The sequence below is a fragment of the Calliphora vicina genome, chromosome 1, assembly GCF_958450345.1.
Source record: "Calliphora vicina chromosome 1, idCalVici1.1, whole genome shotgun sequence".
NCBI lineage: Eukaryota > Metazoa > Arthropoda > Insecta > Diptera > Calliphoridae > Calliphora > Calliphora vicina.
Window position 1 is genome coordinate 156,741,842 of NC_088780.1, and position 72,089 is coordinate 156,813,930.

Below are 72,089 nucleotides of genomic sequence, written 5' to 3' on the forward strand. Positions count from 1 at the left end.
ATTTCTTGTTTTAGTGGCCTGAGACACGTTAATGGCCTGGCGTTTTTTTAATAACTTTAACATTTTTTAACCAATTTTTGTGTTTTATATCATATTATAACGACTATTGCTTACACATTTCTATTCTTTTAAATTAAATTGCAAAAGTAATTAATTTAATGGCAAAATTTTTACAAAAACTGAAAAAATTGCACTGAAAAAAAATTGCAAGTCGGCACGGGTTGCAATCATGATAGAAAGACAAAATTTCATATTTAACTATAGTTTTATATATATAAAAAAATAGATGGTATGAGTTCCAAAATTCCAACAAAAAAAATTTTGGGACACTCTAATGATCAGTGATCAACGGAACTTAGAGTTTATAAAAAACCAGATATAAACTTTCATTGCACAAATTACACGGAAATGATCAATTTGAATAATATAAATAACGTATTTGAACCACCATTCACGCGAAGCATTCTTACGATACATTGAAAGAATATTTAAATCAAGATGATCAGTTGCTAGCTAGAGTTTCCAAACGAGTTATACCAGAAAATGTAGACGCTGTTATGGCGATGACATCAGAGAGCCGTGCGAAATTGCCCAGACTTGAGAGCAAAAAAGATTTCAAACAATATCGCGAATCAATATTTGACATGAAATATGTACCCTTTTGCTTTTCTCGTTCCCCATGTTGTGAAATTTTAAGATTGAATTTTGTAAACAATAAACAGCTGTTACGAACAAAATTAACTATTGTGAATGAAAAGTTCATGAGAATATCACGATAGAAATTTTCCCTTCGAGGGAAATGGGTATTTCATTGAACATAAATTTCACATGTTATTGTTGATAGGGGTGATTAAGTTGTACTAAAAAAAATAAACTCCAAAACAAACATAGCCATTTCGCTGATTGTTTCATGTAAAGTGCCAAAAATGCTAATTTTTTTAAATTTTTATATGGGGTCTCCCCAGGGTGTGCCACTAGCATGGGTGGGTCGGCCCTCCAATGTAAATGTGTGTCAGTCATACATTTAGACTCGATTTGGGCACTTTAAATGGTTCAAAATTTGACAATTCGGTCAAAATAAGGAACATTAGAAGTCATTTTAGAGGTATGGTTCCTTGGGCAAAGTTTCTTATGCCTTTGATCCCTAGAGTACGATTTTCCTTGTCACTTGGGTCATTTTTAAATCGTCCCGCCCTTTTTACCTTCAAGGAAAATGGAATATAAATTAAAAATAAATCGACCAAGGGGTTTTTTATACATAGTAGGTACGTTAGAGTAGGTTACTGACTAAAGCTACGTTTCCGCATACACCGTAATCGGCACCGAAAACGAAATTCCATACATTTGCACCGAAAAAAACTTCGTTTCAGAAATTGGCAACGAAAATTGGGAACGAAACTGCACCGATCAGTAACGAAAAACCTGTCATTTGGGGCCGGAACGAAAACAACTTCAAGTAGGTTGTTTTCGGTGCTGTAGGAACGAAATTATTTGAATTATTTTTTTTATTTCAGATTTAAAGAAAATCAAATTGAATAAAAATTAATTTTCTTTATTGGAAGAGGAAAAAATAATAGATTTTGTCAAAAATAATGAAACTCTATTTAATGTGCGACATCCAAAATTAAAAAATAATTTCGTTTCTGTTTTATGCCGCAACGCACCCAACTGAAACGAAAACAATTCAGAACCAAGACGGTGATGAACACCAACGTTTTTCAGTTTCAGTTTTCGTTATCGGCGCCGATTACGGTGTATGCGGTAACCCAGCTTAAGTAATTACTTTCTATACTTATTGACTACAATGTATAATTAAACAAGTAAGAGAGCTATATTCGGCTGTGCCAAATCTTATATATCTTTCACTAAATTATACTTTAAAATAAATTTTTTTAAATACTTTTAGGTAAACAAAATTTTTTTTTTTAATTGTTTTTAAAAATTTTTTTTTTGGAAATTGTTTTTTAATTTTTTTTAAAAAAAGTTTTTTCCAAATTTTTTTAAAAAAAAATGTATGACAAAAAAAATTTTTTGATGAAAAAAAAATTCGGGTAAAAAATATTTTTGCCGATTTTGACCCATTGTAGGTCCAACTTACTATAGCCTTATCTACATCGTTGCAATGGACTTTGAAATATCTATCATTAGATATCCATATTGTCTATATTAATGACTTAGTAATCCAGATATAGATCAATAATAGGTCAAAAATCGAGGTTGTCCCGGTTTTTTGCTCATATCTCCGTTGTTTATGGACCGATATTGCTGATTTTAAATAGCAAACTTCTCGAAATGATGTCTGACAGAATTATTGAAGATTTGGATCCCGAAGATATCTGGGGTCTTCAGAAAATTGATTTCAACATCTCTACTCACGCTTAATGGAAAGTTGTCGACATTTTAACTTTTGCAATTGGCAACGTTGACATAGACTCTATATCATAGAGACATCTGGTTTTAGGCTGACTACAGGGTAGTCATAGCTCTCATATAATGTCCACTACCTAAAATCAATCACGAAAATAAATTATTGAAATTTTAAAAGATAAATGTTTTTGCAAATCTACCCGGGCTTGACCGACCATATTTTCTTACTTGTTTGTATTTGAAATTTAATAGCTTTCATAAACCCAATTATTTACATCTGTGACGGTATTTAAATGTATCGCTATTTAATTATATCGATATCGGTATTTTAGCGGTAACGGTAATTACAGTTATTTTAATAACAGCATCTTAGCGGTAACTGTAGTTGAGCTGAATGAGTATTTTAGGGGTAACGGTAGACAACCTTGATACAAATATGATTATTTGGCTTAATGCTTGTGGGTACGATAATACTTTATTGGATTTTAATTTCAAAATGAAACAAATTTTAAAGAGCATTCTTAAGTACAGATAGACTTTCTGGTGAGTGGTATTTAGGTCAGGCCATGTTGTCATAATTTGGATTAAAACCCAGACTTATATCTGACTAATAGTTCTAATTTTGATAAGGTTAAATTTATTTCTTTCCAATTTGAATTTTTGTTTTCCAGTTAAATTTTAATAGATTTATTATACAGACGGTAAGGCATATTCTAAAATAATTTTTTTAAACTTGGTCTAATATCATATCAACATTAAATTGGAAACTTCTCACTTAAAAATGTAATCGAAATAAAACTTATGATTAAATTTATCTACAACATAGTTCCAGCAAAAATAAATTAAAATTTTTGAGTGAAAACTTATAATAATAAAACCTCTGACTAGAGCTAACTTAAATTTTTGATATTTTTAAGTTTTTGGAGTATTAGTGAATACGACAAGATAATTTTGTATAACTCAATATTTTTCATTTGATTTTTTTAAAAAAAAAAAAAAATACATTTAAATATACTCGATTTAAAGAACAATAATTTTGTTAAACATATTACAACTACAACATATCTGTTACATCTACTATAGTTATTCATATACAAAAACACATTTAATTTTCTCAGTGTAGTTTTTAAATTTTATTTTCCATATGAAAATTAAAACTAAATTTTACTTTATTGTAAGTACGTGTGTCCAGTGTGCAATAGTAGAATTTATTTATGTTTGTCTGTCTGAATTTGTTTCTCCTCCGGAAAGAAAACAATCAAAATCAGAATTCTAAATACAATTTATTACAAACATAATAAAATAATAATAAAAAACATATTTTATGAATTGAAAATGAAAACAATAATTAGTTTTTAAGAATATAAAAAAAATCAAACAAAAACAAAAAATCTCTGTAACCTAAACTCTCTCTATAAAGGATAGATTTTATTTTGGACTAAAAAACTATTAAAAAAACGATTATGCATTTAGAAATTTTTTGAAACTAAATAAAAGTAAAAAAAAGAAAACATGTTATAATTATATACATATTTTTAACTTAGATTAAATTAAAAGAAAAATTTAAAATATCTAGAAGAAATAATAATTCATAAATATTTACACAACAAACAATCCGTTTACTTACTTTTAGTTGATTTAAAATAAATGTTATATTAAACAATAAAAAAAATAAACTATAGTTTTAGTTTTAAACAAATATTTAAATAATAAATGAACACAACAGAACAAAAATATTTCAAAAAAATAAATTAGAACATTTTTCCAATTAACCAAACGTATTATGAAAATAATTGTTTTATTGTTTGTTGATTGGATGGTTATATGTAGGGGCACTGTTGGGATGGTAGTTGATCACAAATTGTTAATAAGAAATTATGAATGATTAAGTACCAAAAGATCCTCTATCATGTTGGACAAGAAAATTTAACAGCATCAGAATTAATCCTGAGGACACTGGAATAGTTATAAAAGACAACATGAACACCATCCACTATTAAAACCTATCAAATATGGTTATAATCGTATTATCTGTATATGCAGCTCAAAGTGATCTTGACAATACACACAGAGAAAAGAAATGTTAACGCTATGTTGCGGCAACTATATATACAATATTCTACAACGTCATAAATGTTTGTCGCAAATGGCTTTATAATTAAATACATTTTATTAAATATATATATGGATCCTTATAGATAGCGGAGTCGATTAAGCCATGTCCGTTCGTCTGTCTACCTGTTGAAATCAAGTTTTTGAAGACCCCAGATATCTTCGGGATCCAAATCCTCAATAATTCTGTCAGACATGCTGTCGAAAAGTTTCCTATTTAAAATCAGCAAAATCGGTCCACAAATGGCTGAGACGTGAGGAAAAATCCAGGACAACCTCGATTTTTTTTACCTATATCTGGATTACTAAGTCAATATAGAAAATATGGATATCTAATGATAGATATTTCAAAGACCTTTGTTACGACGTATATAAGGCTATAATAAGTTGGACCTACAATGGGTCAAAATCGGAAAAAATATTTTTTAACCCGAATTTTTTTCACAAAAAAAAAAAAAAATTATAAAAACAAAAAAAAAAAATTTTCTAAAAAATTAAAAAAAACAACTTTGGAAAAAATAATAATTTTGTTTACCTAAACATCTCTTACTTGTTTCAATAGTACCTTGTTTTCCACAGGAGTGTTTTGGTTCATATTTCATAATTACATCATTGCAAACGACTAAAATGATAGCGCTCAACCATAATGTGATCATTATTACAATCCATACTCCATGTTTAGGAGCTTAAGGTTTCTACATCAGATTTCCATTTATTTCTGTTTCGTGCTAGTATTCTTAATTCGTTAAACGATTTGGTGCTTTCACTAAGAAAAGTTGGGCGCCACGTTACTTGCGGTCTTCCAAGACGCCGCACACCTTGCGGTTTCCAGTCAAGAGCATGATAAGGAGGATCATCGTATGGTTTTCACAGAGAGAGCCCAATCCAGACATATTATCTCTTTCTTATTTCTGCGCTGATGTTATGTTGATGGTTAGTTCGGCATAGGGCCACCATATTCGGAAAATATTTCGGAGACAATGGTTTATAAAGCTCTGGAGTTTTGCTTTCATTTCTTTGGTAACTAGCTATGTAATTAGCTATGTTTTTGAGCCGTAGAGAAGCGCAGTCATTAAAAATTCGGCATTCAGTTGCTTATTTTATTTGCACGCCATACATTTGACAGCTTGGTAAACGCCGTACGCGCATTCAAAATCTTCAAGGCATTCATTCAAACGCCAAGTGATTTCCCTTATGTTGGTTGCGCTGTCAAAAATTGCTAGTAAGCGTTCCAGCACAATGATGAACATCAGGCTGTCTTACACCGGAGGTGGAGTTGAATGTACGATTGTTTTGCTCTAAGATAGCCTGTTGATTTTGTTAAACACCTTGCTTGCAACATATAATAGTACAATCCCCCACCAATTGTTGCAATTAGAGAGGTCACCCTTTCTTTGGGATTCTGACTATTACAGATTCCATCCATTTTGAGGATATCGTTTCTATTAATGGTGTGGAATTGATCCTATCCGATAGAACAAACTAACTAAGAGTTATCTTTGATTCAAAGCTATGTTGGAATTAGAACTATCAAGCGAGAGTGTTTGTAGGAAGGCTATATAAATAACCTGGGATATTACACACAGAAACACCAAATGGCTTTTCGAAATGATCGTCAAGCCCATATTATTGTATGGTGTCCTTATATGGTGGCTCTTTGCATAGGGATTTTATATAACTCCGGTGTTTAGAACCGAATGACCTTCGGCAATGCAGTGTTTTTAAGGCTGAGATTTTACCACCCTTTAAACGTTTTCTGGTTTCTTATCTGGACTCAAAATACCGGGCATCTCTGAATGAGATGGCGAGACTTTCCTCAGTATAACTCTTCTGGATACCGGTACATCAAAATATCCCTGGAAATTGTATTGCGAATTCCTCGACTGGTTGGAATTCCGCTTACATCATGTAAACGTTGGATCCATAATGGACTATATAATCACCCCCAATAATTGCTCAAAACAATATCCCAGAAAATATTACTACCTTCGAGAAATAGTGATGCTTATGGTAAACTTTTCTCGAAACAAAAATGTTCGAGAGCAGTTGTCGCCACACTTCTATGATTCCAGAACTATGGTCGATTGTGAAAGTTTCGCGAAAAGTTACTTGGCAATAAGTTTTAATTCAAATATATATATTTGTAACAAACTTTCCGGATATGAAATGCAATTGAATTGGTTCTCAATAGATCAAAACTATTCTCGAAACAAAACAAAAGTTACCAAACTTCTACGATTATGAAAGTTTTGTAAAAAGTTCCCGAAAAGATCATTGACAAAAAGGTCTTAAATAAAATATAAACGATTATAACTTGCGCTATAAGAAATGCAATTGATCTTTAAAATCATAATCCACTCTACTTAAACATCTATTCTCGATAGTGAACGACTGTAGATTTTGAGAACGACTGTAGATTTTGAAAGTTTCGTAAAGCGTTCTTGAAAATATCTTTTGGCAACTCAGTTGATCTTTAAATCCATAATCCTCTCTTAAACATCTATTGCAATATAGTCCAGCCGTAATTTAAGTAATTTTTTAGCTTCTAAATGAAATGTCAACCATGACTCTCAAAACCTCAATTTATTGTTATAACCAAACTCCACTTTACTTAAATATCTTTTGAATTATAGTTAAGCGGCATTTAACTCATTTGTTTAGTTTTTATAGGAGGTGTCATCAATAATTTTACAATGCGGCATCATCCCATTTTAATGTTAAATTAATTATATTTTATTACACCGCACAACGCGTCATCAGCAAACGTCATTCTCTCAGCATCATTATCACTGTGTAACGGCACCGGCACCAAAGTAGTAGTAGTAGCGGCAAGCAGCATCATCAATATCTTGTCCCATATTCTTTATGCAGCCATCCATTTAGTAAAAATCATGATTGTAACTACTACTACCTCTTTTTTATTTTGATTGCCAGTTTAAAGCGCCTCTAAAGCACTAATTAGCTTAAGTACAAGTATTATGACGGCTAACGAGACTATAAGAGATGTTCTTTATGGAAATGTCTACCTGTTGGACTGACTGACTACCTGTTTGAGAAATGGTACTTATTGCTCATGCACATGTGGTTTAAAGTTTTATTTTTTTAATTTTTTGTTAGTCTGCTTTGTCTTTAAGAGAGCTTCTCCCACACTATTAAGTGTATAAGTGAGTGGCGAACGGGTTACTTGTGATACTGATGATCTTCTGATGAGTTTTGTATAATGTTCTTTTAAAATTCTCTTTTCAATAGCTTCAACGTCTGTCTGTGTTCTTGTTAAACGAGCCTCTTTTTTATGTGTGTTTCCTATATAGATGCGTTTCTTCTGTTAAAGGCACGTGTTCGCTGGAAGACAAAAAGGCTTTTTTGAAAAAATGTAAACCTAATAAGTTATGATCTTATTTGAATCAAAAACAAAATAAAAAACAAAGCAGAGGAAGCAACCATAAAAAAATAACAATCGAAAAAATTCCATGATTCTACATAAGTACACGGTGAATAATTTATAGTTACAAGAAGATCGATAGTTATACGATCTCTTTTGCATTAAGAAAAAGAGTTGCAGTTGGGGTGATAGAATATTTCCTTGGATTCTTAATTTCTCAATAACCTTAATAAGCAAGATGTAACCAAAGTCTCTGATCAATTATAAATTTGGTTGAGTCTGTCCTCTTAAAATTCGCAGGCTTTTTGATGTTCGTCCTTCGACGGACACGTAAAGATAGGATAATTAGTCTCTTTAGATCAGTGATCGTAAAGCTATCAGGGGCTGAACATGATCGGTAATTTTTCTATTAACAACATGAATGTCAAATAAAAAATAAAAATAAATAACTGGGCATTTAAAGCAGAGAAATAAAGTTAATATAATAAAGCTTGATCTGTATGGCGATCACTGCTATTTGGTCTTACATTTGTTAGGATCTACTAATATAAAATTATGAAAATCTTCTGACTTAATGCTGGATTTTTTAAAATTCTTAGCTTTTATTTTAAAACATTTGTTCACATCTTCTTTCTAAATACGTTTTAATAGGTATTGCAACATGTGGCCGAGCGTTGTCATGATGGAATCTAACGGTTTCGCGTCAGGCCGCATGTTCTGGCCGTTTTTCGGCCAGAATCATTTGCGATCGGTACTGCTTCCCTGTGATGGTCGGGACAGACTTCAGCAGCTCATACTAGATAGGACTTTTAAGCGCCATGGACATTTGGCTTTCGTGTCGATTCGGCTGGTTGGCCGGGCTTCACATACGATCTCTCAAGCTTCGGGTTATCGTATGGATCCATTTTTCATCGCAAGTAATTATTCGGTGATACAATGATTCTCTTCTATAGCGTTCAGTCATTATTTAAGACATACCAAATCCTGTTTCAAGGTCTCTCGGCTTCAATTCGCACATATGCTACCCAATTTTCCTGCTTTTGGATGAATCTTGTTGCTGGAGTTGCTCCCAACGATTTTGCAAGCTCTTGCTAAGTTTTAAAACAATCTTCCTACAAAATGCCTACAATTTTTGGTCTTCGATCTTTATAAATTCCTATATTAAGCCTGATTTTGAAAGGATAATAATAATACTAAAATTATTTCTAATATACACCCAAAATTCTACAAAAAATTTTCTCACAGTGTCTCTCCAAAATGAAAAAATATACACAACCACAAAACTTAACAATGAAAACTTCTCAGAAGCTGGCGCTTACAATCGATACTCCAAGACGGACGGTACGTTGTAGCTCGCTCGTAAGTAAATACCACAATGAATTTTTTTGTTAAGCGTACAATTGAAAGGTGAAAACAATTATTATTGGTTTGTTTACGATTTCTTACGTGCTGTAAATATCGTACTATATGATCGAATTATATTAAGTATGAATGTTCATTCTACATGTTGCAACATAAACTACTCGTATAACCAACCAAAAAAAATATAAAAATAAAAGAACATAAAAACTAAAAAAGCATATCATCATAACCTTTAGGGAGTTTTTAAGAAGTATGCTTCCAAAAACCACAACAACGACAGCAATAAAAACAACATCAAAGAAAGGTTTGTATTCTCTTTTTTATTCTTTTTTTTCATTATACAATCTTATTTTTGAATGCAAGACTTAGAGGTTTTGTGTAGGAAAAATAAGCCAGAATTTTGTATGGAATTTTTTTTTTATATATAAATTCAGTACAATACGATATATTGAATATATAAATACTATAGTGCAGGGATTCTTAAATAGCTAGGTTCTAAAGATTTCATATAATAGACAGAATCTAATGGTTTAGCGGCCTTCAAAGGGTTCAAATGCTTATGTAGTCACTGCAGTAATAAGCATTTTAACTCTATGATATCGTTAAAGGCAACTACAGAGAAAATAGTTGTGGTTGTGATAACCGAAATTTGTAGCTAATCGAATCATTCAGTCTTTATGGCCGAATTTTTCTGTTTTCGCTGAAAAATTTAAGTTGGTGTGACAAAAATTCGGATATATGAATAGTATTTCTCCTTTCTTTTGCTAGAACCGATAAAAAGCTGTGAATATAATCAAATCATTCGATTGGTTGCAAATTTGGTCATCACTTCGAATTTGTTTTCTTAACACGAACTTACAATTAGGGATTGAAATGTTTTTTATTTCACTACAATAACCAATAATATATAGGACTATAATAACCATAAGTACTTACAGATGTTGTCGTAATTATTCGTTGAATGTTATAAACTGAATTAGAATCATATTGATTATTCATTATAACACCCCAGCAAAAACTCTACTTACCTAGTAAGCCAGCAAGTAATATTGAAGCTAAGTGATAACTATTTACTATTTGACTGAAACACTAAATATTTTTGTTCGCTATTGGACAAAATTCATGCGTATTCTGTATTATTTCAGTACAGACTCATTGTGATTTGTTGCCAATCGGATGATTACTAGATGCCATTACCAAAATTCACAAAATTCTTGCTGGGACATTTAATATTTTCTGTGTATTACTGTGAGTTGCGAATCGAATATACGCATGCAGGTGTCTCCTAAATAAAACTTGTATATCAGATTATAAGCAAACCATTACTAAATCTCTTTTTAGTCCGCCCAATTTCTTCTCTTCTTAATCAGTAATGACATGTCATTAACAAGTTTTACCTCTTTAATCTAGCTTAATAAAAGGGTACAACTCTGTGTTGTAAGTGTATTTTGCAAGATTGGCTGCCGTTACCGCTAATCTACTTTTAACCCTTAAAATACCCCTTCAGCTAAACTATCGTTGCCGCTAAAAGATTGCTACAGAAATAATTACAGCTAAAATAAATTTACCGATATAATCGAAAATAGCATTAAATATAAAATATCGATACCCTAAATTTCTTGGGTGTATGACTTAAAAAAGCGGGATTTAGAATAGATGGATCTTTCCACACGGTTTTTGTTTTTAATAAGTAGTTTTGAAGGGTACATATTAGGGTACTCAATCGATTAACCGTTAATCGCTTAACCGGTTCATTTTGGACGGTTAACTGTTCGAATAATTTAAAATTGCCGAATTTCAAATAACAAATAAACCGATTAATTTGTGTCGATTAAACGATTATTTTTTTTGTATTTATTTTGCCATTTCAATTCAAATACAAATTAAAATTACATATTTTTCCGAACATCCAGTGAGTATAAAAACTGTCATATTTAATTTACATGTATTGGAAACTTTGTTTGGATTTGTATTTTCAAACGAGTCTTTTATCAGAACTAATAAAAGTATTCAAAATCTAAAACAATCAAAAAAAGGACTCATATGGTAAACGAAGGATTTTTGATGCATAGAAAAAACTAAAAAAAGAATTAAGATATTGGATATTCTCTATCATGCTTTCGATTTCTCCTGTATAACTGTTGAAATCAACTTACCGAAACCCCCAAATAACTTACATACATGATTCATACAACAATATCTCCGGAATTCTTACGGCTCGGTTGATATTTAAAATCGAGAAAATCGGATCTCAAATGGCTGAAATATAAGGAAAAAACCAGGACAACATCGATTTTTGTCATTAATATAGACAATATGGATATCTAATGATAGATATTTCAAAGAACTTTGCAACGGCGTATATAAGACCATAGTAAGTTGGAGCTACAATGGGTCAAAATCGGAATTTTTTTTTTTAACCCGAATTTTTTTCACCAAAAGTTTTTTTTCGCTAAATATTAAAAAAAAATTCAAAAACTAAAAAAAAATTGAAAAAAAAAACAATTCAAAAATAGTTTTTCCAAAAAATTAATTTTGTTTACCTAATAATATTTAAAATTTTTATTTTGAAGTATAATTTGGTGAAGGGTATATAAGATTCGGCACAGCCGAATATAGCTCTCTTACTTGTTTTTGGTAGAATTGTTGTTCTGTATGTTTTTGTACACAAAATTCGTGGTTGTATTTTCAATTTAAAATTAAAATAGAAATTATTCGGTTAATCGAATAATTTTAAATTAACCGATTATTAACCGAATAAATCTAAACCCCGATTAATTTATTTGCATATCTGTCATTTATTGAACATTATATTGTAAAAACAAAATTTATTTTTAGCTTCGAAATTTTGTACCAATCATGTGCGGGAAGTTTTGCTTTACTTCTTTAATTTGAAAAAAGTGCCGTTGAAGCACATTAATTGCTCACCAAAGCTTACACTGAATGTGTTCCATCGGTTTCAACAAATGAGTGATGGTTTTAGTAGTTCACAAGTGGTGATTTAGACACGGAAAACAAACGTCGCTAGAATTTGAAGACCAAGATTTGTAGGCATTACTCCATGAAAATTATTGTCAAATTCAACAAGAGCTTGTAAAATCACTGGGAGCTACTCAAGCAGTTATTTTAAAATGTTTGCGAGCAGCAGGATTCATCTAAAAGCAAGGAAATTGCGTACCATACGATATAAATCCGTAATCTCAAAGCACAGTAAGTTTTCATTAACCGTTGATAACTGTTCTAGCAAAAATCAATATAACCCCCACCTTTTTTGATAGTGTGGGTATAAAAACAAATTGTATCCAAAACAAAACAACTAGATTGTTCAATTGTTTGCTATTTTTATACCCTTCACCATGGGTGGCAAGGGTATATATAAGTTTGTCATTTCGTTTGTAATTTCCACATTTTTCATTTGCGACCCTAAAGTATATATATTCTGGATCGTTATAGATAGCGGAATCGATATAGCCATGTCGGTCTGTGTATTGAAATCAACTTTCCGAAGCCCCCAAATAACTTACATACACGATTCATACATCAATATCTCCGAAATTCTTCCGGCTCGGTCGCTATTTAAAATCGAGAAAATCGGTTCACAAATGGCTGAGATATAAGGAAAAAACTAGGACAACCTCGATGTTTGACCTATTTTTGACCTATATCTGGATTACTAAGTCATTAATATAGACAATATGGATATCTAATGATAGATATTTGCAACGACGTATATAAACCATAGTAAGTTGGACATAATGGGTCAAAATCGGAAAAAAATATTTTTTAACCCGAATTTTTTTTTCATCAAATTTTTTTTTTTGTCATAAATTTTTTTTCCAAAAAAATTAATTAAAGAAATTTAAAAAAAAAATTTTGGAAAAAAAAATTTTTAAAAAAAAATTTTGATTTTGTTTAAATAAAAATATTTTTAAGTATAATTTGGTGAGGGGTATATAAGATTCGGCACAGCCGAATATAGCTCTCTTACTTGTTTTTTACTATTTTTACAAATTTTCAATATAAAAGGTAAATAAAATATTGGAAAACAATAAAACTATTACTATATTTTTTACTAGGAAATAATTCTAAATTAAAAACTTTTTTCTCAGGAAATGCCTGCTAGATTATGTTATTTTTTGTATACAAAAACCGAAATTTGATAAAACCAATAAAAATATTGTGTAAACGAACAAACTTATTATTAGATATTGAATAAAATGATTCGTTTATTTTTGAATTTTATGTTAATAGTTATTCAACGTTTGCTGTTGCAGAATATGAAACAAAATTATAGTTTGACTTAAAGACACTAATTCTAACACGAACAAAGTATTTAGAAATAATTCACTATGGCTGAATTCTGCATTTTTAAAATTGAAACCAAAACGAAAATTTGTTTGGAAAATGTGGTCTATTGTTAATAGAACTGACCATCTCTCTACGAAAGCAAAGCAAGTTCTAATATGTCCAATGAACATTGCTGTATTTTCTTTAATCGATAGTTGGCTAGTTGACAATTGATTTATACTGTGGTCGTTGAAAAAACGGGGTAACTCCATTCTTTGAAAACACGAGAAAAACCTATTTAAAGTTTTAATAATTATTTAATATGAATTTATGTTATTTTAAATAATGTTGGAGATTTCTGAATCCACTGAACTCATATTTGGACATTAAACCGAAAATCAATGTCAGTTACCTTGTTTTTTTCGAAAATGGAGTTGCCTAGTTTTTCCAAAACAGTTTTTTTTATTTATTTTTATATTTTACGGAATGAAGGCAACTTTAGTAATCATTTGTGGTAGAACATTGACTATTTGACTCAGCACGTTAATTTATCCGTTTTTTGGAAGAAATATCAAAAATACGCCGAGTTTTTTCTCTTCTTTAGGTTCAAAAATTGCTCTTTTTATCTCAGTTTTGGAAACAACGTCGTTTTAAACTTCGAATTTTTATTTTTTTAAGAAACTATGGAGTTACCTTGTGTTGGAGTTAGCAAGTTTTTACATAACTTTTAAATTAGAAACCATATCAAAATTTCGATCTGACAGAGTGATAGTAAATTAAACGTACACTCTATTTTTTGCGTTATCTCAATTTTCGCAAAAAGTGGAGTTACCTAGTTTGGAATTGGCTGGAATTGGATATTGACTAACCACTTGCATTAATTTAATAAAATAAGATGACATTATTTGTTTCTAACTGAGAGACAAAAACCTAAGTTTGTTGTCAAAAACCTAATTCATGAGAATGTATAGCCATGTATTTGGTTATTGTAACACCCATATGAGTGAAAAGAGAGCAATTTTGTTAAATGTTTTCCAATGGTATTTCTATCTCCTTCCCTTCTATGTATTTATTCTATGCCTTAGAAACTTATATTAAATTATATGAAAGAGTTTAGTCCCAGGAATTTTTTTTGTATTCAGTTCTTAATTAATGTTGAGCAAATGTGTGTAATATGTGCCAAACAATATTTTTTTCTGAAATCAAGGCTTCTCTTAATTAATCTCCATTGTTTTCATAGATCAACGTTTGACTTCTGCAAAATATCCTGTCAATTAATTCCTCATTTATATATTGTAATAGAAACAATTAAGAATCCCTGCATTTTGAATATGAAAACACAACAATGATCCTCTTAAAGAAATAATAAAAAACTGATACTTTGGTGTATTTGATATGAAGAAGGAAGGAAGGTGTGTGTAGTTGAGGTATGTGCGATACTGACTATGAAAGTATCTGTGCACAAGGGGATCTTTGTTCAAGTGTGAGTGTGTAAGCAGAGCTCGCGATCTTGTCTAGATTATGTTCGTATTAATAAGTAAGATACTCGCTCGTACCCTTAACCAAAAATATGTGTATTTGCTGCTACAGAGGCTGCTATTGATGATGTTACTTACTTACGGCTTATCCCAACATTTATGAATCCATGTGAGTGTCCGTCCGCGTGTTGATCTTTGAATATGAGATTGTGTATTTGTGTGTGTGTGATGCCTTTTTATGATTCCTAAGATTTTGGTAGAATATTTATCTTTGTGTGTGTGTGTTTCTGATATTATTTGTTTGTTTGCTTTATATTTTTACCTTTTTACCTTTGGTTAGTTTTAAAGATACAAATTTCTATATTATGAGCATGTTGCGTGTGTTTTACGATCAGTAAGAGATTTCTTTTCAAAGAGTGAAGTTAAAAGACAAAAAACCGAAAAACAAAAATATTTCATACAAAATTAAATAATATTTACTTAAGATAAATTCAAGAATTTATTGCAAGAACAAAACAAAAAAAAAATAAAGAAACATTTTAAACAAACATAAATAAAAATATTTACATTATTGTGTGTTTTGGTGTTTAAATAATAAGTGTTAAAGACAACAGAAATATGATATTCTGTAAAAACTACTATGTGTTTCTATGTGGTTTTCTACTACTGCCAGCTATAAATGGCTTCAATTTTGGATTTTCTTCCAAAAGTTTAAGCAAAATGCCCGACGATCTGCAAATAGATCCCGATGGTTATTTTGATATAGTTGAAAAACCCGAGCAGTTTCTGCAAATCGATAAACAAATTGTAAGTTTTAAAGAAATTTTAAATTTTATAAAAAAAATCAAAAATAATTTTGTAAATTGAAATTTATTTTAGGCTCCTAATACCAAAGGAAACGTGGCTGGCAAATCACCTGCCCATGTCCAGCATTTGTTAGAGTTGGCGGCAGCAGAAGCCGACAAAGAGGCATCGATTTCCGCTAAAAAAGCACGCAAAAAATCACAAAATCATATGCCAGCCTTTATGTTCAATAGCGATGTCTCGAAAATACAATCGAATGCCAAGAATATTGAACATGATACACACCACAATTTCTTTTATGAGCGCAACATCATAGTGGAACCCAGCTTGCCGCCAGAGAAACTCTTAACCGAGAAAAAAGATAAAGGCGATGACTCGCAAGGCATACCAAAAGAGAAACTAAGACAAATGACATTGAAAAGGTAAGTTAAAAAAAACATAATTTAAAATCAAATACTGGGGGAATAAATCTTTGTATTTTAGTATAAATATCTAAACAGCAGGTGTTTGTTTTTAATTAATATGATGTTATCCTTATATATTTAAATAATCCCAAGGTCCTACTCTTTACTAAATAACGTCTCTTAATTGCATATTTTAATTTGAAATTATTCCTTTCTCTCTTTAAATTCTCTTTCAATTTCCTTGATCTTTCATTCAGTGCACAATCAAGAGCATTTAACACATTTATGTCCACCCCTTAAACGCGTGTTATTGTTTCGCACTAAAACACTCAAACATCTCAAGTGTTTTTACCTGTAAAACCAGCACAGCACGATCATTTCAAGTGTTTTATGACATGCATACACACACTCTCTCAGTGTAATAAAAATTGGCACAAACACTTTTATTTTCACTTCAATTAACCAGGTTTTGAATTTCCCACAGGGTTTTTCCTTTAAATATCCTAAGATTATGAATGTTTAAAGATTTCCTAGAATTTCCACACTAAGTAATTCGTTGACTATTGTTTAGAATTTTCCCTGGAAAATCCCATAGATTTTCAATTGAGCTTAACAATGTTTACCTGCTGCTGTGCAGTTTCAAGTACCTGGTGGATTTAAAACCCATTAAAACTCTATATATATATGTAACACAGTGATCTTTAGTAGTTTAAAGATTTTTATCTAATTTTATCATTTTCTTTTGTTGTATCTTTTCAGACGTTTGTTTAAGCAGCTCAAGGGTCGAAAGGTGCGTGGACCCAAAAGACACAAGAAACGCAGTAATAAAGCTGCGAAAAAACACAAGAAACCAAAATTTTTAAACAGGTAAACATATAATTTTAAGATGAAGTACGCAATTAATTAATTACGATGCAATTATTAAAGTAAATTAAATTGACAGTTAGTGATATATTATGAAATATGGAAGTAAAACTAGTTAGGGAAACTTCTATTGCATTTTAAATTGAAATTAATAATTTTGTTAGGAATTTTACACTTAATTTTGGGATTAAACCTTGATATGACGTCTAGTGATTTAAAAGATCGAGATGTTGTTTTGTTTTATTTAATCATTTAGCTTCACCTTTAACATATTCTTTATTTAACTGCTGTTGACATGAATAAAACAAATTTAAAAGCTCTATAATTATCCATTTGATTGTCATAATTCTAAATCATAATTAGCCCTAATTTTTATAGTCCGAACGAAACCGAACCGAACCTAATATTCGGCCAAAAAATCATTATTCAAAAACATTATCATTATTCCGAAACATTTCAAATGTACTGTTAATTTTATCCATTGTAAACTCAATTAAACTTAGGTTTTCATCTTGAACTGAAACTTTTTTGATCGAACAATTTTAACAGGATGCTTAGACTTTTTACAATCGAATATAAATTTCTTGATTCTCCTTTAAAATTTCATTATCTTTGTTAAGTCTCGGTTTTAGTATATGAATATTTGGCCTAATTCGAAACTGAATATTCGTTTGGATTCTACTAATTTTGATCCATAATAAAAGAAAAGAATCCATGCGAAACTGCAGCGAAACTTTAAATTACTTTTCCAAAATTGTCAGTTTGTATTTTAAAAATCGGTATACAAAAATCTTTAAGCATTAACAAATAGGTTCTTCCAAACAGAAATAAGTATAAAATCACTTAGTCCTTATCATTTTGTTTCTAAAGGTAGGATAACACATGACAAATACGTAACCAATAAATAAAATATATTAGATTTCTTTTATTTATTTTAAAAAACATATTTTACTTAGGATGATTCAAAACAAATATTTAGTTTTATTTTATTTGATGCTGTTTGATCTTACAAAACACTTGTAAGAGTAAACAATGTCAAACAAATTTGTGCTAAAAAGGTGGTTACGCTCTTTCAAGACTGAGCTTGAGCCAATGAAATTCTGGTTTGAAAAATTGTAGTATAAATGAGTTATGTTTCGTTTAGTTTTTTTTTACTGAATCCTATTCTACACATTAAAGTCTATGTAATTATTGTTTAAAACTATACCAGGGCAGTTCAATACCAAATATTATAATACAGATCAAAATTAATCATTTCCAATATATATAATAAATAACTTTAATTAAATTTATTCCTTTATCCAACAAATTGGAAATGTGAAATTATCTTTCGAAACATTCGATCAATTTCTTTACAATTATTATAAATTCAATAAGTCTCATTATGTAAAAAAGCATTGGAAAAGATGTCTAGCAGAATGCAATGCATTTCCCAATAATTATAGGAATTGTTACAAGTTATGATATAAAAATTCTTGAAATCAATTTTAACAAAAAATCTTTCTTAAACTTATTTACAGCAGCATTACATTATTTAGTGTCAGCATTGAAGTATTTTCTTTATTCCCTGTTCTACAATAATGATAAAAAAATTGTCCTTCATTCCCGAACATATTTCTTAAATTATTTTAAACAAATTTCATATGGAATTATATTTTCTCTCCAGTTGCCCAAATTGCCTAAGCTCGTCCTGAATCGACAGAGTAATTTGGAATTGTCCCAATAGTAACCTGACTTCCTCATGATTTATGACGTCTATTTTGTATCGCGATTCTTCTTTAAAATAAGATGGGTCGTAAACAATTTCCGATATAATAAATATCTGTTTTTTTCAAAGTATCTCTTTTTGAATAGTAAACATTTTTATTTATAACCCTTTGGATATTTTGTGTCAATTTACCTTCTTCTAGGTCCCTTTCATATAAAGTGTTAGAAATAGAACCGATCTATTATTTTCTCTAGCAAAAGCTTTATATTTAAGGAGGTTACAGATTACATAGAAATTACGAGTATATAATATATGAGGTTATCAGTGCAAAAGTGGTGTAACCCCAAACTATTTATTTAGTGGTACATACATTCAACATCCACCACTTTGGCTACATTAAGTACTTTGTTATGCTCTGAGCAAAAACGATTTTTGAGCTCAATCTGCTTCTGAATACCAAAAGGTAGCTTCTCCCACTTTTGTATTGATATTGGTAATGTAAGAACTGTATGTAACAGCAACCAAAAAAATTGTGGGTTAAACCACTTTTGGGCTAATGTCCTCATATATTGTTTATAAATTTATAAAATATTACATCAGTTTTAAATGAGGTTGCTTCCATCCTTTCGTTAGTGAGCAAAAGTACTAAATCCCTGTTTCCACATTTCTATCAAATATTTTTTAAATTTTTAAAATGTCGTTTTAATTTATAATGATAAATATACCCTGTTTATAAAAAGTGCTTTTTCGTCTCTTACGTTGTTTATTGACTAAAACATTTTCTGATAAAATTTGTTGTTTATATTTATTGTTTCAATTCTATTATAAAATTTTAAGTTTCTATTTAGAAAAAAAGTGTATTTAGTCATTTTCCATACAGTTTTTACTCCAACAAAGTTTTTTCAACTCATTCTAACTTTTTGTATTCAAATCTCAATTTTCATAAAAAGTGGACTTAGCACGTTTGCTCACTAAGCCAACCATATCATCATTTTCTATCAACAGTATTTTGAACACTTTTGTGAGAAGTTAAATTCAATCGAATGAACATAAAATATTTGAAAAATACAACTACAGAACATTGCTATTAAAACTCTCCATGTTATCTTATATGTTATTATTCTATTTGATCTAATTTCGATCTAACTATCTCTTTTCTTTCTCATCTGTTAAGGTCTGAACCCATTGTTCCAGATCCGCAACAAGATTAACCGTGGACAAATTCTTGCCCTGAACTGGTAATTTTTACCCAAGGGATAAAACCCATTTACATTATTCTGGAATTTTTATATTTTTCTTTATAATTTCGTTCGACAATGTAATATCTCGATAGTTCATCTCATCCGAGGTAGTCTTCATAAATAACCTCTCTCTCTATTTGTAAAACTTATTATTTGATAGTGGACTATATCCTTGCCGCACTCCTATCAGTTATGTTATTCCCAAATTTATTGTTAAAATCATATCTAATCATATCCCAAATATGCGGAAGTATAATACATTTCTGTAGAAAGTCTGGGAAAGTCACGTTTCTGAAATCATTCCGATTTTAATTAAATAACTTATATACCAATGCTGGTAGTGTATCAGCTGAAAAAAGAAAAACATTGTCATATGAAGTGTAATTATTAAATTGATAAATTATGCAGCTCTTAAGAAGAACTACTATATTAGTTTAAAATTAGTTTTTAACATAGTTCTGAAATAGTAAAAAACAAAGACCAATCAAAATAGTATTTACTAAGGCTGGTCACAATTTCTGAAAATAAATTTTCAATTAATTTTTTAAGATATTTGCATTTCTATAATTTTTATTTTATCTATGATTGAACACAGTTTTTAGAATTACAATACAATAATAAGCAAAGAATATTTATGCAACCTTAATTAATCAATAGAAAAATCTTTAACATTTTTATATATTTAATATCTGACTGCAATTTTAGGTCTGGGAAGTAAAAAATAGACATGCTTAGACTCAATGTTTCGTGATAAGATGCCTAAAAACTAGAACGGGAGAAATTTTAACCGAAGGACCAATTTTCTGGCACTTATTTTCAAAATGTTTAAAATAGTATACATTAGTTTTAATTTTAACACATATAAAAATACTGTAAATTAAAAATTAAATTGATCTCTGTAAAACCAAATGAATATTTAAATAAATTTGTAATTAAAAATTAAAACACCACTTTCTTCGTCTTTATTTTTTCACAACTAGTCCTCCTCTACTAATGCAGCACAATGATTTAATCTTGGATGACAGCTCTGAAAACGATGCCTTTAATCGTCCAAAACGAGCTGTAACCGCTAAAAAAGAACGTATCTGGGATTATGGTGTAATACCCTATGAAATCGATCATATTTTTAGTGGAGCACACAAGGCTCTCTTCAAACAGGCCATGAAACATTGGGAGAATTTTACCTGTATAAAGTTTGTGGAAAGAGATCCCAAAGTGCATCCAAATTATATATATTTTACCATAAAAAATTGTGGGTAAGTAAGAACTAACATTTTCTTAAAATCTAGAAAAAAAATTAATCAATTTATAATTTATTTTATTAAACAGATGCTGTTCCTTTGTGGGCAAACGGGGCAATGGCCGTCAAGCCATTTCCATAGGCCGTAATTGTGAAAAATTTGGCATTGTGGTGCATGAGCTGGGCCATGTGGTGGGCTTTTGGCATGAACATACGCGCACAGATCGTGATCAACATATTATCATTAATAAAGCCAATATCATGAAAGGCCAGGAATATAATTTTGATGTTTTATCACCCGAAGATGTGGATTCTTTGGGCTTACCCTATGACTACAACTCCATAATGCATTATGCCCGTAACACTTTTTCCAAAAGTGTTTATCTGGATACCATACAGCCTTTGGGGGTGAGAGAGCATGAAAAGATTGAAATTGGCCAGCGCATTAAGCTGAGTAAGGGTGATATAGCCCAGGCGAATTTACTATATAAATGTGCCACCTGTGGCCGCACGTTTCAACAGAATGCCGGTCAAATTATTGCTCCCCATTATAGTTATAAAGCGGCTAGTGGCAATGATTTAAGCGATGAGGTGGAGGGTAGTGGCAGTGATGGTGATTATGATTTCAATACGGATTTTGATAAGTCTTTGGAATCGTGTGAGTGGCGTATAACGGCCACAAATGGTGAAAGGATTATATTGCAGCTGCATCAAGTGGTAAGTAGATATTAAGATTATTTTGTAATTATCATCACGATCTAAAATGCTGTTGATTATATTACTTTATTAGTCACTGATTTAGATATTACGAGGGTATTAAATAAAATCCTATTAAAGTTAAGAGTAAAACAATTAAGTACTTATATATATAATAACAGAATTAAGTACCATTGTTCTTACTTCAATTGATTCATGGAAATATAACCATATACGGAAACCACTACATGACTAAAGTGTCTTCCAGTTTTGCCCAATGTCATGCACTTTTTTATGGGCCCCCAAAGATTTGGGCCCTCGGTGTAATTTTTGCAAAAAAGTGATAATTTTGTCAGCCTCATATCTTGCAAAAAGTTCGGAATTTTAATTTATTCTCTGAGGCTGAGTTGTAGCCCTTATCATAATGAATATATAATCAAAAAAAACTTCATCAAAAAAGTAAAAAAAAAACTTCATATTCAAGATCAAAATCCCAAAAAACTTAAAAAAATTCGTTTTTTTAACTTTTTTCTACGGTTCCGAACTGTTTGCAAGATATGAGCCTGAGAATATTATCACTTTTTTGCAAAAATTACACTGCGATACCAAATCTTTGGGGCAAAACTGGGTGACACGATTCATATTTTTCGTGTTGCACTGTGTTATTAATTGAGGCTATCAGTGCAAAAGAGCTGTAACCCCAAACTATTTACTTAGTGGTTTATTTAACTTACACCACTTTTGCTATATTACTTTGTTATATTATGCTCTATGCAAAAAAGATATTTTCAGTTCCATCTGCTTTTGAATACCAAAAGGTAGCTTATCCCACTTTTATATTGATAGTTGGTAATATAAAAACAGAACAGCAACCAAAAAAAATTGTGGGTTACACCACTTTTGCGCTGATAGCTTCAATTAGTAATAAATATCACATAATTTTAAAGTTTATTAGAAAATATCAATTTAAAGCTTATCATTCGATATTCTAATAAAAAATACAACCACTTTTAAGGAGAATTTGAAAAGTCCGCTAAAAATACTAAAAAATTATTAGAGAGTTTCAAAAAAGGACACATAACTTAGCAAATCTTATTTTAAAGTAGATTTTACGATGAGAAAATTGGCAAAATAAGTCCCAAAAAGTTTCAAAAAACAGTTTTCTATGACTTTTGTAAAATATGTATAAATTACTGAAATCATTTCCACTCTAAGCTAAAGAGTAGAATGAACAAATTTCAGAATATTGACTAAAATCCATATATTTATAATTGGCAATTTCTAGTTAATTTTATATTGCAAAAATTAAGTAAAAGGGATTTTGCACTCTAGTACTGATAAACAAACTACATAAAATTTGAATATAATTGAGATTTTTTTAGTGAATTTTTATAATAGAGAATATCACCAGATTATTGAGAAAACCATCTAACATTTCCTCTATATCTTTTTATATTTCAGAATCTCTTTCTCTCCCCCGACTGCAGCGAAGATTATATCGAAATACGTGATGGCTATTGGCATAAATCACCCGTTATCCAGCGATTGTGTGGGAATCATACATCTGTAACCATAAAAAGTGACTCCAGTCGTATGCTGATTAGTTATGTTAATCGGCGTAGTATTAAAGGGTTCCGCGGTTTTATGGCTGATTTTGAGGGTAAGTTTCTTTGAAATATAACAATTTATTATTTAATAACAAGCACTTGATAAAAATCTCTTGTGCTTTAAAACAATTTACGTTGAATCAGTTGTAAAAATAACAAACATTTATGTTGTCGAAAACAGAAACAGGTGGCATTTATGGCCCTTCCTTAAAAAAAAAATACTAAAACCGAGTGCGTATGTACTTTTGTTATTTATATATGACATTTTTGTACTTTATCTCGATGTATGTTACAAATTTATAAAGCCAGTTTTGTTTATTGGTTGGGGAAATTTCCGTTTGCCATGAATTAGGCATATAGTAGATGTTGTGTTCCCAAAATAAAGTGGCTTGCTAAGGCAAAAACTTTTATTTGGTGGAAATTAGTTATGGACTATTAAACAAAAATGAAATAATTGTTGATTTATATTCAATACTGTATGTATATAACACAAAAAGTTTATTATTGTTTAACAAGGATAGTTGGACATTTTAAATGGGGTATAAAAAGTGTTTAGGGGATATAAGTAATAAACAAGTTTAAAAAAAGAGATTTTTTTATAAATTTAAATAATAAATATAATAAAAGCCAAATTTTTGTTTACTAAGACTTTTCATACTAATGCAATTAATCATTTTTTGTAGACATTTTAGTAAAACTTTGTCTGAAAAATGTTTACTTATTTTTCAATTGCTATAATAGTAAGAAATAATTATACTTTAAAAAGAATCCAAATATTTAGGAAATAAATCAGTAATTTCTAACTGACTGTTCAGATTGACATAAGAAGCAAACCAACTTTCTAAATTTTACAAATTTGTCCAAATATCTTACACAGCTTATCACCGACAGCTTTAAAATTCTCCTAATCTAAATACTAATTTTCTCAGCCGACAACCCTTCATTATCCTTCTTTCTTACAAAATAAGTTTCTTAAAGAACTATTCAGAGATAGTTTTAAAATATAAAACTCTTTACACTTATTAATAGGATTTTCCCCTGGCCCTTTATTTACCTTTTTATATCCAAATTGAACCAAAATGTTTTAAACTACCAAAGGACGGGTTCCCAAATCCCAATTTTTTGTTTTTGTTTGTTTTCCAAACCGTACTTTTACGGGGATTATTACAACATAAAAAAGTATTTATTTTTCAAAAACTTAACCTAATTGATGTGGAAATTTTGATTTGTTCTAAAAATCCACTGGAGTAAAATTAAGGATAGATAGTTTAGTTTAAATTACACGTTTCCTGTGTACCCGAAAATATGCAATAATTTTTGTTGAAATACGCTCCTAAAAGTATACAACAATATTATAAAAAATATTATCCAGAAACAATGTATCAAATCAGATTAAAGAGAACAATATACCGGGAGATACAAATACAGGCATTTTCTAAATTTCATAGTTATTAAATATAAGGATCACACCTCTATTTATTTTCGTATATTATGGCAAATATTGGCATTAATTATGGAAGATGATTAATTTAATAAGGCTGACTAGGATGGTTCCCGTTTAGATATTTTTTGGGAAAGCAATGAAAACAATATTTATATTGTTACGAAATTGTATTTTAATTCAAATATAATTGTTGGTTTGAAGTTGCATCATGTTTCTAAACATTTCTATTTCTGGAGACTTCTAATTGTAAACAATGTTGTTTGCCGGCCGATTAACAGCAGTTAACATAACTGTGGATATTATTAACATAGCTGTGGAACATCATACATAACTGAATAAAAGCTCTGAGTGGATCATTGTAAAAATATAACTTTCATGAAGCTACTGGAAGGAAGATGGAGCTGTGTATAAATAGTGGAAGCGATTGCAGTCGGTAGATAATTTATCATAGGCGCTGTTAGAATTTACATCAACTGCATTCTTAGAAGAGTTTTGTCTCTATCTCACGAATGGCTCAGATAATCTTCGCCTGGTTCATTATTTGATTATCCTTATAGTATCGATCTGTAATGGCAGCCTACAAACAAGTCAAACGGTGTAAAATCGCAACTCCCAAGAGTCAATCTCTAGAAGTCATGTTTTGTCTCTATCTCACGAATGGCTCAAACGATCTTGGCCTTAAATATCTGGAATATTTCTTGATTATCCATTTATTTAAAGGCAGCCTACAAACAAGCCTAATAAAGTCAAATCGCAACCAAAAGTCAGATCAAGTTATAAGTTATCATTATTTGATGGGAAATCGAATTAATTTCTCCTTATAAAGTCATAGCATATCAAAATAACTTAAGTTGTTTTGATTCTATTTAAAGTTTTCAAAGATTATGAGATTTGGAACAAACAGTATACAGAAAAACCTATGGGATAATCTTTACTAAGATTTGAGTTCATAAATAATGTTTTTTGCTATTAAATCAGATCTAATTTTGGAATATTCTTTATTTTGCTTTTAAATCATCATAATTTGTATCTTAAACTAATAAAAACTTTATGAAACCTCTAAATCTATTTAAATCAATTTAACCAACCTCAACTTCTAACCTCAATTATTAATAACAAACTTTAAACATTTTTCTTCTACAGTGGTCTGTGGTGGCGATATTTTCTTAACCGAGGATCGGCGTATTGACTCCCCCAACTATCCTTTGGAGTACTTTCCCGACAAGGAGTGTGTTTGGCGCATAACCGTGCCCGACAATCATCAGGTGGCCTTAAAGTTTCAGTCGTTTGAATTGGAAAATCATGACAATTGCATTTACGATTATGTGGAGATACGTGATGGCAATAGTGCAGAATCGAAATTAATAGGAATATTTTGTGGCTACAAACTGCCACCAAATATAAAGTAAGTACATTAAATTAAAGTTCATTTAATTAATAATATTTATGCTAACAAAATTGCAATGCTTTATTTTTTTTTCTTCTTTATAACTCTTTACAAACAGAACCAATAGTAATCAAATGTATTTGAAATTTGTTTCGGATGGCTCTGTGCAAAAAGTTGGCTTTTCGGCGGTATTCATGCAGGAAGTCGATGAATGCAAATTTGCCAATCATGGCTGCGAACATGAGTGTGTAAATACTTTGGGGAGCTATCAGTGTGGCTGTTTTGCAGGCTATGAATTGCAGCCAAATGGCAGGACATGTGAAGGTATGTATGTTTTATGAAACTATTGTAATATTCAAATGTTTATATTGTGTAGCGATAACAGGGATTTATGTATTTTATTTTTATGTTATTTTAATTTGATTTTGTTTTGTTTTTTTCTTTACAGATGCTTGTGGTGGCATCATTGATGCTAGTGTGGGCAGTGGTGTGGTAAATTCACCCTCTTGGCCCGATGTTTATCCCATTTCCAAGGAGTGCATTTGGGAAATAATGGCTCCTGCCAATCATGCTGTATTTTTGAATTTCACTGCTTTTGATTTGGAGGGCACCAAGTTCCAGTATACCGAGTGTAATTATGATTATTTGGTGGTGTATTCGAAGCTAAGAGACAATAGACTAAAGAAAATTGGTGTTTATTGTGGCCATGAAATTCCCCCCTTGATTAATTCGGAGCAAAGTATTTTGAGACTGGAATTCTTTTCGGATAAATCGGTACAGCATACAGGATTTTCAGCAAAGTTTCAGATAGGTGAGTTTTGATACTAAGTATTTTGAATTTTTATTGAGTTTAATTTGTAATATAAAGATATTGGGTTTGAAATCTGCACAATGATTAGCCCTCTAATGCTTAAGCATGCCTCAAGGCACTCATCTGCCAAAATGCCAATAAATGCAAATATACATAACTGACATTTCATTTCAAAAACTTTGAAAGCTTTTTAAAATAATATAAGTGCGTTTTTTAGCAATTGTTACATGAGTTTTTGAAATGCAAAATCAGTTATATTTGCTTGGGCATTTGAGGGTTAATAAAAGATGTACTCATTCAGGTCCTTAATACTTTATATGAAAACTCTAAAATTAATAATGTTATAGTTAATTTTTAACAGATTTTATTTACTAAAATACTATTATCAATTTCCTTTCAGACACCGACGAATGCAGTATCAACAATGGTGGCTGTCAGCATCACTGTCGCAACTCTTTCGGCTCCTATACATGCAGTTGTCGCAATGGTTATACCCTGCACGAAAATCGCCACAACTGCACCGAAACCAAGTGTAAATTTGAAATAACCAATCCCTATGGCGTCATCTCCAGTCCCAGATATCCAGAAGATTATCCTCGCAACATCTACTGCTATTGGCATTTCCGCACTGTCTTGGGTCATCGGGTACAATTAACATTCCATGAATTTCAATTGGAAAATCATCAAGAATGTATATATGATTTCCTGGCCATACATGATGGCAAATCGGAGAATAGCTCTACTTTAGGTGTTTACTGTGGGGGTAGGGAACCCTATGCAGTGGTGGCCTCTTCCCATGATATGTTTATGGTTCTGAAAACAGATGCTGGATTGCAGCGTAAGGGTTTCTTTGCTACATATTCCACAGGTAAGTGTTTATAAGTACAAGTTTTTAAACCTAAAAAATCTAATTTTTATTTGTTTTTCTTTCAGAATGTGGTGGCTATTTAAGAGCCACAAATCACTCTCAAATATTCTATTCTCATCCTCGTTATGGTTCAAGACCCTACAAACGTAATATGTATTGTAATTGGCGCATACAATCGGATCCGGAGAGTAGTGTTAAAATAAAATTTTTACACTTTGAAATTGAGTATTCGGAAAGATGTGATTATGATTCTTTGGAAATCTCGGAGGAACAAAGTTTTCAACGTAACACCAATCATGGCAAATATTGTGGAAATAGGGTAAGTGTTTTTAATTTTTCAAAAAGTTTTCATAATGAAATTTTATTTATTTATAAATTTTTTATTTGATATCTTTTCAGAAACCTCCAGTCATTATCTCCTATTCCGACACCATTCTCATACGCTTTCAATCGGATGAAAGTACTTCCCTTAAAGGTTTTGCCATCTCCTTTGTAGCCGTTGAGCCTCCCGAGGATGATAATGGTGATGATTATATGTCGGTTACACCATTTCCCGGTTACATGAAATCCGTCTACTATTCCTCAGAGTCCCAAAGTTCCGAAGAGGAGAATGATGACCACTACAGAGACAGTAGTAGTACTAGTAGTAAAGGTTATACACCTTATCGAACAGTCAGTCAACGTTTACGTTTAAATTAAGTTGAATTTATAAAATATTATATTTTATGTTTAATTTATACGAATGCAGGTTTTAGTTTGTAAAATAAGTTTTGTGAGAGAGGGCAGGGAATGTGGGTTATTTAGAGAGTTTAAGTGCAAATACATAAATATTTTGTTTGTTTTTGTTCTCTAATTGATATTAAATGCTTAGATAGTTGTTGAATATTTTATTTTATTATTTTATTGTCTGTGTATTATTTGCATTGTATTGTAAATATTTATTTAATTTTTTTGTAAGCTTTCTGCTTGGTAAGATAATAGTTTTTTTTATTTGTATTTTGTATGTAGATATTGTTTAATAAAAAAACTAGTTGTAATTTAAATAAAATTAAAAAAAGTAAAGTTAATGGTGTTTTATTTTTGGGAAATAAATTGGGAATGCTGTAAAAACAATATCTATATTGTTATGAAATTGTATTTTAATTCAAATATAATCGTTGGTTTCAAGTTGCATCATGTTTCTAAACATTTCTATTTCTGGAGACTTTTAATTGTAAACAATGTTGTTTACCGGCCGATTAACATCAGTTAACATAACTGTTTACATTATTAACATAGCTGTGGAACATCATACACCACTGAATAAAAGCTCTGAGTAGATCATTGTAGAAATAGAACATTCATAAAGCTTCTGGAAGGAAGTCGGTAGATAGTTATCATAGGCGCTGTTAGAATTGACATCAACTGCATTCTTATACATTATAAACTGTGTAATATAAGTGTGTGCATTAAAACACATAGTTACTATTTAAACTGTTGTTGTGTAAATTTCAATAAATAAAGACTTGTTACAATTTTATACTACTAAACTGCTTTTATTTGCAATCAAAAATATCCGGTTTATTTAAAGGAAATCGTTTTTAAAAGCTAAAAAAAGAGTTGTAATAATTTAATTTTTCTTTTTTCATTTAATAAAAGTCAAAGTTTTATCATATTGCACAGTGGGGACTATCGAAAAATTAAATGAATAGCATTAACAAGTAAGAAAGTATAGTCGATCAAGCACGACCATATAATACCCTACACATATTATATGAGCAAATAATTTTTCTTTTAAAATTTCAATAAAAATTAATAATTTTTGCTCATGAGTAATTTTCGGAAGTTGGTCTTGACCAATTATGGATGACCATGAAATTAGGTTATTAATATTTGTTAAATTTTTTGTAAATAACGACTTTTTAAAAGATTTAAGCTCCTTAAAGTGATGTTCTTATTAGTGTTGAATGTTACTTAACGTGATTTTCGTAACTGTGTCATACACACAGCCTCAGAAGTGAGTATACACCAGTGAATTTTTTGATTTTTTTAAGATCATCATTATATTCCGACTTAAATCTTTTTCTTTCAGAACTGATTATTACTATTACTCAACTCAATCTCCAACAAACCGAAACTTTTAAATTTGTATCGATGGATACGTTTTAGAATTTTCATTATCTTAAAAAAAATCAAATAATTTTTGGTGTTTACTCACTTTTCAGGCTCACTGTATATGGGAGCTATGATCTATTATTGACCGATCGTCTTGAAATTAGGTCGCGTGAGAGACGTGAGACTTATTAGTGTTGAATTTTATGTAGATACCAACATATTTAAGAGGTTTATCCTCGTTAAAGTGATTTTCAGTTATATAAAACTAAAAATCATAAATTTATGTAAAAAACGACCGATTTCGGCAGAACATTTGTATGGAGGATATTCGAAATAATGGACCAATTTCAACCAGTTTCAATAGGCTTCGTTCTTAGACCGACAATAATGTATGTGGCAAATTTTATCGATATATCTTATATTTTGCACACAAGGTTTACATGGATAGCCAGCCAGTCAGACTGACGCACAGAGGGATGGCTTCATACATTTTTTCGCATAAAATTTTTCCTATCCAAGCAAATGTCTAGAAATTTGGTATATACATTTTCTGAGATAAAAAAACAACGAATGCAAAGTTTTATTAAAATCGGACACGCCCACCGCCCATTAAACCCATGCATAGATAAGATTTTTTTGGATATTTCGTTTATTATTGGAAAAAAAAATTAAGTTTTCATCCTGTTCTGAAATCTTACGAGAACTAAATTTTTTGTTTAATCGAAACAAGGCCCTCCCACCTTTCTTTTGATTAAAACAACAGCTTGGGGGATAGTGGGGCAACATTATTTTCATGGAAAATCAAAAATAAAATAATTTTTAGAGGCTTATATATTTATTAAAAATTTATTTAAAAATAATTTTTATTTTTATTTTTGAAGAAATGTTATATTTTTCAAATAAGTTAAAGGTAAATGGAATTATCAAGAAAACTATACATATGTAAACTACTGAATTGCGTGAAAATATAAGCAAATTTTTTCTTAACACCTTTGCATGAAATTTACTTCAGTTTTTCAAAAACAAAATATAATTTTTCTTCAAACTATAAGTGCGCATTTCATCTCTAAGCATTTCTCTGCAAAACTGCATTATTTGATTTTGAATTGAATTGAGTGGTCGAAAAATAGGGTTTTTGACACCAAAATCCATCTGTGGGACGGACCGACATCTTTAAATCGACTCAGAAAGTGATTTTTAGTCAACCGGTATACTTTAAGGTGATGGACTAATAGTTGAGAAAAATTCCATTTATTTTACTTTTTCTGAAATTTGATTTTTTTTTCTCATGCCCAAAGCTATCGAGAAATCGATGGCACAATATCGACAAAATTTTGTTCTTACAAATCGGCCAATCCTATTAAATATATTCGGTATACATATATATATGTTCCGTGGATCCTCGCCCTCAATACATTGTTTGAAAATTTTACTATCTTGTGCTAACGCTCTCAGTTCGCTCCAGCCCTAACCCATTTCTGATATTTCTCCGCGTATGCGCTGGGAGTTCCATACCTCTGCTTCCTAGTGGATTCCACTCAATTGGATTTCTTGGAATGCGATGTCATTCCATTCCAGAACCTAATATTGGATATCACTCTCGGCCAGAATATTGGCAAGTTCCTGCGAAGACACTGGTTCACGAACATCTGTATCTTTTGCATGTATCGAGAGGCAGCGTTCCACGTGTCACAATCGTAAAGAAGAGTTAACCAGTAGGTATTTAATGAGGGTTATATTATTCGGGTTATATCTCGTTAATATTTGTATCTTGCGTGTATTTTCGTATTTATCAATTCTAAATATAAGCAATAAATTCGATCTACATATTATTAATTGATAACTAACGCAAACAGATTAGCTTATGGGCACTAAAACATAGTTTCAGACCAATAAAATTTTAAAAATAAAAAAATATTTTCATCCTTTTATAAAAAAAAACAAGTAAGAAAGTTGGGTCAGCCAAGCCTGAAATTTCAATAATTTATTTTTGTGAATGATTTTCGGAAGTTGGCCTTATATGGGAGCTATGACTAATTATGTACCGATCATCATACAATTACGTGACATGATTTCTGTATATATAAAACTTATATATAACGAAATTTGTGTAGATTCCTATATAAATTAAACAGTTATGACCGATAAAGTCCAATTTCGAAAGGACATTTGTATGGGGCTTAGGTGAAAATTTGATCGAAATATCTTCAAAATTACGAGCTGGGGGGTTACTGTGTAATTCGATTCGAAAATGAAAATCTTTCGAATGGCATATTCGATACGAAAATTAAATTGTACTGTCTAACACTTTCGAATACCTTGCAGCGAAGTATTAATATGTATGCGGGTAAAAGTAACAAATATTTGGGAGCACTTGATCTTAAATGTCAAAATTAACCAAGATAAAACTTGACAGCACTTTTTACGTGACAAATTTAAAAAAAATATTCTGTAGTAAAAACGTTTAAATAAATTAAAACTTTTTATTTTGTATTAAAAACGTATAAATAGAAGGGTTTAAATATACCATAAAATGGATTGTGTTTATCTGTGGATGGATGACAGTGACGACGATGCTCTACCAGAAAGAGTCCAACGGAAATTGATAAGAGACAATTGCAACATATTGGCTCTTAATGAAAAAAAGTAAGTAAATATTATGCACATATTCTAAGAAATTATAAGAATTACATAAATTCATATATATATGTATATATCTTAGCTTTATTAAAAATTTTAGACTCAACAAAGATGCCTTTCTGTATGTCTTTAATTCCATTGAGGACCACTTAAGTTCTCCTCAAAGGTCCACAGCGATTCCACCATTGCTGAAATTAGCCGCTACACTAAAATTTTTAGGCCAAGGTGGATACCAACATCAAATTGGCCAAGATCGTCTCCTAGGAATATCACAACAGTCAATTTCTAGTTGTATTGCAGAAGTGTGTCAAGCGATAGAAGATATTCTCTGTCCAAAACACATCATTTTTGAAATGACAGATGAAAGAAAACGGGATGCCAAATTACATTTCTATAATAAGTGTGGAATACCAGGCGTTATAGGTGCAGTTGATGGTACTCACATACAAATTATTAAACCAACTATTGATGAACATTTGTATTTAGGAAGAAAATTAAAGCACAGCATTAATGCAATGGTTGTAAGTTATAATGTACATAAATATATATTATTAATATATATTATTTGCTATATAAACATAATTTATATATTATAAATGTTAAACATACATATCGTTAGGTTCTATGGAAAACCATGCTCCTGTAAAATTAAAAAACTTTATACATGGGTTTTCATTAATGGTAATAATATATGTATATGTAAATTATTTTAGGTTTGTGATCATCAAATGTATATAAGGGCTGTTAATGGACGTTTTGGTGGTGCAAATCATGATTCCCATATTTGGAGTTTATGCAATGAGAGGCAATTTTTAATAGAAAAGTATCAAAATGGTGATACAGAAACAAGAATTCTTGGTAAGATAAAAGTTTTGATTATTTGTGGTGTAAGTTTTAACAACTCAAGCATTTCACAACACAGGCGATTCAGGATATCCACTTGAGCCATGGATTTTAACACCATACAGAAATGTTTCTGAAAATTCAACAGAGTCGGTATTTAACGAACAACATTCGAAAGGGAGATCTATCATTGAAAGGACTTTCGGAATTTTAAAAGGAAGATTTCGTTGTTTATTGGCAGCAAGAGAATTACATTATACACCAGGGAAGGCTGTTCAAATTCTTAATGTATGTTGCGCTTTGCATAACATATGTTTGGATTTTAAAGTGGACACTCCAAGTATTGAAAGGGATTATGAAAATGAAAGTGCTCAACCAAGCAATATAAGTCATAATGAAGACAATCTAAATTATTCCAATTTAGCTAAAAGTATTAGAAATACAATAAGAAACAATTTGCAACGAAACCAATAAAAACAAGATTTACGTATATACATTCATATTTACAGTTGTATTTTATTTAAAAAAAAAACTAAAAAATTCATTAAGGTAAGTTAAAACTAAAATTCATGTTGTAAAGGAAATTAACTTCAATTCAAAATAAAAATAAAATAAAAAAGAAAAATTAAAAATAGATTTACATATGTACATAATTAGATAAAAAAAACTTATTTAGACATTTTATTATATTTTGCAGATTCTAAATCAAACATTTGTTTTTTTAATTCAAGGTGAACTATTTTCCTCTTGGTTTTTTCCAATTCAATTTTCTTTTTGAATTCAAACTTTTCTTTTGCAAGCTTCAGCTTGCGTTCTTCTATGTCACATTTTCTCTTTGAATATCTTTTAATGTCAGCTATATCCAGTCTGATTTCTTCTAGAAATTTATTATTATTTTGTTGGTTGATATCAATATCCTTTAAAACTTTCAACGAATTTTCTTGGAAAGCTATTTGATTTTCAACTTGTTTTTTTATCAAGCTTTCTTTGCTGCTTAAACGTTCATTTCTTCTAGGTCTATGGGAAGTATTAACATTTAAATTTTCGACGTTATGCTCCTCCGTCTCAATTGAATCATCCATTACATGAACATTTTCTTCCACATTATCATTTTCAGCAATAATTTCGGCTAGGCTTGTTGATGGCCCAGTGTTTGTTGGTGTTGACGCACCAAAATCTTTTCTTCCACTCATACCATGGACGGATACATTTATAGCAAGGAGATCACAAACTTCCTGTTCTTGTGGTGTAAGTGCGCAGTAACTACTAGGTCCTCCGCCGGTTCCAGAAATGCCGATTTTGTTACGCTTGCACTTGACCTTTATATGGTTTTTGTAGTCTGCCCACACTTTTTTCCATCCATTTGTATCGCGTGTAGGAAAACATGCAGAATTCAGTGCTTGCGTTAATCTTTCCCATAAATGCCGTGATTTGCTTCTTGCTTCTGGGGAGTTAATGTGTCCTTTAGCCAGTTCGGGATGTTCCACCATAAACTCAACCATTAACTCAAATTGTTTGGATTTTGTATGCGACTTTGTTTTTTGAGCATTCCTTGGAAGTAATACAAGTAAAATAAAATTTAATAACATTTTTGATGATTTTTATAAAAAAAAATACTTACATTTTTTATTTTTGTACACTTTCACTAACAAAATGTCTTTCGAATGAAATACGAACAGTTGTAACGTTTTTGGCATTCGTATTCGTATTACACAGTTGCATTTCCGAAAGGGATATTCACGAATACGAAAAGGGAAAAAAAATGTACGAACGTTCGGAAATAAATTTGCGATAATCGTATTACACAGTTTGTTTTGTTCGAATTCGTACAATTTTTGTTTCGAATCGAATTACACAGTAACCCCCCTGTATTTTGCTCACAAGGTTTACATGGACAGCCGACGGACGGACATCGTTTAAAAGTGAGATTCATATTTTTGGTCGTTACACACATTGGCACAACCGGCTTATACCCTCCCACTACGGTGGTGTAGGGTATAAAAACATTACATGTAGTTAATAATCTGATTTCCATATTTTTAAGTAATAATAGTATTCGGTAGGTCTATTAAATTGAAATTATAGTTTGAGGGGTACTGTATATTCTCAAGTTATTGATATAGCAAAGACACACACCAAAGATAGAAAACCTGACTAAAGCACATATAAAACTACTCAACACTAGAGGTCGCTTTCGCCTACATCATGTCTAATTTGTTTTTATCAAGCAATATAAAAAAAATTCCCATATAAAATCCATATCTGGCCATGTTATGAATAAGACAAATTAAAGTGCTGGGTAGGACACTGACATTTTACATATGTATTACGTTTTTGTTTAAATATATTTATTTATTTTGTTTTTAATATATTAATATTAGTATTTATACGTATATATAATTTATTTTTAATTATTTAGTTTTTGTTTGTCTGATATCATTATACATGAATGTTAAACGTTATTTACAAAGTTATTTGTTTGTTTATTTATGACAATTAATAATACAATAATTTGTTTATTAGTTTAAGGTATTAGTTTTTATTTTTGAATTTGTTTTTGCAAACATAACAACGAATGCAATGATGTCTTTTATAATTGATTAATAAGTTTATTTATTTTTTATGTTAATTTTTTAATAATCCACAAAAAAACCTGGTAATTTTTATTGGATGACACTGATGAAAACATTTAAAATTTGACTATTTAATTTCTTTTAATTGCATGTTATGGAAATTGTTAAATTTTCCATTTTAATTGATTTTGAATTTTGATTAATTAAGCTTAAAACTAATTGTTGTTATAACATAATGTTTTAATTGTTTTTTATTTTAAACAATAATGTTTTGCAATTGTTTAAAAAACAAATAATTTTTTTTTTAATTTTTCAAGTTTTCTTTATTTGGAAATGGCACTCATACTAAAAACTACACATAAATTAAATAAATACATTTGCTTTTAATAATAAATATGATTTAAAACTAAATTAATTTTTTTATATTTATACTTTGTTTTTTTTAGCATTATTACACAATCATTCAATAAATAATACTATCCCTTCAAATAAAACAATTTTTATTTAAATATTTTTTCATTTTCCAAATTTTTATATTAAAGTTTTCTTTTAAAACATTTCGATTCTATTAAAACTAATTGAAGGAATTTTGGCTGGATATTGAATTTGTTTAGGAAATGTTTTTTTTTTTGAATCAACACACACACAATTTCGAAATTTAGTTTGGGAAAGATTGAAAATGTTTTTCACTTTGATTAGTTTTAAAAGAATGAAATGTCAAAAAAAATATACAATTGATTAAGGTTGTTTAACAGAGAATGGTTAGGTGGATTGCAGTTTTACATAATAATTTAACGACGTCCTAAGCCAAAGCCATAACGATTTGCCCGACGTTCTTCATTCAAGGGATCGCGTTTACCCAAACCGAAACTATAGGGGCGGTTGCGTTTTTCATCTAAAGGGAAATAAAAATCATTAATTATTTTGAATATGTTAAATATATATATTGTATAATCTCACTTACCCATCATAAAAGCAGCATTGTAAGCCCGATCTATATCTTCAGCAATTTGAGCATCCGAGTCCTCATAGTCTGAGCGTTTACCCAAGCCAAAGGAATAAGGTCTGGCCCGTTTACCCAAACCGAAATTATACACAGGCAATCGCTTAATGCCATTACCGCCATTTGTATAAGTATAGGCTCTCCTGCCCAAACCAAAGGCATAACGTTCCACTCTCTTGTCATAGTTGTCTTTACTTCCCAAACCACCACCAATTACCATTCCATCCACACCATCGCCATCCATATTGCTATCAGCATTTGTATTAAACAATGAGTTGGCTTGATGTCCGCCATTGGGACTGTTGACTGGAGAGGCTGAATCCTCATAGCTGGGTTCACTGTAGGCCACACTAAGCCAACAGGCCATCATCAAAAGGCTAACGAAACGTTTATTCATGGTTATTGCTTTAAAGGAAAGCAAACGTTTTGCTAATGCTGAGTTTTAAAGCTAAAAATACATTTTTTTTGGGGTGAGATTTTAAATATTTTAGATAATTTGTTTTTTTCCCATGTGTAGATATGTAATGATGCCGAACAGTCACTTGAATTAAGGTAAAACACATTTTGGGGTGTTTAAATGTATTTTTAAAGTACCTATTACAAACAAGTACTTAAACAAATGATGTCTTTATTGTTATTTTGTTATTGAAATCAATAGTTTTATGTATTTAATTTCTTTAGCTTTTACTTGGACAATTTTGTACTAAAAATGGTTCAAAATTGTTTTAACTACTTAAAAGTGTTCAATGACAGAAATTGGATCTTTTAAGTATCCAAATATATAATGGTTCACTTACAATTTGTATATATAAAAGACTTTGAATATTAATTTAAAAAAAAATATAAATTTTTAATAGATTTCAAGATATAAAAATCATAATTTTTAATTAATAGCCATTACTAATTTGCGTATATTACATAATAGCTTTCGGCAAAAGAAAAAAATTTCCTATTTTACATAATATTTCCTATATTTTGAATTCCTTAAAATTGAAAATTGGAAAAATTTTTTGTATTAACTCGCAGATAAAAAATATAGTTTATTGTAACCACTAAAAAATTTACAAGATTTTTAAGAATATTATGTTTACCGTCATTATTTATATGATTGCGATAAACAAAATATGTTAAAGTTATGATTCGCATGATTGTAATAATCATTTTGAAGGGTACATATCTGCCATTTATTCTCACTTAGTTATTAAATATTATAGTGTAAAGTTTGTTTTGCTTCGAAGATGTAACATTTTTTGACAACTAAGAAAGTTTTGCTTTTCTTCTTTATTTTTTTTTAAAAAAAGTGTCGTTGAAGCAAACCGATTGCTCAACAAAGCTGGATGGATTTTTCGGTTCAGAAGTGGTGATTATGACACGGAAGACAAAGATCGCCCAAGCCAGCCAAATAAGTTTGAAGAATTGGAGGCATTACTCCATGGAGAATTTTATAAAACTCAACAAGAGCTTGCAAAATTATTGGCAAATACTGAAGCTGCAATTTCAAAACGTTTGCGAGTTTTCGATTAACAGAGAAATTGGGTATCATACGAATTGAAGCGGAGAGACCTTGAATGATGATTTTACATGTCCGAAATAATGCTTGAAAGCTATTAAAGAAAATCATTTTTACACCGAATTATTACTTACGATAACCCGAAGCGTAAGAGATCGTATGTGATGCCCGGCCAACCAGCCGAATCGACACCAAAGACAAATATCCATTGCGCTAAGGTAATGTTCTGTATTTTTTGGGAGCAAAAGGGTCCTATCTATTATAAGCTGCTGAAATCTGGCCAAACCATCACATGGAACTTGTACCGAATGCAATCAACTCATTTAAAACGAGCATATGGCGAAAAACTCCCAAAATATGCGGCCAGACATGAAACAGTAATATTTCATCATGACAATGCTCGGCCACAAGTTACAATAGCTGTTAAAAAGTATTTAGAATGAAGTAACTTTGTAGTCCAGACCTTGCTCAATCCGAATACTATTTGTTTTGATCGATGCAGAACGCTCTCTCTGGATACGCTTTACTTTGGAACAAAGTATCCGATAATGGCATGATTCGTTCTTGGACTCAAAAAATGAGCAGTTCTTTTGGCTCGAAATCCATATGTTGGTAGTAAGAAATTGTCAAATTTATATTGTAAAAATGTTTCAAAATAGAAGCTACAAATTTTAAAATAATGCTTTATAGGTTTGACGTATTTTTCTGATCTAGATCTAAACTTTCTGTTTGTTCACCTTTAAACATATTATTCGATCTACTTTTTTCTAGTAATACCAAAAAAAAACACTATATATAATAGTGAAGATCCACCAGTTAACCGTTTTTTTCTATCTGAAATCTTTTATCTAGAAAATGCAGTTTTGTGCCGAATCTTATATACCTTTCACCAAATTATACTTAAAATATAGTACAAAAATTTATGACAATTTTATTTTTAGTGAAAAAATAAATTCGGGTTAAAAAATATTTTTTAAAATTTTTACCCATTGTAGATCCGAATTACTATGGCGTAATATACGTCGTTGCAAAGGTCTTTAAAATATCTAACATAAGATATCCATATTGTCTATATTAATGACTTATTAATCCAGATATAGATAAAACAAGTAAGAGAGCTATATTCTGCTGTGTCGAATCGAATATACCTTCACCACTTAAAAATTAAAATTTTTTTTAAATTGTTTTTAAATTTTTTTTTACAAATTGTTTTTAAAAAAGATTTTTCTAATTTTTTTTTTTAATTTTTCCAAATTTCTTTTTTAATTTTTAAAAATTTTTTTTGGGAAAAGAATTTATGAAAAAAAAAAAAAAAAATTTTATAAAAAAAAAATTCGGATTAAAAAATATTTTTCCCGATATTGACCCATTTTAGGTCCAACATACTATAGCCTTATATACATCGTTGCAATAGACTTTGAAATATCTATCATTAGATATCCATATTATCTACATTAATGACTTAGTAATCCTGATATAGATCAAAAATAGGGCAAAAATCGAGGTTGTCCCAGGTTTTTCCTTATATCTCAGCCATTTGTGGGTCGATTTTAAATAGTAACCGAGCCGAGTAAGAATTCCCGACATATTGATGTATGCTTCATGTATGTAAGTTATTTGAACGGAAATGGCTATAAAAATAGGTAAAAAAAATCGAGGTTGTCTTGGTTTTTTTCTCAGCCATTTGTGTTTCGATTTTCACTATTTTAAATAGCAACCGAACCGGGTCTATAGGCGACAAGTTGATTTCAACATACAATCGGACAGATGAAGAGACGGACATGTCTATATCGACTCCGCTATCTATAATGATCCAGAATATATATACACTTTGTGGGATCGCAAATGAAAAACAAGTAAGAAAGTATGGTCGGTCAAGCTCGACCATATAATACCCTACACTAAGTAAAAGAGCAAAAACATTTTTCTTTTAAAATTTCAATAATTTATATTTTTGAGTGATTTTCGGAAGTGGGCCTTATATGGGGGCTATGACCAGTTGGACCGATCACCATGAAATTAGGTCGTGTGATTTATTTCTATATGAAAGTTTACTATGTTGAATTTTGTGAGTATACCAACATTTTTAAGCGATTTATGCACGTTAAAGTGATTTTCGGAAGCGGGTCTATATGAGAGCTATGACAAATTATGGACCGATCGTAACAAAATTTGGTGACATAAATTTTGTATATATGAAACTTATTTGGAGGGCAATTTGTGGAGATACATGTATAAATTAAACATTTATGACCGATAAAGTCCAATTTCGGAAGGACATTTGTATGGGGGCTAGGTGAAATAATGGACCGGTTTCAGCCAGTTTCAATAGGCTTGGTCCTTGGGCCGAAAAAATAATATGTACCAAATTTGATCGAAACATCTTCAAAATTGCGACCTGTACTCTGCGCACAAGGTTTACATGGACAGCCAGCCAACCAGACGGACGGACATCGTTTAATTGACTCAGAAAGTGATTCTAAGTCGATCGGTATACTTCAAGGTGGGCGTTAGACTAATATTTTTGGGCGTTACAAACATCTGCACAAACTCATAATACCCTCCCCACTATGGTGGTGTAGGGTATAATTAATAAAATGGAATGATAAACCTATATATAATCTTGCCACTCATGGTGAAGGATATGTTTAGTATGTTTAGGATATGTTTAGTATGACTGTCTCCCTACGGAGATAGTCACAGAGAACATGCTCTGAGATTTAATCTTGCAATCCAAAGAATTTACACAGAATCTACTCTTTATTTCCAGAGGCCACCATAACGTATGAGTTTAATTTACAAAAAAAAAATAGTTAATATTACGTATATGTTTGGTTGACCATTGATATTCAAAAACTCGATTAATATCATGGTTGCATGTGATGAACTACTATTAAGTTGTTTCAGTTGAAGAATATACAAATTTCTAATACAATTTTATATATTGGGGTGTTTCCAGCAAAGAATTGATAATATTATTATTTTTTTTTTTTTTAAATTCGATGTGACCTTTAAAGAAACATGAAAATCATATTGAATTTGGTTGCATTGATATTTGAGAATATACATGAACAAATTAAATTTTTAATTGGATAAAAACAGTTTGTTTTGCTTCCATACACAGAGAAAACTGATTCGTAATAGCAACCGAATTTATTGCCAAACGAATGATTCGGTTGCAAATATAGAATTTTTCGGTTCTAGCAACAGAATATCAGTGGATAAAGAAGAAATTCGGTAGAAGCAAACAAACTTTTGTTACCACTTCTAAAATGTTGTAGCCAGAACTGCCAATAAGGCCCAAATTCGGTTGCTATTACGAATCTGTTTTATCTGTGTACTAATCAGATCACCCTAGTGTTTATCTACGAGTATAACTTGGTATTTACATTTGATTTTAATCGAATTTTGATTTGACAAATTGTTAACAAGACTGCTTAGTATTTAAAGACATTATACATAATATGTATTTAAAACACATGTGTATTAGAATAAGCAAGTAAATAAGTAAAACAAGCAAAACATATTTGGAAATCAATCAAAATGTCAAATTAACAAATCCCGTCTCAAATAACTTATAAAATAGAACTTTCTCCCTCATTTCAAATACTTATGTACTGAAATATAAGTACTTTGTAAAAGATTTTGTGCTTTATTTCCAGTAAGTATTAGATACCAGCATTAAGTAATATCAAGGCCATAATCCCAGTGCTTAATCTTGTTTTAGAATTGTTTTATATTCATATTTTAATACTTGGAGGTCATTGGGCAGGCATGGTTTATGCCCAAATTAATTGTTAATTTAAACTAAAAGTTTAAACAAAGTAATTTCCTTGAGTAAGCAAAAGCTTAAATAACATGCAGTAAATACCAGACAAGGATGATTTAAAGTAGTTGTTGATCTCTTTGGCTGTTTTTTTCTTACGAACTTAACAAGTATTAAGTGTTAAGTACGTTAGCGTTAAAGACTTTTACTTTTACAGTTTAATATATTTTTCAATTCCTTTTTAACGCATTTTTTGTTCTTTTTTTTTCTCTCATTATAAAAGTGTTAATATGGCTGTGTGGCTGTGTGTTTGTCTTGTTATTTTGTAAATTTTTTGTAGCATAGCTAAAGGCGTATTAGCTAAGCTTTTGTTGTATTAACAAGACGGCGTCTAAAACAGCAGAAGCAATGGCACCATTTCGTTGTGTTTATTTCATGATGTGACAATGATGCCGGGTATTAAATTTTGTTCTTTTTTTTGGAATTTATTTAAAACAAAATAAATGTGAAAACAAAGTATTTGTGGCAAAAAAATATTCCAAAACTCTTATAAGACAAATGGGAAAAATATATGCAAGACCAAACAAAAGAAAATATGTCACTATTAAGAAAATATTTTTCTTGCTATTGATACACTCAAAGAATTTACATTGTTTAAGGGCCATAAATCAAATAAATTAAGAAAATTTTGGTGTTCAATGTACTTTTCTAGGAGACGTGATTAGAATAGGCAAATAATTATGTCTAGATGATTTTTGGATCATTTTAGTATTTAAAAGGACATTAAACAGTAGTCAGTAGTAGTGCATTTAAATAGCAAAACAATTTCTTAAACTTTTCACCAAGCTGTGACACCTTATCACTTTGTATTTATTTACTTTTCATATTTTCCCAAGTGTAATTGTTGCACTTTCAAATGCTGCTATATACTAGCTGACAGTATTGCTTTATTTTTTTCAATATTTTTCAAAGAAATTTTTTGTTTTCAAGACTTTAAAGCAAACAGTGTCTAAGGACGAGGGATGAGTGGCTTTCATGGAAAGGGATTATTTAAAAATATTTACTAAAACTGACGTTCTGACATGTTAAAGTATTTGAGAGCACATTGGAATTTATGGTATTTTTACCACCACATAACACTTGTTGTCTTGTCTAATTTACGTGTTAGTGGAAACACACAGACACCTACCCACCATAAGGATGCCAGAATCCTTTAACAGAAAATATTTTTGCAATTTTAAATAAAATGACAAAAACCCTAAAGTAGCTTAAAATGAAATAGATACAACAGGAAAAAAAATGTATTAAGAAAATACCTTTGTTTTAAATAAATTTATGGTTTATAAAATACGCAACAATTTCAATAGCTAAATATTTGCTAGACACTCTTTTTAATATTGTTTTGTTATCCTTTTCTGTTAGAAACACATTTGATTAAAAATGTTTTCGATAAATATTAACATTTTATTTGCCATGTTTTCTATGGAAAATATTCTAGATATTGGCCATAAAAAACAATTAACATTTGTTTGACTAGAAAGACTAGAAGGACAGAAAATAAAATCCTTGAATACATATGAAAATTGATTAACTTTTTTTATGAAAGTAAAAGTAAGTGTATATGGGTAAATTTTGTATGTGACCAACAATGTTACTGTTACATTATTGCTACTATTTTCCATTTTATCTTAGCAATTTACTTAGCATTTTTATTTAAATTTTTGTAGATACAAATAGTACTTGGAAAATCATAATATTAATAGGCAAGTCGATTTCTTTAGACTCCTTTTACGCCCACATTATACATTCAATTTGGGAAAGAAATATACCATTTTAAAGGGATTTATTCACAGAAGTGCAGAATATATATTTTATTGAAATCGGTTCAGTTTCAGTTGAGGAGTTATAAGCGTTAAAAGATGTTACTAACACATATGCAAAAACGTGTACATGTGAACCTTAAGCAAAAAAGTAAACAAAGCAATGCGTGTTTGCCCAATTTGTTGTTGTAAATAAATAAGAGAAACAATTAAACAGTATGATTTCGCTCTGTTTTAAATGAGAGTTGTTATAGAAAACAAAGAAGAAGACTTTAGTAATTTAAAGTCACAAAAATATACTATTTTGAAGGTGTTTTTTTATATTTTCTAACTCCCATATGCATAAACAATTTTTAAATTTGTCAACGGATTATAAAACAAATTTTGAATGGAAATTTTGTTTTATAAATCTGTTTATGCATATGGGTGTAAATATGTAATTGTACATAAGTAAATAGTTATTTTATAATATGTGCGTACTATAATTGTAACGGTTTTCAAACTTCATACGAATCAACTACTTATCACTGCATGAAGTTTAATCAAAAATGGGACGGACCGGAAAAAAAAATACAAAGTAAATAGTTATTTCTAAATATTTTGTGAACTATAATTGCAAGATTCTTCAAACTTAGTCTAAATGGCTCTTTTATAATTTTGCATAGTTTCACTGAAATTGTTCGGGATTGAAATAGTGGGCGTGGCATTTCTGTAGTTCTGCAGAACTATAATTGCAAAAGTGTTTAAACTTTTAGCAAATTAATTTCGTATTACTGTGCGTAGTTTAGCTGAATATAGACGGAATTAGATTAGAGGGCATAGCACCCAAAATGGGAGGGGTCGGATAAGGAGGTAAGTCACCTCCCATACAAAGTAATAATTGCAAGGATCTTCAAACTTTGTCCGCATAGCTCTCTTACCATTTTACACAGATTGGCTGACCATTTGGTCGGGATTGCATTAGTGGTTGTGAATAATTAATTTTGAATATCTGGAGAACTATAATTCTAAGGGCCATTATTACAACTTGCCTTTAAGTTCGTAATAGTAAAAGTTAACTTTAAGGGTACCTTTTTCTATTACTTAAAGTTAGCTTTTACTATTATGAACTTAAAGGCAAGTTGTAAAAGAATTTAAACTCTGTATCAAGCAATTTATTACCATTCTACGCAGGTTAGCTAAAAACGAATGACACCTCCCTTATAAAGGAAAGTTAAAGTAAAGCTTGATATTTACATAAAAGGTTTACAAATGGGTGGGATCAGAGCAGTGGAGTGGTATTTCCCATACAAAATTAGTTAGTTATTTTCGAATATCAAGTGAACTGTAATTTAGAGATTTTCAAATTTTGTATGTGTTATTTTCGTATTTCCATTCATATTTTTTTAATTTTACTAGGGTAGGGGTAGCGAAGTGCACCGGGTTATGCTAGTATTAATTAAAAGGCCTCTGTTGTTAACTGATTTTATAACGACCCTGAATGGGGACTAGCAATAAATATTGCCCAAATATCGCCATAATTTACAGTATAATTTCAGAGTACTTAGAACTAATTTGTGGAAAATTTTGATCAGGATTGCCGCATAATCAGACATTATTTCGGTATTAGGTGAAATCATGGACCGATATGTTAACTACCAAACTACCAAAAAAATCAAACTTTATAAACAGAAAGTATTTGTGAGCCCAATCGTGTTTTCAATAGACAGGCGGACGGACGGATATAGCTAGATCTCCATAGAATTTCATAAGCACCCTGGATATATGTTTACACAGAGAAAACCGATTCTTGATAGCCACCGAATTTGTTGTCAATCGAATGATTCTCCTTAGTGATCGAATTTTACAGTTGTAACTACAACATTATGAAAGGGGTAAATTAAGTTTGATTGATTTAACTTAAATTGTTCTTTGTCAACTGACTTTCTGTTGATAGAACCGAAAAATTCTGAGTGTGCAACCGAATCATTCGATTGTCAACAAATTCGGTTGCTGTCACGAATATGATTTTTCTGTGTTTACTTTTGTGGGTCTGCGATAAATATTTCGATGTGTTTTTATTAATTGTGGGAATAAAAATGTTTTTAACTTAAAAATTTGTACTATCTAAGTAGGTATTGGGTGTATGACTTAAATGTGCGGTATTTACAATAGATGGCGTATATTTTAAACGCAATTTTCGTTTTTAATATCTTATATGTCATTTTGAAGCGTAAATATCTGAACATTATAGTGTAAACAACAAAGTTTTTTTTTGCTTCGAAAATGTCAAATTTGGGATCAACAAAGAGCCATATGCGGGAAGTTTAGCTTTAAAAAAAGTGTCGGTGAAGCAAACCAATTACTTACAAAAGCTTAGAGTGAATGTATTCCATTGGTTTCAATTTGAGAGAGCTGATTTGTGCGGTTCACAGGTGGGATTTTGACACGGAAGTCTAAGATCACCCAGGCCAGCCAAAAAAGTTTGAAGACCCAGAATTGGAGGCATTACTCCATGAAGATTGTTGTCAAACTCAACAAGAGCTTGCAAAATCATTGGAAGTTACTCAATCAGGAATTTCAAAACATTTGCAAGCAGCAGGATTCATCCAAAAGCAAGGACATTGCGTAATATACGAATTTAAGTATAGAGACCTTGAAATACGATTTCGTATATCTGAAATGCTGCTTTATAGCTATAAAGAAAATAATTTTTGCCCCGAATTACTTGCGATGAAAAATGTATGTGAATCCCGGCCATCCAGCCGAATCGACACCAACGCCAAATATCCATGGCGCTAAGTTAATACTCTATATTTGGTGGGAACAAAAGGATACTATCTATTATGAGCTGCTGAAATCTCGGCAGACCATCATAGGGAAACTGTACCGACTGATTCATTTGAAGCCGAAGTATTGGCCGAGAAACGCCCAGAATATGCGGCCAGTCATGAAACCGTAATATTTCATCATGACAACGCTAGGCCGTATGTTAAAAACTATTTACAATGAAGTGGCTGGAAAGTTTTGCCCCACCCGCCTTATAGTCCAGTTCTTGAGCCGTCCGACTACTATTTCTTTGGATCGCTGCAGAAAGCTCTCTCTGGGATACACTTTGCTTCAGAACAGAGTAATCGAAATTGGCTTGATTAGTTCTTGGTATCAAAAGATAAGCAGTTCTTTCGACTCGGAATCCATATGTTGCCAGAAAGCTGGGAAAAGTTCATAGCTAACAATGTTAATATCTGTAATTTTCCAGTCATACACCCAATAGATGGGGATATTTGTAAAAAAATTTAAAGTCGACACTCTTTTAGTTTAGTAGATATGCACCAAAATAACACATTTTGTGGTGTTTACTGAGTAGCATATTCAACTTACAACACTTTTGCTTAATTACTTTATTATATTATTCCCTATGCAAAAACGATTTTTCAGCTCCATCTGCTTTTTATTGGGAGTTTGTATTGTAGGGACTGTATGTAACACCAGAACAGCAACCAATAAAATTGTGGATTACACCACTTTTGCGCTGATGGCCTCATATATACAAATTACTATTAATCACTTGACAGTGTTGATGCTTGAATTATAACACAAAAAATACGTGTTGGACTAATATTTTTGGGCGTTACAAACATCTGCACAAACGCATTATACCCTCCCAACTATGGTGGTGTAGGGTATAAAAAGACAATTTTGAAAAGTCAAATTCAGGATGAAATTCTGGAAAAGAATTTGAAAAAATATGGAATTACACACTTAAAACACTTTATAGGGAGGGTAATCCTTTCACACTGTATAGTGAAGGTAGTCCAAAGGGTCCTAAATGCGACTGTATAAATCGAATATCTGAAATAATCTTTGAATATCCTCCCTGTATAGAATGCAATTCCATATTAGTTTAAATCTTTCTCCAGAATTACAATTTTTTCAAAATTGTCTTTTTCTCAAATCAGTTTTTTCCAAATTCCAAAATTATTTCGGATATTCGACATTCGAATGTCGAATATCCGAATATCATGATTGGTAGAGGTTTATAATTAAATTATAATTTAAATTAAATTTAGTAACATGTAATCGAAAATACTACCAACAAACCATTGTAATAGTACAATGTTAACCAGCAAAAATCAAAATTTATAGTTTTCACATGGAGACACAAAAAAGCTTCCTTCATGCATTTATACTAGCACAACACTATACATATAAATACTTGTACATTTACACTTTAACCTTAAATAATAAACATTTGTTGAACTTTTAAATCTAGTCATGCAACAGGTTGCAAATCACACAAAACCTGTAACAAAAACAACAGCGTAAAAAGATAAAGATAATGTAGTGTTAAGGTGCGTCATAAACATCACAATCACTATCATCATCATCATCACCAGTGTGTCGGCAGGGAGTGAAAAGAAATCAGAGGAACCTATGAAAACCTTTCAAGCGTTGACTACAATTTTTGATTTCATATGTTTCACACACTACTTTTATATTCGCCTAGACAATTGTATCTATGGTTGAAGAGTTGTGGTTCTAGCTGTTCCCTGGTTGTAGACAAACCACCAGATGTGAGAGTGTGAAAGTTTGTAAATTTTTTTTTTTTTTTTTTTGCAGTCAACATTATATAATTTATTGTTTTGTTACTCGTAACTTCATGCAGAAGTTTTATGGTTTGTAAACAGAAAATACGACAAAATACAAAACACAGACTTGGAATCATGCATATAACATGCATCAACATATGAATGTGTGATGTATTGGGATGCACCGTGGGCCAAATTAATAAATTATTTAATACACACCTAAAGAGCTAGGAAATGATTTAAACTTAATAATTACATGACTGGTTATTAGGGGATAGAGTTAGGCTCTATATCATTTAAAATGACATTGTCATTGGAGATGCATATTGGGATATTTTATTTTAGTTACATTTTGACATTGGATTAAAATAAGAAAACTATTCCCATAGAAATACACATAAAACAGAAACTAGACAAAAAATCAAACAAACAAATCTCTTAAATTAATCACACATACGAGTATTGTTTTTGTTTTCACATATTTAGGTTTTTGACAACCTAACTCAGTTGTCAAAAACTTAAGTGGTGAAACAAAAGGGTTTCTGATCTATGTATGTATATTTATCTATGACTATTCCATTTCGAAAATGTTTAAAACTGTTTGATAAATATTCCATACCGAATGATTCTGTCTTAATAATCAAGTTTTCTGGTTAAGACTGCAAACTTTTCTTTATTCAGCCCCACAGTGCCTTTGCGAAAAAGACAATAATGTTGATGTTGGTGGCATTGATAATGATGTTGTTGACAACCATTTTTTTATATTCGTTTTCTTTATTATTTTATCATGAATAAATGAATGAATTTCTTTTTTTTTGCTCTATTCAGGTGCAACAGTTCACGCGCTTTCCTTTTGCGGTTAAATTGTCACCGATAATAGGCGGAAAATCGACATAAAACTCTTTTTTATGGACCCAAACAAAAACAACAACAACACATAGCTACCTCATAAATGTCACTTTTATTTATATTTGTTTTTTTATTATGATAACATTTTATTGATAAATCATTTAAATGGAAAAGGGGTTTTAGTGCTCAGCGAGTATAAAGACTTGACAAATGTTGATTAATAGGGTAGAGGGAGGGGTGAGTGTGTTGTGTTTAATTGTGATGCGAGTATATTATTTAAAAGTTGCTTTAAATCACTTGTTCGCCAATTGAGCTAATGAAGTTGAAAAATTCTTAAACATTTTTTTACAATTTTTTTTTTTAGGTTGTCTTACATTTTGTTTAATAACTTTTTTTCTACTAAACCGATTTGGCAGATTTTTTATAGCCAATTTTTTAGGTCAATATTAAATATTCAGCATGAAAATCATTTATTTTGGTGAACTATTTTGTATGAGAGAGTGTTTTCAACTCATAGAGGGAAATAGCTGGATTGACTTAGCCAATTCATATATATATATTTTTTTCAGATTGTCTTACATTTTGATTAATAAGTTTTTTTTTACTAAACCGATTTGGCATATTTTCCATAGTCAACTTTCTAGGACAATGATAAATGATCTGCCTGAAAATCATTTATTTTGGTGAAGTAGTTTGGATGGTAGAGTGTTTTAAAAACACAGAGGGAAATTTAGCAATTTATATATATTTTTTTTAGATTGTCTTAAATTTTGATTAATAACTTTTTTTCTGCTAAACCGATTTGGCAGATTTTCCATAGCTAACTTTCTAGGACAATGAGAAATATTCAGCATGAAAATTGTTTATTTTGGTGAACTATTTTGGATGTGAGAGTGTTTTAAACACACAGAGGGAAACAGCTAGATTGACATACCAATACATATATATATTTTTCAGATAGTCTTACATTTTGGTTAATAACTTTTTTTCTACTAAACCGATTTGGCAGATTTTCTACAGCCAACTTTCTAGGACAATGACAAATATTCTGCATGAAAATCGTTTATTTTGTTGAAGTTTTTTGGATGTGAGAGTGTTTTAAACGCACAGAGAAAAATCGCTAGATTGACTTAGCAAATTCATATATATTTTTTAGATTGTTTTACATTTTGATTAATAACTTTTTTTATACTAAGCCGATTGGGAAGATTTTCCATGGCCAACATTCTAGGACAAATATTCAGCATAAAAATAGTTTATTTTGGTGAAGCATTTTGGATGTTAGAGTGTTTTAAAAACACAGAGAAAGATAGCTAGATTAACTTAGCAAATTCATATATATTTTTCCAGATTGTCTTACATTTTGATTAACAACTTTTTTTCTATGAAACCGATTTAGCAGATTATCGATACCCAACTTTCTAGGTCAATGACAAATATTCTGCATGAAAATCGTCGATTTTGGTAAAGTATTTTGGATGTTAGAGTGTTTTAAACACACAGAGGGAAATAGCTAGATTGACCAAGATTCTGCCTTAGATGAATAATACTTGTTGCGGTGTCGTACTTTAGAAAGTGAGCTTGAATGAATTAAATTTTTCACAAGTGGTAGATGATACGAAAATTTTAGATTTTAGACAAAAAATTACTAAAATTTTGAAGCTGACTTTAAAAACCCATAAAAAGGTACATTACTAATGTAATAATTTGCATTATATTTCCTAGCATTTTTATATTTTTTACATGACTTGTTTTCTGTATTTAACCACACATTATTTACACTCTTAATAGAGGAAGGAACACATGTCGTATAAGTAACGTCTAAATAAATCATGGAAAAATAAACAAATTCTATATGTACTATGTACTTATTTATTATATGCAGAAGATGAAATAGTTTATTAAGCTTTTTAGCAAGTTGTTAACTTAAAACCTGTATAAAAACTAATACAATATTTTTAATGAAAACTAAAAAAACAAACAAACTTTCTTAAACTCATTACAAAATATGCAGTTGGCTGCATTAATTCTTAAAAATGTTGCCAGTTTAATAACAAGTTTTTTGTAAAGAAGTTAAATTAACACAAAGACTTTGGGTGCTAAGAAAAATATTATCTTGTTGTTAGGGATTAACAAATTTTTGTTACTGTTCATTTTCCAAGATTTTTGCTCATTATTTCAAACTCAAGGTGATAATATGCCAACTCAGCAATGGCAATTTAAAGTGTGGTGGAGTTGATTACTCTGTGGCATCTTGGTGGAATATTCTTAATGAACTCATTAATAGATCTTAGCTATAAAATATAAAAACTTTAATTTTACTTGTGACTTTTGGAATAAATTTTAATTTCGAGTCGTAAAAAGCAAAGTGCAGTTAAAATTATTTTTCGCATTAGAATAAAGATTTAAAGGTTATATTTTTGAGTGACATTTAAAGAAAGTAGGTGGGTGTTAGGGAAGAGGAAACTTGCTATAATTAGTAAGGAAGAAATTAAAATTGTTGGTTTTATGTCAAACTCACAACTTGTGTTATTAGTTTTAATTGGGAGTTACAGGAATGCAATATTTGCTTAATTGTTGCTGAAATTATTATACTAAAGGATGATTTTAATAAAAGTATATTTAAAGAACAGTAAATGTACTGAAGTTTTTGTTACCCAGCTGAAGACTTTCTTGTACAAAATTTCGTTCGCTTAAAACAATTAAGCATTTTAGTGCTGTAAAAAATAACAGGCCACTATGTGAGCGAAAATTTTAAATAAAATAATTTTGTTAGCTTGTTAAATACCTTTTGCTATCTATAGTTTAGTTAAATATTAAACTTTCAATAGTATCACCTTTGACCTTGCAAAAAAAACTTAAGAATTTAAGGAAATTTTTAGACAATTTCAGACAATTTTATTGAAATTTAGAAAATTATTTATTTTACATTCTTTGTTATGCATATAAAGTTAAAATTTTGAGTTTTAAACAAAATGAACTTTGACCTTTTTTCAAAAATTTTAAAATTTTGTAAAATTTATAGAAACATTTTCAGACAATTTTATAAAAAAATTTTAACAGTATTTATTACACATTCTTTGTTATGCATATAAAGTTAAAATTTTGAGGTTTCGACAACATGAACTTTGACCTTCTTTCAAAAATTTTAAAATTTTGTAAAATTTATATAAATTTTCACAAATTCTATTACAAATATATAAATTTTTCACTTTTTAATTATAAACTAACAAAAGGTTAGTGAAATATACACATTTTAGCAGCACGACCTTTGACCTGAGATCAAAAGTTAAACAATTTCCAAAAAAAATCAATAAAATCAATTCATTTTTATATATGAATCTTTTAACCTTACCAATTTCACAAAATAAAGATATTTGATGACCTTGACCTTTAAAGTTTTATAGATGGATATTCCTTATTAACGAATATGGTCGCTACTGCTGAAATCTTGGCTAAAAGTAGCCTAGTAGTCAGTAGTTCACCCTAGCATTTTAACAATTTCAAATTTATTTTTTATCTCGTTTAAATCTGCAACTTAAACTTCTTTAATAAAATTTTCTTTTAATTGCTTAACTTAAATAACTATAACCATATAATTTATATCTAGGTCAACATTTACCGTGTTACCTTTCATAAACATAAACATATTTTTCGTTGGGACTCCAACTCTTTACTTTATGTAAAATGTTTTCTTTATTTTATGTAAAAACTGTAGACATGTTAAATTTGTTGCTGTTATAATTAGAATCACTTCCACATAATTATGTTGCATGAAACTAAGAGATTGTAATACAATACAAAATGAAACGAACAACCAAATGAATATAAGAATTTAGATCCTGTAACACTTTATTTGCAACTTACAGCTGACATCTGCTGAAAGTTGTGCGGGAATAAAAAAGGAACAATAATTTCTCTGGCTGTTAAATTCTCATATCCGCTAGTGGAATGGGTTTTTATTTCGTTTTGTTGTTGTCTTTTCTATGTTTTTTTCCTTCTTGCTATTTGTTTCTATACATTTTTTGTGAATGTCGTTTTTTTTTTGTCGAAATGCTAGCAGGCTATACACCTGTTGATACAGGTAGTTTGCTGAGTATAATAAACAGGAGCTCCAAAAAAAATATATACAAAATAAACAAAATGATAAACACAATGTTGCTGAACATGGCACGAGTTGGTAAATATGAAGAGATTGCGGCACTATGGGTTGGAGTTATGACAAATGGGAAATATACAATAAAAGGAAAACTTGTGATGATTGCTTATAACGTACTCGCCCCTTGACTCCCAGGAATTAGTAATGTTACTAGTTTTGTACGTATAAAATTATTTAAAGTTATTTAAAAATACTTAAACTTGGAGAGATCCTCATAATTTTATATCTTTCACCATGAGTGGCAAGGGTATATATAAATTTGTCATTCCGCTTGTAATTTCTACATTTTTCTACCATAAAGTGTACATATTCTGGATCGTTATAGATATCGCAGTCGATATAGCCATTTTCATCCGTTCGTCTGTATGTTGAAATCAACTTTCCGTAGCCCCCAAATAAATTATATACAGCAGAAGTCTTCACAAACTTTTTATTTGCTTTTGTACTGATTTATAACATTTTAACATGTATTCCACTACTTTGCTATTGAGAAATATATGAGTCCTGTCATTACAACCATTACAAGAGAAGGAAAGTACCACGAGATCCCTCTTTCGGCAATACTTACCTCACAATCTTAATGATATTTATTAGCTTATTGATTAAAAAATTAAAACCATTAAGAAAAATAAAGTTTTATATCGTTTAGCGGCTGTAATAATGGCACTAAAATATCGGAAAATCGATAATTAATATCGGTTTCTGTTTTTAGGCTTGGAATTGCTCAGTTTCAATTTCGGTTTTAATCAAACACTAAACTCTAGCAAGAAACATATGTACCTTCACGATTTTAAGATCATTGATATAGAGCAGCGGTCGGCTGCTATAGTCACCAGAGGCCGAACATGATGTTTATACAAAATGATCATAAAAAAAGCATAAATCACAATCAATAGCTGGTCAGATTACAACACAGAAAGAAACTTCATGATATTATAATTCATGTTCTATGTACTATTTATGCCGACCACTGATTTAGTACAATAAAAAAATAGAAAGAAGAATTATTGTTGAATTTGCCAAACAGTACCATTGAATCTCCATTTTGTGACATGTTTAACATTTATAGGATCATTAATTAAATAGAATCAAAAAGCCTATTACTTCATTTAGGAACATATGTCTAGGTTCATGCATTTAGTATAATCAAAAAGTACTCGTACCATTGGTACCATACCATTAAGTTTCCCCTTTCATACTTCAACCAGATACATTTTTCCAAATTTGTATATATGTATGTTAGGTTTATTAATTTAAATTAATACTCGTTTTTACCCTTAAACTTCCTAAATTTTCAAAATACTCAATTTTATTTTGGACACTGTTGATATGAAGTACCACTAATAAGATTTAATTTTCTATGCAAAAAGTACCAAAAACGTATTAGATATACAAATTTAATATATGGGGTGTATGAATTAAAAATGCGGGATTTAAAATAAAACGCGATTTTCGTTTTTAATAACTTATATGACATTTGAAGTGTACATATCTTTCATTCTTACTTATTTATTTAACATTATAGTGTAAACAACAACGTGTTTTTACTTCGAATTTTGTACCACCGAATCGTCATATGCGGGAAGTATTGCTTTACTTCTTTAATTTTAAAAAAAGTGCCGCTGAAGAACACCGATTGATCACCAAAGCTTATGGTGAATGTGTTTCATGGTTTTTGCGGTTCAGAAGTGGTGATTTTCTCACGAAACACAAAGATCGCCAAGGCCAGCCAAACAATTTTGAAGACCAATAATTGTAGGCATTACTCCACGAAGATTGTTGTCAAACTCAACAAGACCTTGATAAATCATAGGGAACTACTCCAGCAACAATTTCAAAACGTTTGCAGGATTCATCCAAATGTAGGGAAATTGGGTACTATACGAATTGAAGCCGAGAGACCTTGAAAGACGAGATAGCATGTACGAAATGATGCTTGAAAGCTATAAAAGAAAATCACTTTTACACCGAATCATTACTTGCGATGAAAAATTAATCCATTAATGAAAAATTAATCCATTACAATAACCCGAAACGTTAAAGATCGTATGTGAAGCTCGTCCAACCAGCACCAAAGCCAAATATCCAAAAGTTTTCACATTTATTTTTCTATCTTGTAAGACTTTAGCCAATAGTCTGTATTTCTTTTATTTATCTTTAGCTCTTCCGGATGGGCGACTCAGAAAACATTTTCTAAACCCTTTAGACGATCAAATAAACCTGCCAATCAGTGTATATGTTTGAGTATCGTATCTTTAAAGGAAACGCACAAATAACACGTCAATTGTCATTTGTATTTTGACTTACTTACTCGGAGATGTCGGCAAACACAAAGCTAATTAAATTGTTCGTCAATCAAAACGGGATACGATCAAATAATCAGCCGTCAAATAAAACAAGTAAGAAAGTATAGTCGGTCATGTCCGGCCATATGACACTCTAACCGGGAAGATGATTATATGGAAGTTATGACTTTTTTTGAAACATAAAATTAGATGGCATGTCTCTGTATATATGAAACTTATTTGTGTTGAATTTTATTTGAATACCAACACTTTTAAAAAAATCTATACTCATTAAAATAAATTTTCGGAAGTGGGTTATATGGGAGTTATGACTAATTATGGAGCGATCGTTACAGAATTTAGTGGTGCGAGTTCGGCTTATACAAAACTAATTTGTGCTGAATTTGGTTTGAATATTAATATAACTAAGATATTTATGAGAGCTTTACTCATTTCAGATAGAGCAATCGTATGGTGGCTAGGAGAAAAAATGGTCCGATTCTAACCAAATTTCATAAAATTATCTTTAAAATTGCGACCTGTATTTTGATTACAAGGTTTACGTGAACGGACGGACATCGCTTAATCGACTCAGAAAGTGATCTGAGCAGATTGGTATACTTTGGGACAATATTTTTTCACTATTACCAACATCAGCACTAACCCAATATACCCTCCCCACTATGGTGGTGTAGGGTATACAAATCAAAACTTTTTGATTTTAATTAACCAATGCCGACAACCCATACTTGTAGCCGAAAAAGAACGAGTGCTCCAACACAACTATATGATGATGTGTTTATTTGATCACCAGAAGTAGTGAATGAGGCTATATATAAGTGCCCCTTTTACCCTACCAGTGATCGACATAAAGAGTACATAGCGTAAATACGAGGAGGTATGTGCAGTATCCATTTGATCACCGCTCGTATATAACAGCTTTTAACGACATTCATAGAATAGCCATCAATTCCGCGATAGCAGGATACCGTATGAATGTCATACTTGGAGGTCAACCACCACCGATAGCAAACGCCGAGAACATTCGGACGCGTCAAGCAAGAGTCGTTCTGACACAACTAAGATCAGGATGCAGCAACAGTATTAATGCCTTTTGAAGCCGCATAGACCGTACCGTCCTCAACTTATGTCCAGCATATGGTCAGGATCCTCATGACAGCCTCCACATATTCAACTGTTCAGCCATTCCTACTGAACTTGAACAACATGCCCAACTCTCTGACAATAAGAGTACATGGAATAAGAATTATACTAAATATTCTTCTTATATTTATTATTATTTTATTTTCTTATATTTGATAATTTTTGTGAATTCTGTTGACATTCGCGTTGATTATATATAAATAATCAATCATATTCGGCCACTGGTGGCAACAAATTCAAATACTTTCCCGTATAAAAGTCTTCATTAAAATGAAAATTCCATTCCATAGTGCAAGCAAACGGATGCAAAGACAACATGTTTTGTCCTCTACATCTCGCTCTTCCTCCAAAATGTACATAGTGCATAGAATTGGATGAGAAAATAAGTGGGTAAGAGTAGAATTAATATTTAGCAAACAACTACAAAATGAAACAAGCTGCTTGTATTACTGTAAATTCTTTAAGAATAGATTAAAAATTATTTTTCAAATAACCATTTCCCAGACAATAAACAGATAATAAGGTGGCGTCGTGGAAAATATATTAACCGAAAACAAAGGACAATTACTACAACACATAGTCTTACTTACACCTCCACTCACTTGTAAATATTTAACCCTTTAAGGGTGGAATGCAATGATAAACATCATTCTAAAAGTTAAATTAAAATAGCTTAATAACAATTTATTTTAAAACTTCAAGTCTAATTTAGGTTTTAATTGCGTCACCAACACTTGAAATGCTTAACATTTTCTGCACAATAAATGAAAATAGCTGTTTGAACTTTAAGGGGTTAACAACAGTTTATTTTTACAAAACTAAGAGCAAAGAAAACAATATTTAAATACATGCAGAAAAAATTACAATATTGTTAGAAAAAAAGTATGAAAAATTATTATTATTTTTACATTTTGTGACCAGCCAGGAAGCAAACAAAAAACTTCCCACTGCTTTTCAATCCTTTTCCTTAAACAATATTTCGCTTCTTCATCATTTTCTATTTGTTTCGTTATCTTAGCGAAAACGTTTGTTTGAAAAAGTAGGAAATTGTTGTAAAAGTGTTTGGTTTTTTTTTCTGTTAAGGTTATGTTGAATTACTTATGGCTAATTTAAGTTTATTGTTTTTTCATTAGCCTCCTACAACTTTTGATACCGTGGTGACATTAAAAAGCATTTTAAAATATTATTTTAGCATAAAGGAAAGAAAATGTTTAAGGTTAAGGGTGTTTGGTAGCAACTGGTTTTGAAGTGGATTTCAACATTTAATCTAAAAAACACAATATTATTAATCAATTTCTTAACAAAAACTCAAAAAATAAGTGGAAACTTAAACAAATTAAGTTAATAATGGAACAATTTATAGAACACAACAAACAACTGAAGTTGCAACAATTGGTATCTCAAGGAATAAAATTAATACAATCGAGTCTAAGGGTTAAACTGTCACAACCATTATTTGTTAATGGTTGTGATCCACCCGTACGTTAACTAAATCAAACAAAATTTGATGCAGATTCAGTTCAAATACTTAAGATTTTTTAAAAATTATCTTAGACTTATAAAATATTCCCTCCTTAAACTTTTCTCCTTCCTCTTTTTGAATCTTTGCTTTATTTACTTGACATTAACAACTTAATAATAATGTCAAATATATTTATTAAACAATAATATTGACAAATCATTTTGGCCCACATTATAAAAAAAAGGATTTAATAGTATCCTCTTGTCATTCTTATTTAATTGATTTTCATAATAATAAGCCTGCAGCTATTCTTATAATTTTCCCTCCAATTGACTACCAACTTAAAGATGAAACAGAAAAGTTCATTTGAAAAAAGAAAAACCTATTTTGGGGCACCAGGAAACTAAATTAGAAAACTAAAACCAAAAAAACAGCATGAAAAAATATGCCTTAAGTTATAAAAAAAATAAATAGAACAATAACATGCCGCAGCAGAAAAAAAAACAAAATAACATCCTAGAAGGGGGCTACACTAGAAAAATATTAGAAAAATACAAAAAAAGGAATTATAAAAATAACAAAATTATGTTTATATAAAATACTCGTAAGATTACTAACCCACCAACATATGTAAAGAAATTGTCTCGAAACTTTAAGGACAATTAAGAACCACTCAAACTCTTGGAACTCCTGCAACAGTTTCTTACAAGAAATCTTAATAAAAAAGTTTGCTTTTTTGGAAAGGGGATTATTTCTTTCTGTAAATAAAGTTACATTCAAATTATGATGTTTAATATCAGAAATATTTTGCAAAAGCAATATTATTCTTTTATTTGTAGTTTAAGCATCCAAAATACTTAATTAATCAAAAATATTATGGGTTTTATGACTTTATTAAGAAATCTTTATTATTTGTTTTCTTAAGTTCCAAGTTAAATTTATTTAATAGTAAATTAAGAATCAATTAGTTTTCTGAGAACAATCAGTTTTATGTTTTATACGGAAGTTCAAAAACTAAGTATTTAGATATATTTAACATTAAAATCCAGTTTAGTTTCTTAATTGTGTTCTACATTGTTGCTAACAGTCAAATTAGGGTTTTACAGGGAAAAGTTAGACACTGAACTAAAACTTTTGTTTTGAAGTTTTAAACCAGATAAATTTCATTCTACATCATTTTCATTGCTTAAGGATTCGCCCTGCTTCAATGTTCACCTAGAATTAAAGATTAAATGAAATTAATTCGTTTTCTATCCAACTCCAAATTCTTGAAGTTACATCTGTTAAATCGGTAACTATGGGACACACTTAGAGCGACTCACTTCGTATGGAGAGAAAAAAGTGATTTTGTTACACCTTCAAAATAAACCTTGTATTGTTTTATGATGCCTAAAAATGTTTGATTTGAAGTAAATTTAAATAATTACAAATTTAAGTTGACTCAGTATGAATTACCCAAAATGTTTACCAAATTTCAATGTCTTGAGCTAAATTAAATATCTATAACATTATTGTTTATGATTAAAAATAAATAATTTCAAAGCAAAAGTTTTATAAAATTTAATGGTCTTTAATTTGTTTAAAAAATTATAAACCAAATGGCGACGCATTATATAAAAAAACAAAAAGGCGCGGAAAAAAATAATTTTATAATATCTGGAATTGTCTTCAACTTATCTTCAATCCAAGGTGGTGGCTGGCTCAACTTTATTTTTTTGTATGGGGACACGCTCTAATGTTCACAATCTTTGGAGTTTTAGTAATATTTCCAAATTTTACTGCAACAGAATATATGTATTTATTTTTGAATAATTTTTGTAACAGTACTTTCAAACTACAATTATAAATTTTGGCATTCCGAAATGGCAACCTTTGTTAGACAACTGAGTAAATAAGCAAACATTTTTCTTTTAAAATTAATTTATTTTCGTGAGTGATTTTCGGAACTGGGGGCTACTCGGGGGATCGCTCGCCAAAATTAGGTTCCATGATTTATATTTATATGAATCTCTTTCTGTTAAATTTTATTTTTATGAAATTTAGATTCGTTAAATTGATTTTCGAAAGTGGGAGCTATGACCAATTATGGATTTATTTTTATATAAAACTTATTTTTGGAGAAATTTGTCTGGATATCTATATAAATTAAACTAATGTCTTGTTTCGGGAACCCGTTTGAATGAGGGTTAGGTGATAACATGGACCGATTTTTAACAGTTTCAATGGACTTGGTACTTGCACTGAAAAGTAATTTGTGCTAATTGCAACCTGTACTTTGTTCACAAGTTTATATGGACAGCCAGCCAGATGGACAGGCGGACGGACATTGTTAAATCGTGTCAGAAAGTGATTCGGTATTATTTTTAAGCTTTTTATGATATTGTATGACTTGAAAAATCGCCTATTTTAGAATTTATTTTTATTGAATTATGTCAATCATAAAATCATGTTTTGTCTAGAAACTACACGAATGTTGAAGTGGGTTATTGTTAAACATTCAAAATGCATTTTGGTTGAAAATTTCTACAATTATCTGTTGCATGCAAGTTGCAAGAACAACAAGCATATAAAATGTATTATTTTAACAATGATAATATAAAAAAAACTTTAGAAGTAACATTCCAAACTCAGAAATCAATTTTCTGTAATACTGCCTTCATCATGATGAAATAACAAAATCCAACAAATTTTCTTTGTACTACAAGTTAAGTGATTAACAATTTATAAGTAGAGGTTATACATTACTTCTAATATAATTGATTCATTACATTCATTTAGTAAACGTATGCATAATATTAGTTATAAAATATTACTCATACGTTGTTAGAAGAAGTGTAAAGTGTGATTAAAACAAAACTGAAAATTACTGTGTGCTGACAAAAATATTAATACAATAACCAAGTAACTTGGTGCTCTCTGTCATTTAATTAAAAAAAACATTAAAAATCCGCATTTAATGATTTGTAATGAAGTCATAATCATTTAATTCATTCAGAACAAATCAAAATTTCAGAATATCTATATATTTAAGTGATGGTCATATCAAAGAAAGATTTTAAATTTATTGCTGCACGCTGAGAAAAAATATAGTTGTGCATGTTTACTATAACCATTTTAAAATTTTTACAAGTTTTTAACAATACTATAGTCACAGTAATTATTTACATGATTGCAGTAATCATATATATTGTTGCAGTAAACAAGTATATGTTTGGATTTAAATTGAGAACATTATACATGATATTGAGAAAATTTCAAATGATACTGAAAATTTTAAATTTAAATTGACAAAATTTTAAATAAAATTCCAAATTAAAATTATTTAAAATTGAGAAAATCCCAATAAAATTGAGAATTTCAATTTGAAGTCGGGTAGATTCCAATTGAATTTGACTATTTCAATACGAAATTGTGAAAAATCCAAATGAAATAGAGAATTTCCATTTGAAATTGTGAAAATTCCAATTGAAATTAAGCAAAAATTAAATGAAATGGAGAAATTTTTTATTTGAATTATTTGTATTTACTTTATATAAATAATACACACTAAAGAAATATGAATTATTAATTTGCGTTTTCGGCAGTTAGCGATACCAATTGCACCTATCAAGTGCATATTGGGGCCACGGAAAGTATGTATTAAAAACACTGTTCGGGATCCAACCATATATTTTACAACAAAATAAATTAAAATTGGTATCGACTATCCAGCAGGTAGTCTGCTTTCCAGACCTGACATAATTTTTCATTTTGTTAACGTAAGCTGCACATTTATCTTTAAAAATTTCTGAATTCTGTTTGCATATCAAAATAAATCAATTGCAGCTGTTGTTATACAATGTTTCTACATAATAAAATATATATTTAACATGGAATTTAATTATTCAGCCTAACCACAAAAGTCTTAAAGTCGACTTGAAATCCATAAAGTTGACTATTATTTTGAATTTCGTACCATAAAACAAATTTAAAATGTTGTTTTATTAATTTAAAATAAGCTTTTTGTTTTGAACTTTTATATACATTATTTTTTTTTAATTTTTTTTTATTTATATTCATTGAAAAATATTTTCATGTATTTGAATGTATGAGTTGGAAAAAACTCTGAAAGCTTTTTTAAAATATTTCTTATGGTACGAAAAAAACAAAAGTTCTATTTTGACCCTCCGTTACTCGCAACTGATCTAGTTGATACAGGCAAAATTTTTTTATTGTAAATTTTTTTAAACACCCTAAGTTTTAAGTTTTTTTTTGATAAAAATATATTTATACTGCAATTTTATAATATTGTTTTTATGTTTTCGAAATAAAAAGTGAAGAGATCATTTTCAAACGCGCCTTTATTTTATTGATATCAATTTGATACATTGCGACTATTCTCGATTGAAAATGTTTGCGACTAACTGAGGGTTAAAATAAAGTCGACTTTAACAAAAATTAACTTTAAAATTTCTTTTATAGTTAGGCTGATTGTTTTTAATTTAAAGTAATTTATAAATGTTTCTCATTTTAATTTAGAATTTATTCAATTTCAGATTGAATTTATAAATTTCATTTGAAATTTTCTCAATTTAAAAATTGAAATTCTTAATTTAATTTATAATTTTCTCAACTATATGAATTTCTAAAATTCATTTGGAATTTTTTTCAGTTTCAAATATGAATTCTCAATTTGATTTTGAATATTCTTAATTTAAAAACTGGAAATTCTAAATAAAATTGAGAAACATTTATAAATTAATTCTCAACTTTATTCGTAATTTTCACAATTTGAAATTGAAACTATCAATTTCATTTGGAATTTTCTTAATTTTAAATTGAGAATTTAAAATTGAAATTCTAAATTTAATTTAAAATTTTCTCAATTTCAATTCGAATTGCAAAAATTCATTTGGAATTTTATCAATTTCAATTCAAAATTCTCAGTTTGAATGAAAACTGCTGTAGTTAAGAAAACATTATTGTAAGTTCTTTTTTAAACTATTTTTTTTAATGATTTTTGGCTATATATAAATGAGTATTTTTTTAGTAACCGTCGGCATCATTATTATTTCAACTTTTTTTTTCAAAAACTTACTGTTAATTTCACTTGTATATTCGTGTTATATTTAAATTCCAAATACGGAATTTAAATTTAATTTTTTTCTAAAACACTTTAAAAAATACAGAAATTTTGCTTAAAAAATTTCTTTTGTTTAAATTTGCAAATAAATTTTAATTTGCCACAGTTTCTTGTTTTACCAAAAATTGTTTGGGATTTTTAACTTTTTGTTTATCAAATATTTTTTATCCTCTTGTTAAGATGCTGGCAAAGATGCTCCTAACACTTTGCGTTTAGTTGTGCACAGGTCAAATGTCGCTTAACTTTTGCAAAATAACTGTTGACATCCGTTGCTCTTATATGGACGACGCATTAAGCAACGTTCTTGCTACTTTTTGGTGTTTTGTTTTTGGTATGGTTGTCTGTTGGTGGTAATATTGGTGACAGCAGCTGCTGCTGCTGCTGATGTCGCTACTGCAGCTGGTGTTACTGTTTGTTCGATAAAAACAAAAATCAAAAAAATGTTGTAACACTGTTGCTGTTATCATCACTGCTACCCACAATAAAACAACAACAATAACAACAGTGTAAGAACAACATCATTATCATTATCATCATCAACTTCAACATCATCCTTACACTTTGGTTATACGCATATCAGTGTTTTCTTCTTTTTTTGTCATTGTAAGCAACAAGTAGGAACAGTTTCAAATGTTGTTCGTTTGTTGCGTTGGTAAACTAACGGTATTAGTGGGTGATGATTACGGTATTAAACGAGTGTGATTCGGCCAAAAGCCACCCTCTTCGCACGATACTACACTTTCAAACATACAACGAAGTGTTTACTAATCGCATTTTTACGAGCACTGTTGTTAAATATTTACACATATTTATACATATGCACGCCTATGAAAGAAACCAACAAAATTGTGTTGAATTTTATAGTTGAGTGGGAACACACACATTTCAAATGTGTTGAATATGCAATAGTAGTGAGAAGACTTATGTATATGGCGGGAACTTAAACAAAGTGCTGATAAATGAAATGCATTTTAAGAAAATTTTGCGAAATTGTTGGATATGTATAGTTCTGAGTTGAAGAAGTATAAAATTTAATTATTTCCACTGTGTTATAAAATAAAAAAAAAAATATTTAACTTATGGAAACGTATGAGTAATAAACGAGTAAATAAATTTTATTACATATTACTACTCATACATTGGTATAATATGTGAAATGTAAAATTAATTTTTTGTAAGTATTAGTTTTTCAATGTGTTTAATTCTCAATTTAAATATTATTTATAAAAATTCACTAAAATTTATTGTTAAGGCTAGTGCTATACGCATTTTACTGGTTGTTTAGGCCAGATCACCAGGAAACTTTTCCCAAAGGATTTAAGAAATTAGAAAGTATTAAAGAATATGTCGAAAAAAACTTATACTTATATTAAGTTAAATAAAACATAAATCGTTCCATATAAAAATTCTCAAAAATACGTAAATTTATTCAAATATTGTACACATTCATTAAACATTAAAATATTGGTATACTGTACAACACCAAAAAAAACAAGTAAGAAAGAATGGTCAGTCAAGCCCGACCATATAATACCCTACACTAAGTAAAAGAGCAAAAACATTTTTCTTTTAAAATTTCAATAATTTATATTTTTGAGTGATTTTTGGAAGTGGGTCTTATATGGGGGCTATGACCAATTATGGACCGATCACCATGAAATTATGTCGTGTGATTTGTGTCTATATGAAAGTTTACTATGTTGAATTTTGTGAGTATACCAAAATTTTTAAGCGATTTATGCACGTTAAAGTGATCTTCGGAAGCGGGTCTATATGGGAGCTATGACTAATTATGGACCGATCGTAACAAAATTTGGTGACATGAATTTTGTATATATAAAACTTATTTGGAGCGGAATTTGTGGAGATACATAGATAAATTAAACATTTATGACCGATAAAGTCCAATTTCGAGGGGACATTTGTATGGGGGCAACGTGAAATAATGGACCGATTTCAGCCAGTTTCAATAGGCTTGGTCCTTGGGCCGCAAAAATAATAACAAATTTGATCGAAATATCTTCAAAATTGCGCACAAGGTTTACATGGACAGCCAGCCGACCAGACGGACGGACGGACGGACATCGTTTAATCGACTCAGATGTTTGGGCGTTGCAAACATCTGCACAAACGCATAATACCCTCCCCACTATGGTGGTGTAGGGTATAATTACGAGGTCCGACCAATAAATGTTGATAGAAAAGACAAAAAAAGAGACACGCGTTTTGAAAGTTTACATCTGAATTTCATTTGAAGTTTGGTTAAAATTTCCCATCTCTGGCACATTCTTATTGTTAATAGGCATAAGAAACCATGTGATCCTTACATTTTAGGTATAAAAAGTGTTCAGCAAATTTATGTAAAATGTTAAGGAGAACATTTTTGTAGAATATGTTAACCCTCTAAATACTCAAGGCATGGGTCTTTTTTGTCCTTATTTTAAAAATGGGATTTAAGGGGTTAAAATATTCCGCAAAAATATTATCCATAAAATTTTACTATAAGTCCCTAAATACACCAAAACGGACAATTCAACCAGAAAGCCAGAAATAAGACACAACAAAAGAGAGCTTATGGTTAATTTCGTATTTATTAAGAATTTGGATAGGAAGTCTTCATTAATTAATTTTTTTTAGCTGTGGGCAATTCCATTTCATTGCCATACAATGTTTAGCATATTTCAGCTAGAAGCGTTCTTCAATGGGTGCGCAAGTTAAATTTTTGGGATACTTTAAAATAAAATTCTTAATAAATGCGAAATTAACCCTAAGCTCTCTTTTGTTGTGTCTTATTTCTGATTTTCTGTTTGAATTTTTCGTTTTGGTGTATTCAGGGACTTATAGTAAAATTTCATGGATAATATTTTTGAGGAACAGCTTAACCCCTTAAATCCTTGTTTTAATGGTGTTTTTTGCATTTTTTTTTAAAGAAAGACAAAAAAAGAATCATGCCTTGAGTATTTAGAGGGTTAACATATTCTACAAAAATATTATCCGTAACATTTTACATAAATTTGCTGAACTCATTTTATAGCTAAAATGTAAGGATTACATGGTTTCTTATGCCGATTAACAAATAGAATGTGCCAGAGTTGGGAAAATTTAACACCCCCTCAAATGAAATTCAGATGTAAACTTTCAAAACTCCGATACACGTGTCTTTTTTTTGTCTCCTCTATCAAAATGTATTGGTCGGACCCTGTAATTTTGGAAAAAATTTGATTTTGTTGTATATAGTTATTAGGTATTTATAAATTTATTCAAAGTCTGCCTGAAATCCTCTCATTAAAGATTTAATAGTTGCTTCCGTTACCATTTTGGACGAGTTGGTCCACTTATGCTTAAAATCGGAAATGTCATATGATAACTTTTGGTGATTTTTAATTCTTTTTCAAGAGCCCAATACTTTTCCATAGGCCGAAGTTCTGGACTGTTGGGTGGATGTTTTCGCACGTTCTTTTACTTCTATATTTATTACCGCATTGCGATCTGGAATTTCTGAACTTTATACATCTTCAATCTAATATTAGCTTTGGCTCTGCGCACAAGAGAATCAGAGCACTTAACTTTACATGCTCATAGAAGTGTTCGGTGCTCTTTGTAAGAGTTGTTCGAATTTGTTTGCCTTGCCAATATCTGTTAGACCTTTTTATTTTCCTGATTAAGGTTTTTTTTTCAATGCTCCTGTCTTCCTTATACTGTTTAATGACCATTTTGACCGAAATAGCAGTTGAAACTGAATAATTTTGAAATATCTGGCATATATTTAAAAGCTGACGATTTAAAAAAAAATAATTTGTTGGACCAAGGATAAGTTTTGCTGGAATAGTGTGTATACGTACTTTTTTAACTCAATCTTTATAAAAGGTCTTCATTTAGGGACTTCCGAACTTTGACAGTTGATGGCGGTCATACTCTTGAAGCTACATACCAATTAATATCGAGAAAATCAAAATGATATTGAGAAAATACAAATTAAAATCAAGAAATCCAAATTAATACTGAGAGAAATAACAAATTCAAATTCAAAATAGCAAACTAATATTGAGAAAAAAGAAATTGAAAAATCCATTTTAATATTGAAATTTAGAAATCGAAATTAATGTTCAGAAAATAAAAATTGAAATTGAGAAACTGATATTGGGATATAAAAAAAATGTATTAGGTTTATTATTCATCCTCTATACAAAGGGAATAATCAAATGGACCCAAGCACAGATAAATACACATAGATCGGAAACACTGCTGTCATAGGCCTAAGTCTGTTGTCAAAAACCTAAGTGGTGAGAATGTATTAGTAAAATGAGAAAACAAAACACTCGTATGTGTTTTGAGTAAATTCTTAGTTTGAGTTTTTTTTTCTAGTTTCCGCTCTATGTATTTCTCTATGGACCCAAGTAATAGGGCCCATACACAACACCATCGTTATTGAGCAATCAAGTGATTGTGCAATTAAGCATGCTGGTACAAAATTAATATTTTTTTTAAATTGTGTGGAAACGGTTATAATGAATAATGATAAAATTTGTGGTGCACTTATTGTTGCTATTATCCTAAAACGAAAAATGAGCAAAAATGGATAAAGAAATGGATAGAAAACAAAGGGGAACTAGAACATATTAAACTTCTAAAAGAATTGACAATCAGCGCAGAAGGTGATGATGGTACATTTTCCTTCTCTGGAACATTCCTGATCTTCCAAAAATTGAGTTTATCGTAATACCACAACGAAGACTCAAAAACATCATCTTTTCCTGCAGCAGATTTTTCCCTTTTTTGGTCGAAAAACTTGTAATTTGTTCGAAATTTGTTCTTTATACCACTTTTTCTCTATCTGCTTCTTGGTTCACCTGTTTTAATTGTTCTACCATTCCGTACTTTTTACATTCCATAGGCTAGGCATTGTTTACGTTCGAGAAATGCTTCCCAAAATATTTTTTCTTTGGCATTCACATTAAAATTTTTTTGATGTTTATGCCATGACGATTTTAATTTTATGAGCTAATTTTACAACACACGATTCAATCATGCTGATACAATCAAAAAAATATCAAACTATTTTTGATAAAGCACCAGCAGCTGGTACAATCACACCACAAGCTCATACACGGTCAATCAGCTGGCACAAGCACTTGATTGCACAATTATATTCCGCCCTATAAGCGGAATCTATAAAATAAAACTAAAACAAAAAAATAAAGTTACACATACGAGTGATCCCGATCTATGTATATTTATCTATGAGCAAATTTAAAAACTGTCATACAAATTTTTAACTTCTCAATTACTATAATTTTTATTTTCTCAATTTAAATTTAATTTTATGTGCTGTTTTTCTATAGCGAACGAGTGTTTTGAGTGGACGTTTTACGTGTATTTTGTTTTTTTTACAATAACAAAACACATGTTAAATTTCCACTCAAAGTACTCGTTCGCTATAGAAAAACAGCACATTAATTTCGATTTTGAAATTTCAATTGGTTTTATCTCAATATTAATTTGCTATTCTGAACATAGAGAAATACACATAGAGCGGAAACAACACTCAAGTGTTGTTTTTGTTTTCACATAGTTCTTTTACTAATACAACTGAGTTAGGTCTTTGGCAGCAGAGTTCCCAATCTATATATCGAGGGACTATATTCAAATCCCTCTATCTTTGATTTTCACGAAAATGACTTTTTGATGGTAAAATGTGCTGTAAAACAGCCCTCATCTCATATATGGTGTGAATTTTATAACAAACATGTTTTTTTTTGCTGTTTTATTTGCATTTTTGTTATTTCTCTATCTTACACAAATAATTTATCTTAATGATGACATAACTGAAATCTAAATAATTAATTTTTTTTAAAGTGCAAAACCCACTATCTGATCATTTCCACAATAATGCAAAATTTTAAAAACCAATTACATATATGTGAGATCCAGTAGTTGCTTTAAAAAAATATTGTAGAATACAGAATTTTAATAACTCAATTAATACGCGAAAAAAAAACATTTTTTTGGCTCTGCTAAAAACTTTGAATATTGGCCCTCGATAAATATTTCTTTATGGTTCTCAATTAATTTTTTCTCCATCTTAGTTTGCTATTCTGAATTTAAAATTGTATTTTCTGAATATTAATTTGTATTCCAGAATTTCAATATGTTTTTTTTTTCACAATATAAATTTATATTTTCTCAACATCAACTTGAAAAGTTATAGTGTGGGGAATATTGCGTAGAAGGATCATTTAGAAAACGGTTGATAAGATCATATTTACAATATGTTATTCTGTCCATTGTCATTGTTTTTTTGTTAATTTGCTTGAATGTTATGGAACAAATAGCAGAATTTTCACAAAACAATTTTTAAAAAAAGATAAAAGATTGGCATTCCACAGAAAAAAAGGATTCTTTATTCAAAAAATATTTATACGATTCGGCGCAGCAGAATATACATAGCATTCAACCTAGTGGAATGTTGTAAATGTTCGTAGTATTTCAACGCCCACCCAGACATAATACTTTTATGACAATTACTATCACTTTTAAAGTACAAATTATTAATATTTACGTCAGAAAGACATGATGATTATGTGGGCAATTTGATGTTAAATACTATATAAAAAAACCAGAAAAAAACTTTCAGTGGTTCCGATGACATTTCCGCAAAAAAAAAACAATATATTGCGGAAAGTAAACAAAAAATGTTTGCTATTATGGTTTTTATGTAGCAAAAAAAAGAAGCTAATATGAATTGTATTGATAACTATTATAACCTTATAGTTGTGGCTGCATGTTTGTCATTGAGTCACAGATATTATTAAAAAAGTTTCAAGTTTTTCAGTGAAAAAAAAATAAAACAAACAGTTGCCAATAATATTTACTATTTAAACACATATGTATCTAGAATCTATGTAGATAGTTAGTAAATGTAAATATAAAACAATTTGTAAGGGTTTAACTGCGAATATCTGCATAATAATAATGATGAGGATAATGTTTTATTTTAGTCACGCAATTTTTTAGAATTTTAGAAAAAAATATATGCAACAATACACTTATTCATTCAGTGGCTCAAAGTTCATTCTAATTTGCATGTAATATACGAATACCAATTGTAATATGTTACTTGTTGCATGTTTGTGTGATTATGGGGAAAAACTAATGATTTTTTGCCAGGGATGCAATAGAGATATTGTGGTGACCAGCTCATGTAACTTTACCACAATTATTTTGACATATAGTATATGTAGAAATCTACCTTTCCTACTCTATCTCGCTGGCAACTCAAAATAAAACACTTTAGGTTTCAGTTCAATTCATTTAGAAAACTATATTTCCACTTTATTTACATCTTACTTAAATTAAAAAAAAAACAATAAATCAAAATACTCTAATGCATTTACGCTTATCACTCTGAGTAACTCTCACTCAGTGGCTGATCTCCACAACTGAATGGCATCTGCATGATTACAGTTCAAAACGATCTTCTTCTATACTCGCGTTCCTCTTCCGTTCTGTTCCCATTCGCCATAAACCCAACCTATTAACCCATCTATCTGTCTCTGTCATGTTAACCTAGCCGATCTTTCCCCTGTCAAATACTGTATTCCGTCTCGTTCTTACATATATGAAAGACAAGATGAACTTATTGTATATGAATGGATACATTTGTAATATTTACGTCAAGTGAACCAACTTTTAAAATCGATGTCTTCCGATCGCCATGATTTTGAATTTGCACCAAGAAAAAATTTTAATATTTTTTTTCCGAAATCAAAAACTTTGACTTTTTTTTCAAAATGGCCCATTTTTTTTTTCTTAAAATAAAGCTTAGATATTTTCCTTGAGCAGCTATTTGATCGCTTAGTGGGATGCGAGTTCGATATCTATAAAAAAAAATGTTTTGTAACTCGTTAAACATGGAATTTTTGACTTTTTTTTGCAAAATTAAAAACTTTGTTGACTTTTTTTCGAAATATTTTGTTTTTTTTTTTGCTCAACAGAAAGCTCAGATATTTTCCTTGAAGACCTATTTAGTCGCTTAGTGGGATGCGAGTAGGGTTTTTAATTTCCCGACTTTTTTTGATTTCCGGGAAACGGGAAAATGTTTCTCTACATTCCCGGGTACCCGGCTATTCCCGAAATATATAATAATACTGTGAATTATAAATATTATAG

At 30.0% G+C, this 72,089-nt stretch overlaps 5 protein-coding genes across 5 annotated transcripts; 3 read left to right on the forward strand and 2 right to left on the reverse strand.

The window, feature by feature from the left end:
* Positions 1 to 15,643: 15,643 nt before the first annotated feature.
* On the forward strand, positions 15,644 to 19,979 carry LOC135953678 (uncharacterized). The gene is made up of 4 exons (XM_065503651.1): positions 15,644 to 15,795; positions 15,868 to 16,214; positions 16,956 to 17,063; positions 19,943 to 19,979. Exons 1-4 carry the CDS (start codon positions 15,709 to 15,711, stop codon positions 19,977 to 19,979), a joined length of 579 nt encoding a protein of 192 aa, XP_065359723.1. The 5' UTR covers positions 15,644 to 15,708.
* A 1,037-nt stretch (positions 19,980 to 21,016) lies between these two features.
* Positions 21,017 to 28,776, forward strand: tld (tolloid). The gene is made up of 9 exons (XM_065510611.1): positions 21,017 to 21,265; positions 21,339 to 21,966; positions 23,407 to 23,605; positions 26,140 to 26,401; positions 26,502 to 26,707; positions 26,832 to 27,194; positions 27,595 to 28,062; positions 28,128 to 28,381; positions 28,462 to 28,776. Exons 1-9 carry the CDS (start codon positions 21,171 to 21,173, stop codon positions 28,759 to 28,761), a joined length of 2,775 nt encoding a protein of 924 aa, XP_065366683.1. The 5' UTR covers positions 21,017 to 21,170; the 3' UTR covers positions 28,762 to 28,776.
* Positions 28,777 to 32,645: 3,869 nt separating this feature from the next.
* On the forward strand, positions 32,646 to 34,141 carry LOC135959632 (putative nuclease HARBI1). Its single transcript, XM_065510623.1, has 4 exons — positions 32,646 to 32,802; positions 32,879 to 33,317; positions 33,510 to 33,654; positions 33,719 to 34,141. The coding sequence occupies exons 1-4, from the start codon at positions 32,690 to 32,692 to the stop codon at positions 34,111 to 34,113; spliced, it is 1,092 nt and encodes a 363-aa protein (XP_065366695.1). The 5' UTR covers positions 32,646 to 32,689; the 3' UTR covers positions 34,114 to 34,141.
* A 166-nt stretch (positions 34,142 to 34,307) lies between these two features.
* Positions 34,308 to 35,141, reverse strand: LOC135953688 (uncharacterized). Its single transcript, XM_065503663.1, has one exon. It carries the CDS (start codon positions 35,139 to 35,141, stop codon positions 34,308 to 34,310), a length of 834 nt encoding a protein of 277 aa, XP_065359735.1.
* A 1,367-nt stretch (positions 35,142 to 36,508) lies between these two features.
* Positions 36,509 to 37,663, reverse strand: AstA (allatostatin A). The gene is made up of 2 exons (XM_065510635.1): positions 37,177 to 37,663; positions 36,509 to 37,107 (listed from the first exon to the last, which is right to left on the reverse strand). The coding sequence occupies exons 1-2, from the start codon at positions 37,610 to 37,612 to the stop codon at positions 37,004 to 37,006; spliced, it is 540 nt and encodes a 179-aa protein (XP_065366707.1). The 5' UTR covers positions 37,613 to 37,663; the 3' UTR covers positions 36,509 to 37,003.
* Between the last annotated feature and the right edge of the window lie 34,426 nt (positions 37,664 to 72,089).

What these genes read in the sequence shown, in the direction of transcription:
- LOC135953678 (XM_065503651.1), top strand. Translation starts at nt 15,709, where the DNA reads ATGCCCGACGATCTGCAAATAGATCCCGATGGTTATTTTGATATAGTT. An exon ending in TGCAAATCGATAAACAAATT is followed by an intron (nt 15,796 to 15,867) that starts GTAAGTTTTAAA and finishes AATTTATTTTAG; the next exon opens with GCTCCTAATACCAAAGGAAA. An exon ending in AAACCAAAATTTTTAAACAG is followed by an intron (nt 17,064 to 19,942) that starts GTAAACATATAA and finishes TCATCTGTTAAG; the next exon opens with GTCTGAACCCATTGTTCCAG.
- tld (XM_065510611.1), top strand. Translation starts at nt 21,171, where the DNA reads ATGAAACATTGGGAGAATTTTACCTGTATAAAGTTTGTGGAAAGAGAT. An exon ending in AAATGGCAGGACATGTGAAG is followed by an intron (nt 26,708 to 26,831) that starts GTATGTATGTTT and finishes TTTTCTTTACAG; the next exon opens with ATGCTTGTGGTGGCATCATT. An exon ending in GCAAATATTGTGGAAATAGG is followed by an intron (nt 28,382 to 28,461) that starts GTAAGTGTTTTT and finishes ATATCTTTTCAG; the next exon opens with AAACCTCCAGTCATTATCTC.
- LOC135959632 (XM_065510623.1), top strand. Translation starts at nt 32,690, where the DNA reads ATGGATTGTGTTTATCTGTGGATGGATGACAGTGACGACGATGCTCTA. An exon ending in ACAGCATTAATGCAATGGTT is followed by an intron (nt 33,318 to 33,509) that starts GTAAGTTATAAT and finishes AAATTATTTTAG; the next exon opens with GTTTGTGATCATCAAATGTA. An exon ending in TACAGAAACAAGAATTCTTG is followed by an intron (nt 33,655 to 33,718) that starts GTAAGATAAAAG and finishes TTCACAACACAG; the next exon opens with GCGATTCAGGATATCCACTT.
- LOC135953688 (XM_065503663.1), bottom strand. Translation starts at nt 35,141, where the DNA reads ATGGTTGAGTTTATGGTGGAACATCCCGAACTGGCTAAAGGACACATT.
- AstA (XM_065510635.1), bottom strand. Translation starts at nt 37,612, where the DNA reads ATGAATAAACGTTTCGTTAGCCTTTTGATGATGGCCTGTTGGCTTAGT. An exon ending in CAATGCTGCTTTTATGATGG is followed by an intron (nt 37,108 to 37,176) that starts GTAAGTGAGATT and finishes ATTTCCCTTTAG; the next exon opens with ATGAAAAACGCAACCGCCCC.